Source organism: Hakea prostrata, chromosome 5, assembly GCF_041222555.1.
Source record: "Hakea prostrata isolate BN-2017 chromosome 5, UWA_Hpros_2, whole genome shotgun sequence".
Taxonomy (NCBI): Eukaryota; Viridiplantae; Streptophyta; class Magnoliopsida; order Proteales; family Proteaceae; genus Hakea; species Hakea prostrata.
This window is the reverse complement of record NC_142604.1, coordinates 49,608,753-49,669,800: the sequence shown is the minus strand read 5'-3', so window position 1 is coordinate 49,669,800 and position 61,048 is coordinate 49,608,753. Positions and strand designations below refer to the sequence as shown.

The window sequence follows — 61,048 nt, the reverse complement described above, 5'->3', positions numbered from 1 at the left end:
TTCTGCCTGAATCCCCTGAATATATGGATTAGATTGCCTTGTTTTTGTCACTACCCATTGCTGAAATTATCACTTATAGACGAGCTCATTCTGGATGGATTTTGAGTTCAACAGAAGTTCAAGGAATTGAATCCATTGTACTCTGGCAATATTTAACGACGGTGGAGAAAGTAGAGGAAACTGCCACGGTGTTGCTGTAGTGAGAGAATTTAACGGGGACGGAATCCAGCCCATAGAGAGTTATTTTGTAAATTTATAAAATTAAGTGAAGTTTTGTGAAAAAAAAAAGGTTATATTTCCCTTCACTCATGGGCAAAATAGCAATTTCAATTTGTTTGGGTCCAACTTAAGTTGCCAAAAAAAAAAACACTACTCTAAATCATAATATTTTATTGTATTACTATTCTACTATTTTATTTTGCTTGGGATCCCCTATTTTGATGTCTTTTGTTTTTCTTTCTCCCTGTTTAGCTTTGTTTGGTGTGTTTGTTTTTTTTTTTTTTTCCCCCCCCCCCCCCCGTGGGGGCCCGTCGTTTTTTTTTCCCGTGTCCGGGGGGGCGGGCCCCCCCCCGGTTTTGGCGGAGATTTGCCTGTTGTACATCAATCTTCGCACCATTGCTTGGTTAACGAATTCCAAATTCCAATAACGTTTGAGAGACCGCTTCAGGCATTCCAAATACAATAATGGAGTTTCCATATCTGAAGCTTATCGGATTTAAACAACGGAAAAGCATATTTCAATCTAGAAAGGCTCTTCTTGATCTTGGAGCAGAGCTTATCCAGAGTAGTTAAGTTCTCCAACAAAAGGCGCTCTACTTCTGGATCTCTAGTTAGGGCTTTATTAATTATTTTCAACAAGACAATTAGGACTTGCGAAATTGGGGATTAGACTAGGGTGGATTCAGGGGTTTTGTTTGTGTATTTGTAAATTATTAATACCTAGAATGTAAAATAAAAAAATTGGATTTACAATATACCCCATTAACCCCCGCCATTTGATTTCATACCGTCCAATTACTCTCTATACATGTGGCAAAATCTCCACAGTTGGCCTGCAGCCGTAGCTGCTACTTCAAATAAAAATCCCTCTTTTAGGAGGTGATTAAAGGTTGGCACAAGGTCATTTCCCTTTCTATAGGTTCGTAGTCTTCTCTTTTCTTTAGGGTTCTTCTCTTCACCCACCGCGGTCGCTTGTAAGTCCCAATCCTTCATTGAAATAGTGCATATTCCATAGGCCTACATGGATACTATAGTTGTTTATTCCAAGTAATTCAATAGAGAACAATATGCTCCTTTGAAAATCTTCAACCACATAATAGGGAGTGGGACCCACATGAAAATATTAAAAAATAACGAGAGGTGGGAACCCCAGTGGATCCAATGTGGGTCTCATCCCCATTATGTGATTGAAAACTATTAGGGGAGCACATTGTTTTTCCTTGATAGAGAGGTGATCCAAACTCATTTCAATGACCTCTTTCTCATGAGGGATACCCTCCTGTGAGGGGATTTGGGATCCCCACCATCCCCTTCTACTTTCCCTCTTCTTCACCTTATTTTCATTTCATTATGCATATTTAGTTTGTAGTGTTTTGGTTACTCACAGTATTGTCTTTGTTATTTGAAACACCATCTGCATCCATTGAGTTGACTATTTTTCTTTTTACACCATAATCACAGATTACTCGAATGCCAATTGCAAACTCCTTCAGTTTAATTAATGTTTTCTTCATTCCAATATTTTGATTCTGCTTATATTCTCTAGCAATTTTGTTACCAATACATAAACAACATGGATTTAGCTCCACTTTCAACAATTGATTTATTGGACATAGTCTTAACAGACCTAACCAATTCATTGCAGCTAGTAAGGAAATCTATTGGGTTATTGTTTTGGTTGGAAAACTCTTTACTTCCAAGCACATCATTGATTATCAGTTGCTCGGTCCTTGGCATGCAACATCCCATGTGACTTAGAGGTTCATCAGTTGAATAGCAACATCTTCTTGGTTCAACTTGCTAATCTAGATGAGATTGTTATCATGCTCCAACAGGGCCCCTAGTAATCAACAGTCACCTAATGGTTTTCATGATATGGAAGCCTGAAATTCTACGAATCAATTGGATTTTGAAGACTTTGAAATTTGACTTCAAGCATCAAACATCCGCACAACATTGCAACCCCAAACACTGGTGTTAATGCAACCTAGGGGGTGAATAGGTTGCAAGTAGTGGATTTACTTAATTTTCCAGTTTAATTGCAAATGCAAGACTAATTGTACATTCGAATGAAATTGAGCTATTGCAATCAACCACAACACAAGGATTTCATAGTGGTTTGACTTTACAAGTTTACATCTACTTCTCTCTTGGTCTCAAAAGAGATTCCACTAGTGATTCTCTTTCAATATGGTGGATATAGATCAAACCCTTACAATCTATGTTCAATAGGGCAATGGCACCCTTTACAATTTTTGTTTATCCTAGGGCAAGAGCACCCCTAATCAATTCTAATCAATTTAGACTAGAAGTAAACACAATAGAAGAGATGAAAGGATATTGCCTAACAAAGGGTGTGACACTTTATCACTTGTGTGAGTGTGATGCAATGGAAGTATATGCTTAAATGAGAATGGATGCACCAATGAAATACTATAAGCCTTCAATCACCTCAAGCTTGGCTCCAATGAGCTTTCTTAGAGACATTGGTATGTTCTTCAAGGTTGAGTGAGGATGAAAGGCAACAACAAGTAGATCTTGATAAATTTGAGAGCTTGAGAGTTGTTGGGGAGTAATAACTCAATAGGCAAGGTGGAAGCTCTCAAATGGGGTTGGTTGGACTTATAAAGATGTCATTGAATTGCTTGGCCCAACCTTCCAATGGATAGAAACTTCTATGAAATTTCAGTCCAGACAAATCACCATTTGATTTAGATAGAGCTCTGTCTGAGAAAGATATAGTTGTTAGGCTTATTTTAATTAGACAGACTTCCGTCTGGTCAAAAAAAAATTTCGTTTGGGCTACTGTGACCAGACTAATCATTGTTTCACACAACGTCTATCTGGTGCTAGATGGTCATCTATCTATAGCAAAAAGTTCAACTTTGGATATGAGGGGATTTTAGGGTTTTCCTGCCAACCTTATGTCCTCGTATTCCTAACAAGTCCTAGGTCAATCTAGTGACATGATATATGTGGTTTTGATGCAATTGAGTGCATTTACATATGAGTGTGCATGAAGGTGTCTTAAGTCCTAAATTCTCTAAGTCTTCTTGCTTGAGCTTGACTTGATATTCTTGAATCTTCTTGTACGTGTTTTGATCTTCATACTCATCTTGACTTTGACTCCTTGTTCAACTTGGCTTGGTCTTGACTTGAGTTAGAGCATCCGATGAGTTGGATTAAGTTCACTTGCTTATATTAACTGGACATACACAACTAGTATAGATATTAGTATTTCATGTTTGTTATTATCAAAACTAATGGAGGTTGACGTGGCAATATTGACATGACATTTCCCAACATCTGGCAAACCAAATTGGGTGTATGTTAAATAGCTAACCCTCCATCGTGGGATATTGGAAAACCCCTAAGTATTCAAATTCAGAGGAAAGTATTGTCGCCATCTTAGCGTGGAATCCATGTTGGTAAACTTGGAGAAGGTTTCCACCACGATTGAGGGATATTGGGAACCCCTAAGGATTCAAATTCAGAGGAAAGTGTTGTCACCATTATGACATGGAAGTCGTATTGGTAAACCTAGAGGAGGTTTCTTTGAGGGGGGGGGGATTGTGGATGATTGGATCTTCAATTCGTTAAAATCCCATGTGTTTACTACTTCAGTGGTATTATCGAGCATGACTCGCGCTTATGCACTCTTAGACAATAATTGGACCGTGAAGGGTATCTACGCGTTCTCCCATTCTACAAAGCAAAGTTATATAGATATGTGAAGCCAACTATGGAGATTGGATTACGGTTGGGAGTGAAGATTGTTGTCCTCCTATTCCTGAGCTTCAATTGCTACTTGTTATGGCGTTGCTCACTGAAAGAAAGCGCCTCTCATTGCCAGAGGAATGCACTGGTTGTATCCATTTTCTATTGTCCATTGCCTCTACTCTCCTAAATCTGCTCGCCCTTAGCATGTCTGTTTCCCCATCAGTAGTGGTTTTTCCCAATTACTATTCTAGAAGCGGTGCTTCGAGCTCCAACCAGTTTCCTCACATCATAGGAAGTACATGTGGCACCATGTCACTTATGAGCCGACATTTGAATCAACCCATATACAATTTAGTACGCCTCTGACTTTAATTGACCCAATTGGTGCTTGGCTCACTTAGGAATTTAACTAGGGCTTAAATGATGGGCCGCCACTTACAAGTAATCAACCAATGGGTTTAAACTAATCATTAATTTTTGTGGGCCAAGTCTCAACCAAATTTATTGAACACTCAAGAATCTTAGAAAACTAATTTGGGCTCTCCTCAATCATCCCTACCCATTCCTGGTCCTATTAACTAGTTCTCTTCATAAACGATATTATCTCAGCTGAAGCTATTGCTTGTTGGCAAAGGATCTAGTGCTGAAACTAATTACACAGAAGGCAGCAATGCCATCACAATAGCCCAACCAATAGTAATAGTCACTATAGAGGATCCTCCTCTTCTCCCCTTTTCTCTGTTAGAATAGAAGAGCTACCACAAGTTTTCTTGCCTGCTACTGTCCACTGAAAGGGTTTGGATGGTTGCCCTTGATCATCAACCAAATATGAAGGTAATTTAGTGGAAATTTCAAGGGTGTGGTCAACCTTGATAAAACAATACTTTCATAAAATTGCTAGTCAGCCAGACCAACCTTAGTCTTTATTTTTTATTTTTTGTTAGAACCTTAGTCTTACTTTTGGAGACTAAGCAAGTCGATTCGAAAATGAACAAGTTCACATAATCTTTGGGTTTCACTGACAATTTTATACTCAATCCAGTGGGGAGGTCAGGAGGGATTGCGATTTTGTAACGATAACATCTCCATCACTCTTTAGCTTCACCACATTTAGTTTTTTTTTTTTTTTTGAAAATATAAATTACTAAAAAGAGTTAGAACTGTTACAACTTCTTATCTGGATTGACTCATCTGCCGTATTTTTAGGGAAAGAAATTAACCTATTACTATGTATGTCCGTAGTTAAGGTTTGTAGAAGGGTGGTGGATTTAAAGTTACAGACCGAGATACTGTTTATTTCAAGAAGAATTTTAACCAAAATTGGGGTATGAATGAGTGGCCAAATGGACTGATCTGGTTTGGATAGTAATTGCATTACTATCGGTTGATTGCACCATATTTCTTTGATGCAGAGTTGATATTTTTTTGCTTGCTTCAGACCCTCCCAAATTGCCATGAAAGCTGCCTCTATTTCATCCCCATCCATTTTCCTTCCATTGCTTAGCTTTATCAGGTCTGCTTCATCTGCTTCCGCAATACCCCCCACGCTCCAGCTTGACTCTCCTAGAGATTTGTGATGTACCCCTGCACACAATAAAATTCTAAGATTAGTATTATCAATGACCTTTACTTTATTAGTGGTCTTTGGAGAGAAATAATTGTGTTCCTGATTGGATACAGCTACTAAATCCATAGAGCCATCCAATTGTAAGCTATGAATCCAAGTGTTGATGTTTGTGAGGACTCTGTATGGGTTTGGTGACTGTTTTTTGAAAACTACGTTATTTCTTTCTACCCATATGAAGTAGCAAGTAATAATGAAAATGGAGAGACACCACCGCTTTGTTGTGTAATCCAACTGATCATTGTTTAATATCGTAATGCCCCAATTTGTGATTGAGCTTTCTGCTATTGATTCAGTTCTAAGTCCCAGTCTTCCAGCCGCCTAGATCCTCTTAGTCCATTCGCAGGATAGAAACAGATGCCATATGGTTTCATTTGTGCTTCCACATAGTCCGCATATTGGGTTCACCGCCAGCCATTGTGAGAGGACTGCTTTCACCAGTAATCTTGAATTCAGTAAGCGCCAAAAGAAAGATTTAAATTTTGGGTGGATTGGTAATTTCCAAAAAAACCTCCTCCATGTTGAGGGTTCTATTGTAATTGATTGGTTTTGTTTCATCAACGCTTTGGCTGCTAACTTGGCTGTGAATTGCCCCGTTGAAGAGATCTCCGAAACCCATTTGTCATCTGTAGAAGAAATATTTAGGTTACTAAAAATCTGATTGTAGTTGTGGAGAGAAGAGAGATACTCCCTGTTTATCTGAACATTTTGCAGCATTTGTGCTATAGTTGCTTCAGTGTCCCATATATCTTCCTCAGGATTTTGTTCTGCAATGGTGGTAGATAGTTGTTGCCATAGATCATACCAGAAGGAGGTGTTAGTGGCATTTCCAATTTGTCGCCTTACCATTTGTTGCAGAGGTGGAAGAATACTACAGATGCTCCTCCAGGGCCAAAATCCCCCCTTTTTCCCTGACTTTTGGGTGAAAAATACTTTAGTTAGAGAAGTATCTAGCTGCAAGTGTTTTGGCCCATAATGATTGAGGTTCAGAAAGGATTCTCCATCCTTGTTTCAGTAGAAGGGCACTATTTACATCTTCCATTCTTTTGAAGCCTAGGCCTCCTGCCTCTTTTGGTTGGCAGCACTTTCTCCATGAGATTAGGCTTAACTGCTTTGATTTGGTGGGATGCCCTAGCCAGAACTTGTGGCATAGGAGTTCTATCTAGGGCATCGATTTGCTTGTAGATGGATGTAGGAAATCAAAAACACTGCATTTGGTAGAGAGACATTGGTTGTAATACTGATTTGATGAGTACCTCTCTGCCTGCAAAAGAAAGGCTGCTTGCTTTCCAAGTTGCAAATTTTGATTGGATTTTTCTCAAAATGAATTTGAGAGATTTGGTCTTAGCTCTTCCTTGCACCATATTAGTTCCCAAATATACTGAATCATTTTTCAATTCATTAACTCCCAGGTAGGACAAAAATTGTGTACGGAGTTGTTGTCCGACATTCCTGCTAAAGAGAGCACCGCTTTTTTGAAGATTAATTTCTTGCCCAATAATATTAGAGAATAGTTCCAGAACCGCTTTGACAGACATAATATCTTCTTTTTCCGCACAACAAAAGATAAACCTATCATCTGCAAAAAATAGATGATAAATTTCTGGTGCATTTCTAGCCACTTTGATTCCTCTGAAGAAGTCTAATCTTCTGTATTCATTGAGTAATCTAGATAGAATCGCCATGATTAGAAGGAACAGGTAGGGACAACCTTGTCTAATTCCCCTAGTACCAGTGAACCAATGATGTGGGGTTCCATTCAGTTTGATGGAGAATGAGGCTGTTGACATTAACTTATTCACGAGACTGCACCATTTCTGGTCGAAGCCTAGGAAAGAAAAAATCATGCTAATAACCTGCCATTCGACACGGTCATAGGCCTTTGACATATCCAATTTCAAAGCAACATATCCCGTCTTGCCTTTGGTATGATCGTATGAGACATAAAATGAAAAATTTAATGTGCAAGTGAGATATTATCCGAAATCTACCTCCTTGGAACAAAGGCCCCTTGGAGCGGAGAAATAAAGGAATGTAACAAAGTTTTTAATCTACTTGCTAAGATTTTGGCCAAAATTTTATAGCTGACATTGCACAAACTTATCAGTCTAAAATCCGGGATTTTCGAAGCATTTTCTTTTTTTGGGATGAAACAGAGAAGGGTGTGATTGACCCCCCTAGGCAGAGTTTGATGTGTGAAGAAATATATTACAAAGCTATAAATGTCTTCACAAATTAGATCCCAGTGCTTCTGATAAAAACAAGCATTGAAACCATCGGCACCTAGGGCTTTGTAAGGTCCCAAGGAAAACACAACCAGTCTGATTTCTTCCATTGACGGAGGGTCAGCCAAGTTCAGGAGTCTAGTAGAATCAAGGGGTGGGAAGAGGGATTCTACGAACGTGGTATCAAGCGGGTTGGAGGTAGTGTAAGTTTTTTCCATGTAATCAGAGAAGGTCTGTGCAATTTCAGATGGTTGGGAAACAGTGGATCCGTTGGAGTCAATGAAATTAATTCTTCTTTTGAAAGATTGAACTTTGGTGGTTAAGTGATAAAATCGGGTATTTCTATTCCCTCCAAAAGATAAGAGTTTCTAGATTTTTGGAACTAGAACAGTTCTTCGGCATTGAGGGCCTAGGAGAGAATTTTTTTTTTCTCCGTAATTGCCCTCCAGTCGGGGTTCAGGCTTGACTCCAACAGGTCAATTTCCTCCGAGACATTCCAAAACAACTGAGAGATGTTCCCGAACTCATTTTTGTTCCAGTTCAGAAGAAAACGAGAGAGATTGGCCAACTTACCTTCCAAAGCTTCACCTTCACTTGGCTGCCACGTGTGCTTGACCGCTTTTGAAAAAAGAGGGTGTAAGTGCCATGCAATCTGGTAGTGAAAAAGTCTTTTGCCCCGAGAGTGACTAGAACGAACATTCAGTAGCATTGGGTTGTGGTTGGAGCAAGTTGCCGGTAATTTTTCTGCCCTTGCTCCAGGGAACATTGAGATCCACCACAGGTTCCCAAGAATGTAATCCAATTTTTCTTTAACTAGGGTTGGTGGTTTTTGTTTGTTACTCCAAGTAAAATAGTTCCCCGGAGCAGAAATTTCCGACAGGGATGAGGATGAGATAAGGTCAAGAAGGAAGGGTTGAGATGGTGGAGGTTTGAAACCATTTCCCAGTTTTCCTTTGCTTGAGAGAACTTCATTGAAATCCCCCATAACCATGAAAGGTAGGTCAAGATTTTGAATAAAGTTATTCAAGCTTGTCCAGAACAATTTACGCTCAGAGTAGGTTGGTGGAGCGTAAATGAAGATGATAATCCAAGGTGTCTTGCCCTCACATCTACTAGCCACCAATCCATCCTCCTTTTGGACAATAGATATCTGCACCTGTAGTCTAGACATAACCCAAATCCCTCCTTTGAGGCCTTTTAGCCCCCTGCTGTTGCAAAAGGAAGTGGAGTAGAAAATTTTGAATTTGAATTTATGGGATTCAAACAGCTTGGCATGATTCGAGCATTTTGTTTCACAGAGAAACAAGATATCAGGATTATATTTTTCAAGCAATTTGTGGAGACATTGCAGGGAGAATTTCCCATTGATTCCTCTAATATTCCAGGAAATGATCTTCATAATAACACTGAGGAACGAAGAGATGGGTTAAATTTGAAGGAAGATGAAAGAGATGGCAAAATTAGATCAATAAATAAGAATAATAAACTCAGAATTCACATGCTAAGCATTAATAAACTATGAAAAAAATGTCTACGATCCTTGTAGAAATATAGCCTAATATATACACAACACCTAGCACACTTTCAAGATCAACAAGAGACACATCAACCAACAATATTAAAGAGGAAAGACAAAAGGAGAGAACACGTGAACCTTAGCAAAAGAAGATTAGAACCAAAAACTGAAAACAACTAATATTAAACAAAGATGAAATTGATTTCTTCAAGCAAAAGATAAAGTAGGTGTGCAAGCTGCCAAACCCAGTTTACAAGATAAACAGAGGAAGAGATAAGCATGAACTGATATTTATCACAAAAGACAAAAACCACCGTTTAAGAGTGCATAGCAAGCTAAGCACAGTAGAAAACAAAGTTAAAGCATAAAATCAGTAACGACGATTCTTTTGTTTTTTGTATCCCCAAAAGAGAATAGCCACAGCATAAATGAAGAAGGTAAAGCACAGTTCAATGAAATCAGAGTATCGATGGTAAGGAAGGACCTGGGGGGCAAATGCAGTAGGTCCCAAGTTTGCCGTATGAAAATTTGAAGCAAACATCGAGTCACCCGGTGTGAATCCAAATAGATTGAAGTGTCAAGCTTTCATATCCTCCTAGAAGATGAGGAATTATGCCGTAGGATCCGGTGAAGCTGCAAGAAGTGAGTTTAAGGCAAGCTGAAAGGAATCAAGAGGGGTGGGATTATCCAAAGGAGGTGCCATTCGCAGACGTTTTCGACTTTGGGTACGGGCATCCTCAACATCCGATGGAAATCCACCAGTAGCTCCTTCATTACAAGCACCTCCAGAAGGCTTTTCCTCATTCATGCCTTTCTCATTGGGAGCATTGTTCACGTTAATATTTTGAATATTAACAATTTGAAAGTTGCATTCTCGCCTCCAGGTTGAAATTTCAGCAGTTCAAGCAGGTTCTTCACAGATGGGTCAGCAAGCAATTTTTTTTTTCATTTTTTCCTTCATTTTTTCGGAGGTTCCTTCAGAAGTACCTTCAGCTTCTTGGACAAGCAGTTCTGGAATATTTTGTGTTCCAATTTCAACCGTGGTGACCTTACAAGAATGAGATATGTCTTTTATGCCAGCAGGAGCAGAGTTGGTATTAATACATGAGGGCTGAGCCGAATCCTTCTTGCCATCCAAACCATGAGATAGCAAAACATCAGAAATGTAGTCATCATCTTCAACAATCATTTTTCCTTTTCCTTTCATGCGAGTCATCTCAGCGAACCGCTCTTGATCTGTCGTCAAAGCATTATTTTTTTCCCGCTGAAAATTTTCGATTGGATCTTGCAAGTAAGTAGCAGAGTTGGTGATGGGAACAGAGTTAACAGTACCCATTTCCTTTTATTGGACATTTTGAAAAAAATCGGCTGAGGAGGAGTCTCTAGGAACAGGGGAATTCTCACCGAACGTATCAACGAAATCTTCATCCCTAATCTGCAACGGTCCCGTCGGGGAAAGCTGGAATCTAGCATTGTTCGTACCCGAGGTTAGTAAGAGATCTGGTGCTCTTCGTCCTCCATGAGTCGTCACCCCCCTTCTGATAGGGGTCAGTAGTAACATTATGGTACGCATTAGCAGAGCTTGAAGCAAAATTTGAAACCTTACATTTTTCATACAAATTACAGAACTTTGCTTCATATGTAAGTTTGCCACAGTTGGAGCGTAAGAACAACAGCTCGTGAAGAATATCAAGGCAGAACCATTCTCCTTTCATATTTCTGATGGATATGGTAGTTCTAACAGGAAAATTAGCGTCTAAAAGTACCTTTACTCTGGCACAGTTGATAGGTAATCCTAGGTCATGGAAGTTCAGCTGAACATCCAATACTTTCCCAATCGCCGACGCAGCATTGAAGCACTGTTTGAAGGCGAAACAATCCGGTCTGACATCCCAGAGTTGTACCCAAATCGCGATTGGTGGCAACAGGCCTTTTTTCCTATTCTCCGGGAAGGGTTCTACGGACAGATGCATTAAATGGTTGCCTACCCACCAGGGTGACAATGAGAGCACCTTGCTCCTCAGTTCAAGTGAGGAGAACGTGGCCTGAATCGTATCGCGACTACCACAAACGACAAATAGGACACCCATTTCTTTCTAGAATTCAGCCAGGGATCCACAAAGGAAAGCCATAGAGATGGGAGGAAAACCCAAGGCATATCCATACAATATTCTTTCTGGAGGACAGTCGATTTTTTTTGCCAGTCTCCAAGGAGACGTGGGTTTCACCGACAATGAGTGTCTCGTGGATTTCTGTCGTGGTGAAGAGGATAGCTGCCCCCCATCATTTTAACGCCTGAAAATGGGAAAAACGCAAGACAGAATGCATGAAGAAAGTGATAGAAGCAACGAGTATTGAGAAAGAGCCAATAATAGTAAAAATGTATGGAAATGCAGGTGACCAACAGGGTCAAAATAAAAGGAGCTTCGTTCAGAGCTCGAAAAGAACAAAAATAGCAAAATAAGGTAAATAGCAAGTGGGTGGAGTTGTACGTAACTACCATAAATAGCAAAGCACTGAAAGTCAAGAGTCTGGCTGCAGCAGACTGGGGAGGATAAAGCTTACCATATTCTTTCAGGAAAAGACAAAAAAAACTTACAATCTACAAGGATTACATCGGGTACCCGTTTGCTCCACAAATTCAGCCCAACCTGCTTGCTTCTACATATCTGCCCCCGAGATGGGGATTAGTGATGGATGTAGAAAGATTTGACAGGTTTGGAAGAGATAAGATAAAGAACAAACAACAGCAGGGAAGAAAACAGAGGATTCATTCTGTTCGAGTGAGGGGAATTTTGAATTTTAAGCCTGCTGATTAGAGAGAGTTCCCACCGATTTCTTAGACCCTTCACCACATTTAGTTGATTCACTAATTTATGCATTTCCATTGATGCAAAATTACTTTAGCGTATGGTGATCCTTAGGCTGAGAGGAGACATCTTATATGAAGAGACTTGGTTCAACTAGGCAACATAGTTTCAAGTCTTTGGATAGTACTAGGAGACTTTAATAAAATTATAAATTAGGATGAGAAATTGGGAGGAAAACTCAAACCCCAGCTCATCTTGACTCCTTCCAAAGTGCCATAGATGCATGTGCACTGTGCAAATGAATCACTTTTTCATTTTTCAAGGATTTTTTTTTGGATATGAAGCATATTGGGGGTCAATTTACATGCATCTTGGACTTGAGTCCAAATCCTCAATCCACATGGACAGAAAAGTTTTCGACTCACCTGGTTAAATTATTGACACATGTCCAATCTTAAAGCATTTTTTTCTTCTTTCCAATAATTAGCTAAAAGATGATTAATGATCGGAGGGGATGGCTCATTTGGTAGAAAACCAACACTTTCTAGTAGAAAATCAAAGTTCTAATCCCCTCATATGGGGAAACCCAACCTTAATTTTATATAGTACCCCTATCCCTAGTGTTGAGTCTCAGATTTGACCTTGGTCTCGAATGAAGTTGATTGACTCCCGATTGAGGTTCCGACTATGAAGAAGAAACTTGCAAAAGAAGTTAGACACAGGCTAGCTAGGATGCGGGCAACCACCTCCGATTGCTAAGTCAGTCGGGGAATCGATTAGGATTTCGAGCGAAGTTTGCTAAGAAATTATCTAGAAAATGTTCGTGTCCTTACCTAAGGATTGAGACCTTGTTAAGTAGTGTGTGTGTTACCTTTCTTGGAACCGATAGGGTCTCGAGCACTAGCCCGCCCAACTATTTTTGGGGAGAACCTTCTGTTTATGTTGGCATTTCCTTCTTTGTCTTAGTGTGAATGAAACATTCCATATTGGTTACATTTGACCGGGGTATGTCCTGACCATATAACCAGGTGGAAACCCAAGCCGACCCTACACATGTGCGTGTGTACACACGTGCATCTTATCTGTAACACCTAGTGTATAAAATTACGCATTGTAATGGATTGGAAAATGTTTTTTTCATGTGAGTGAAGGATCCACACTTAATCCATTTTATCAACAGCATTATTCGATTAATTGAGTAAAAATTTTTCTCTCTACATGAGTGGAGGATCGGAATAAACGTCTAAAACCCAACGAGATTCCAAATCCGGATCCTCACCCCGTCGGGGTAGCACAGAGTGCTCCCCGACGGGTTCCCGACCACACAAAATAGTGGGGCCCACAGATGAAATTTTAATTTTTTTTTTTTTTTTTTTCGAAAAAATGTTTTTCACCGTGGGCCGCCCCACTGTTTTGTGTGGTTGGGAACGGTCGAGGAGTACTTTGTACTCCCGTTGGGGGAGCTGATCCGGACTCCGAAATTCCACCCCTTGGCTTAGGGGTTGGTCTTTGCCAACTGAGCCAGGTTCAATTTTCAAGGAAGTTGGAATCAAATCACCTCACCATTGAAATTGCTCCCTCGTCTGAGTCTTGAGTCTCAACTCCCGAAGTCCGATCGCATGCTTGAAGATTCCGCACTATATATCTTCCCGTCGCTTATTTGTTGACTTCCTGCCGGTGCAGTTCTAGAGAGAGAAAGAGTATCTGAGGGTATGGCTCTGTCATTTGGTTCTTTTGTTGTTCAGCGTCATTCTCTGTCTGCTTCGAGATTTCCTCAAGTGGTTCCATCTCCATCTGGAAGCAATGAAAGAACACTAGTTTCATTTTCGTCTTCAGTTCGAGGTGATTCTCGCTCCAATTCAATTCCCATATTGTACGCTGACCTCTTTCTACATTTTATGGACTTTTCTCACTGAGTAGTTCGTGTCTTGATTAATTTAGGATCTTCCACCAGTTTATCACTTGAGAGGAAGGGTTCTTCGTTCGCACAGACAGCAGCTGTTCGACGTTTAGTTGGATTCTTGAACAAAACCGAGGGTCTTCGCTTTGCTGTGGTGAGTTCGTCTTTTGACCTCACTGATCTATGTGTATCAGCCTGGTGATTTGCAGATCTGGGTCTCAAATGAAGAACGGAATCGGGAAATTTTTAATACATAAAAAATAATCCTTCAATGCGTTCGTTCGTTGTTCGCCTTTGTTACTGACTATGACTCTTCCTCCTCCTAGGCTTATGTTTTTGAACTATTCCTACGATAATATTACTTTCAAGATTAGTGAATTTTGCCCCCATTTGGTTCGTTTGCTTGTGAGAGTATCATCCATTGAGAGTTATGGAGCATTTGGTTGTGTAGGAATAATCCTCTGGAACTACTCTAGCAGATGGCCCCTCCATCTGTTAGTGGCTTAAGCTTTTGTCTCGGATACTTCATATTGTAGTTTCTAGTTTTGTAATTCTGAATTTTGCATAATTTGTACCCGATTTCGGCTTATGCTAGACGTTTGAAAATTTATTTTCTCTTTTTTCGTCCTATTGAACTTCTAGCTAATATAGTTCTAAATACGTTACTGATTTTCTTCTCTTTTTTTTTTTTTTTTTTTTAAATTTCATAAAATCTATGTGAGGATAGTTAGAACTCATAACTTGCTATGTGGTATTAGTTCTTCCTCTTTTAAGTCTCAAGTAATCTTCACCATGATCCTTGTCAGAATTTCTTCATGCTAATATCCTGTATGGATCATTTTCTTGTTGAGTTTGGAATTGTATCTGGCTCCAGATAGGTCAGGAGGTAGGCCAAGATCTGCAAAGCTGACTTTTTTAGTCAAAGCTGGTTTTATTGTGAATTTTGAGGTCATTCAATTCTTTGTCCAAGATGTTGGTTCTGCCTCCTGAACCTCATCTTCTGTGCTGTATTTTTTTTTTATTCTTAATGCTTTTTAGGTATAATGAATCTCTTCTGGTTTTTGCTTCAAAGGTTGTAGGACGCTTTAATGAGGTTGTCACAAAACTACTGCTGGAGGGTGCTTTGGAGACTTTCAAGAGATACACAGTCAGAGATGAAGACATTGATGTATGTGGTTGCCTTTGAAACTTTAGTTATAAAAAACTTATGTTTCAAATTTTTTCTTTCATCATCTCATATGTTAATTTTTTGGGTAAGACTGATCTGAAGTAGATGAATGAGGGGAATGGTGTGGTATCTTGGTTGCTGTGCTGGTTTTATTCCCCTTCTTATCCTGCTGATTTAAATTACAACTTTTTCAAACCAGCAGAAAAGCATACTGTTGCAATAACAAAGAAACAGACCAAATAAACTCAAAAGTACAAAATATCTAAGCTCATGTCAGATTGTCATTCAACTGTTGGATATGCATTGATATGCAAACTAAGAAGAATTCCTTTCCGTCACCACCCTTAGCTTTCTCATTGGCCAAAAAGTTTGTGGGAGTTTCCTTTTTCTTTTCTCTCTCTCTCTCTGTCTCTCTTTTTTTTGTTAGAAAGATTTATTGCAGAGAGAAAAATTCCCCTAAAGGATATACTTCAAGGCAATGGTAAGATTGCTACCTTACATGCTCATGGGTGGTTTGAGTTGGGAAACAGCCTCTTTGTAGATTAAGGCTGCATATATTTATGACCCGTGCCAGACCCCATATTCGCGGGAGCCTTCTGCTATGCGTATGTGCCCCGAAAGGGTGGTGTACAAGATTACAACTTCTCCTGCTTAAGCACAATTACTCATATAAGTCCATTGTTTTTCTGGTCTCCATGAATCAAAACCTTGAGTTCATTTGATGAAGAATCCTCCATCATGCAGACTGCAGAGCACAAAGTCGTTACCTATAGACAGAACCCCCATATGAGGGGACACCATAGCTGTTTCTCCATATGCACAGCCACTGCCTACTGCCTTCAGCTTCAAGAACCTGAAACCAAATATTGAAGAAATAAAATGGTCCCTATATGTTCACCCCCTCCACAATTTAGATTTTTTAATTTCAGCGGTTATTTACTCTACTAATGCACAAGAATATAACAGTGGCAGATTGTTTCTTCGGTTTTAAAACAAAAGAAGTCTAGGAAGCTTATGTTCTCTAGAAATGAATCAATTAATGTCAGAATTACTGCCTTTGAGGAATAACTACAAACATAAAACTAAACTTTGATTGGAGCATCCTTTCACCAAAACCAGCTATTAATTAAGGTCCACTTTTAGCTGAAGCATAATAGCTTTCAGGACTCCGGTTGAGACTTACAGAAGATGAACCTGACTGTCCAGCTTCCAGATCCTGCTGTCATTGTTCTGCTGGCTGAAGTGTGCAACTCAGACAAACCCTGAAGTAGACCCTGTGCAGATTCAACCCAGCAAAAGAAAAACCAACCAGGACCATTTCAAACCAGCACTTGGGACAGCTTGAACCAGCCAGTTGGTCCTATTAGAAGGCTCCCTTGTTCCATAATTTTTACCAGTCAACTTAGACTGTTGCAATAGGACACAACATGAAGCATAGAAGCCAAAACACTTTTCACATCAACATTATCACAGCCCATATTTTGCATTGACAGAAATGTGCCTAGAAGATTTTGGTGGGACCGACATGCAGAATTTGACTAAAATTTAATTTAGATAGTTTCTATTTTCAATGATTGTTGAGAAGATTCATTCCTCGACAAAATAGTTCCTAATTTAAGATTAGTAGTTCCTATTAAGCTTAGGCCCGCCATTGATAGGCCCTTTCATCATAAAGGGAAGAACTTTGGAGAAATTGAATTTGCAGGTCATGTTACCATTATTTATGGGCTAATCCATTTACAACAGCTGAGGTAGGTGTGGACGAGAGACCCCGGGCTGAGATAGTCCCTACCTCCTCCTATCTCCCCTCATCTCCTCTCTTTGTATTCTGACCCTATTTGTGCTGTGTTACGGAAGCTGCAAGTGCTGCTGTTGCTAGTGCTGCCCCATTTGAGTGTTTCTGTGGCTGTCCCCGCAAGTTGTTTTCTGCTGCAACCATTAAAATTTGATAACTTCATTGCACTGGCAGAAGTTATAGGAACTTTTATCAGTGTCTTATCTACATTTTGTCATGAGTGTCATCATTTACTTCAATTTGACCAAGTAGTTTGGTGACGTGGTCTGGTTCAGCTGGTATCTTAACCTTTGAATTCTAACCGTGTTTCTAATTTTAATTAATGCCTGAGTTTTTTAATGGTTATCCTTTGGTTTACAGTCTAAGAGAATCATACTGTGGTTATCTCTCAATTAGAGAGGTTCTTCTGAAGACTGCAGCTTGAGGTCTGGCATTACCTTGCCAAAGAAATCTCAGCCTATCTGTAAGCAGTGTCAAAGTAGTTTGAAACCCAGTTAAGATATTTTTTCCTGCTCTCGATATCATTGAAGAAACTTGTATTCACCCCATTTCCCACTTCCTATTTATTGCCTTGGAGAGAAGTTTCACTGTTATTCATCATTCCTTCCAAGGGGCTTTGCCATATGAAGAAGTCACAGAAATAGTTTTCCATATGGTGTAAGACATGTTTAGATGCAATGACAGTAGCCCAAAGACTTTGCACTTCACCAAACTGGTTAAGCCACTTAGATAGGTACTCTTTGTCAATGTTCTCATCTATGAAATCAATAACCTTTGCTCAAGTGAGGGCTAAGCATCAGTATACATACCTCTTCCAGTTTGACTAGATAGTTTGAACCGTCCTTCCACCTTGTAAAAAGAAACTTGTCTGAACGGTAGAGAGATGACAGAATGTTGGCTAGAGAAGATTCTATAGCATGATTTTGCCTTCATTCAATAAATAACTATGGATCTTCCACTATTCTCCCTCAGATTTCCACACTGATGTGCACTTAAATTAGGTATGTTCCCATAGAATGTTGCCTTCATTCTATAATTGACCATGGATCTTACACAATTCTCCCTCAGATTTCCACACTAACGTGCACTTAGATTGGGTATGCTCCCAATAGAATATGACACTTTAAAAGAGGACCAAGTGCTAATTTTCCTGACTAATTGAGATACTCTCTAAGGATACCTCTTGTCAGTAACAGTGGATGAGTTCCTGTTTCTGTGCAAAATGAGGAATATTCTAAAATGTTGATTACTTTTGCCCAAAGAAGACCAGTACGTTTCTTGGTTAGCTTGCCCAATAGGAAAGGAACCAGGTGATTGTGGATTACTGTTACTTGTGTGGATGGCACCCTATACATGAAGTTTGTTGGTTAAAAGGGAACATCTATAAAAGCTGGTCTGGGTGACCTAGCTTCAAAGATTGGGACATGGTTTCAAATGTCCTCCTGTATCTGCTGATACTAGCAGATATATATATTGTATCATGAAGTTGCCGATACGATATAGTACTAATATGTTGCCTAAAACAAGATGTTGTATGTTGCCTAAAGAAACCTCTTCTGTAAATATAATAAATTAAATACACTATGAATGTCGTAGTCGTACTTTAATTTCCTTTTTATACATGACATATCCTAATGTTACTTATTTAGGGTGTTTTATACTTCAAAACTGTATTTCTCATATATCCTAAGCATTTCCATGCATTTCTTGACTATTTCTATATGGTCTTTAGTGTATTATACTTCTCTTCAATAGGATATGAGACAATACTGTCTCTTACCCTTCTGATACAATACCAACACCAATGCTTTTAAACCTGGTGAGGAGGGAGGCTAAATGTCTGATTTTCAAGGTGGACAAATGTGATATTGCTTGAAAGTTACGGTGTCACACCCAGGTGCAGAACAGTAAGGCATGTTCCAGGTCATCAAAGTTTTAACTGAAATAAGCTTTGGTTTGGGTTATCGTGTATTATGCCTTTGGTCAAATGGGTTTTCACTCTAATAAGATACTCAACTGAACCTAGAATATGAGTATGAGGTAGGGATGCATGATTTATTTTTCTAGTTAGGTAGTTTCTTATTTTAATTGCATTAAAGTATTTTGGTCTTGCTGGAATAGGTCTCTATGCATCCAGCCCCATTTCAGGTGTGTATTATTTTATGTTGTCATTGTCAGGTAAGATCATCTTCATGGTAAGATATTGGCTGGAGGAGTTTTAGCATAGGTAAAGTCATAGTTGTCAAAGTGGCCAGGCGACCAAAGCGAGTGGGGGACCAGCCTAGGCAATTAGGTGACAAAGTGGCGCCTAGGCGGCAATAAGGAGACCAAAGTGGTTGGGTCAAAAATTTTCAATATAACTACTTTTAAACTACTTTCAATACAACTACTTTCTATAATAAGCTAAACAAATATTAAATAGTCACATTCATCCAAAAAAAAAAGCATTCAAGAATCATAATTATGAAAAATTATTCAAAAAAAGAACACAAACGTAAGTTCATCTCATCAAACCATGGTTGTCAAAGCGTTCGCTTACGCATTTACTGATTCATTGATTCTTGATGTTGAGTATGGCTTATGCTTCACATTCTGTTGCCAACGGGCACAGGCCACCCCGACTGGGGTGTGGGGGCAGCGCCCCCGAAGCAAAAAATAGGTTCTATGTCACTTTGGGCCTTGGAGTTCCTTTGCAGATTGAGCGTCAATTAAGCGGTTCAAAACAAAGCGGTTGAAAAACTGCTTTGCCGCCTAGGCAGACGCTTTGACAACTATGGGTAGAGTCCTATTTTAAATCTTTTGTACAAGTTTGTAAAGTGCTACAACCATACTCACAAATTTGAATATTGAAGATTGGTTTCTTTTGGGGTAATTTTCATTTGGACCCCTTGACTTATTTGCAACTTCTTCAACCCCACTTGACTCTCCTTCATCAACCAAACCTTCATTTGCCTCATCCCCAAGAAGATTTGGGCTTCCTCCTTTTCTAATTTTCATCCCTTCTCCCTCTGTAATCTCCTTAATAAGTTTATTTGCAAAATCCTTGCTAATTGCCTCAAGAATGTGATGCCTTCGCTTATTAGTCCGAATCAATTTGATTTTATCTCGGGGCGTAGAATTGTGGATACCATTGTCCTTTGTGCCAAGATTGTTTGGGGATATGATAGATCCCCACACTAACCTGCTGCTCTCCTGAAGGTGGATCTGCATGAACCCTTTGGCTTTATTCGTTGGGATTTTAAGATTAAGGTCCTCTTTGGGATGGGCTTTCCTCCATCCCTTGTGCATTGGATCGAAGTTGCATCTCCACCTCTTAGTTCTCCATTATCAAAGATGTTTCCCCTGCTGGTTTCTTTCCCTCCCGAGTTGGGATTCTACAAGGTTGTCTCTTTCTCCTTTCCTCTTCTTGCTCATCTTGGAGTTCCTTTCTTGCATCATCAATCAGCAATGTTTAGCTTCTCATCTCTCCCATTCCTAAATGTAAAGCCTTCAACCTTACTCACTTGGCTTTTGCTGATGACCTGATGATTTTCTCCAAAGCCTCCCACTCCTCCATCTCCTCTACTCTTTTTGACATTTCTCTTTGAGTCACTCTCTGGCCTTTGTGTCAACCTAGATAAATCCACTCTTTTTTTTGTTGGAGTCTCAGACTCTATCAGATCCTTTATAGCAGCTCATTGGTTTCACTGTTGGCTCTCTCTGCAGTTTTTCGGTCTTCCTCTTATCCTTGGGAGGCTTAGAAACCACCACTATGCTCCGATGCTTGACCACATCCACAAGAAGCTCCAATTGTGGAAGGGCAAACTCCTTTTCTTCGTAGGTAAAGTTGTCCTCATTTGCTCAGCCCTCCAATCTCCCCCCTCTACTGGTGTGGCATCTTCTTTATATCAAAAGCCACCATTGTGCCATGGAGGCCTCCTTTTACATTTTCCTCTGGAAAGGCAAGATATCCTCTTGTTTCCTTCACCCATCAATTGGTCGACTATCTGTTGGCTGAAATCCAAGGGTGGTTTAGGAATCCGCCGCATCTAAGACTACAATGTGGCCAGCCTTTTGAAAATAATCTAGAAAATCTTCTCTCACCATGACTCCATTTGGGTCAATTGGGTCTACCCTTACCTCCTCATATATGATTCGATTTGGATAGTCTCCCTCCCACCTAATTCCTCTTGGTCTAGAGGAAATTCTTCCTTTTTAGGCCCCTTGCACTCATTGCTAGTTCTACTCAAATCTCTGTTGGTACTTTTGTCTCTGGCTTGACCTGTGGCATCCGTTGGGTATTCTCTAAAATCACTTTGGCCTTGGTATCGTGCATGAGTCTTGCATTCCCAAACCATCACCCTCTCCACTTTCATCTTTGATGGCTCGGGGTCCGCTCCCCCTTCAGCCCACCTAAGCCTCACAAAGGTTTGGCCCACTCTCCCCCTCTCCTTGGTATCTCTTGTGACCGTATCATCTTGCTCCCTACCCCTTCCAAAACCTTCACCACTTCCTTTGCTTGTAAAGTTTCCTTCTTTCCTAGCTAAACTGCCTCTTGGGCTCCTTTGGTTTGGTTCAAAGGTCACTCCTGCAGGATTCCCTCAGCAGCTGGAGAACCCTTAACCTTTGCTTACCCACCCAAGCTTTTCTTATAAGATGTTATATCCCTGCCAACGCTAATTGCATCCTTTCCAAGAATGGTCCAGAGGACGTTGACCACCTATTTTTCTGTTGCCCCTTTGCTCGCTTCCTTTAAGGGAAGCCCTCTCCTTCATTTGGCCTTGCTTTTAATGCTCCTTTGGTTCACTCGAGATTGGGCCTAGGTTTTCATATCCTTTTCTGGCTCCACTATTTGTGATCGTGTTGGCAAGTTGGTCTTTGGCGATTCATCACCTATGGTGGGAGTGTGTTAGGGCCCTAGGATCGTGGCATGAGTGGGGGTAGGGGGTGGGGATTTGTCATAATTGACACATGGTTCTAAATAGGGGGAAGGTGTGAGAAAAGGGGAAGGAATGTTTATGTGAACAGTTTTGGGCAGCCTTTGGCTGTAGGCAACATTTTGTATAGGGGGTGACTGGCACTATTAAAACCAGATTATCTTCATCAATTTCTTGATTTTGGTATTTTTCATATTGAATTAGCCGTATCATTCACTCGAGGGAAAGGAAGATGGATACATGTATGTCCATGTTCTTTGGCAAAGGGGGTATTTAGGGATGGCTTCTCAGAGTTATGCTCTTCTGTTAGGAACACCAGATTGAGGATGAGCATTGGTTGGGGGTGTCGCTCCAACATTTGGAGGCAGAGGTGTTAGACTGGGGTTATTGGAGAAATTGGCCCAAATCAAAGCCTTGATACTGGACTTCAGCATTAAACAGGCCGCTATAGTGTTGAGGGACACATAAGACAAAGGGTTCGAGCAGGTTAATGGCACCTCTAGCATCACCGTGCATGAATCTTCAACTCTTGAACCCATAGAAGCAGCAAAGACTGATGTTGTAGATGTGAAAAGAGATTTCAGTGCAATTCAGACTAGGTGTGGAGGTATGGCTAACTGAATCAATTGGCGTTGAAGCTCTGAGGAATTTCTTCACAGAGGAGGAAGAAGAGGTTGTCAGGAGTGGGGAAAGGCAAAAAACTCATCGGATAGAAGAGGAGGACGTCTGGGGAAACTCGAATTTACCGACGAAAACCCTTGGAGGGCGGCAGAGACGACAGAGGAGATTGTGGTTGAGAGTGGGGAAACCATGCTGTGATGAGTGGGTGATTACTGCCTAATCCCCGACGATGCGTGGGTAATAACCAAAAAAAGAGGAGTGAATTATGGACGAAGAGGGAGGGGAGGGAGACAAATTGGGTTTTATGCATAGTCTGGAGTCTCGACGAGGAACAGACTATTCAAGTCGGGCTTCTCAGCGGGCCGGGGGTTGAGGAATCTGTTGGGTTTTGGTTAATTTCGGCCTGGACTTGGACCTATTGATGCAACTGAGCCAAGAAGTGAATCGCGAAAGTGGGCCCTAGGATACCCAACCAACTCGAAGATCCAATAACCCAAATGTTGGATTTTGGGCTGAAGAGGTGGAATTTAAAGCATTGACCTGTTAAGGTTCCCGCACGAGTTGCAGCTGCTATGACTCAAGAGGGAATGAGAAAGCCAGTAATCGGCACAACTCCGTCAACTTTTTGTGGTTGTTGAGACTAGGGAAGAAGAGATATCAAGTGTCTCGGCTTGAGTTCAAGATTAGGACAAACTCCTAGTTGGTACGGATTGAACCAGAAGTGAGATTGATTGTTGCGGGAGCGAGACTTACCAGATCTACATCTTAATGTTCCAACTGGTCCACGATCCATCAGGTGTGGTTGTTGAAACTTCACTCGAGCAATTAGTTCGGGCAGAAATAACGTGGGAAGCCATGGAAGCCGCCCATTGTTTTTTCTTCCTGAATCGCAGATATTGCCAGGAAATTTGAGAAGAAATTTGGTATAGAGGGCTTTGGAGTCATTTCTTAGGGTAAAATGAAAACTGGAGCTTTTACATCTAATACGATGGTGGAGTTTGCAAGCGCCTTCCAGCATTTGAAGGATTTGCTTGCTTCTTCTCTTATGCACAAAGGCGTTGATTTTTCCTCAACTGCTTGGTCAAAAATCCTGGCACCTATGCTTGCCAGGATTGCTAATGGAATTTCTCAAGTACTGAAGATATTTCAAGATAGAACTTCTACAAGCGAGTACAAGTATGATGGTCAGCATGCTCAAATTCACCGATATGGTCAGCGTTTTGCATCAATTGAGCATAGTGTCGAAAGTACCTTTGATACAGAATTGGCATGGTTGTGCGATAAGCATAACGCTAAGCTTTTGACTCTCCTTCACCTTGAGGACAAGGTGAATTTCGAGGGGCTGATTGCGACATGTGGAATAAAGAGGGGGGGGGAATTTTTGTAATTGACACATGGTGGAAAGGGGGAATGTGTGAGAGCAGAGGAAGGAATGTTTATGCGAATAGTTTTGGGCAGCCTTTGGCTGAGGGGCAGCATTGTATACTGTAGGGGGTGACTGGCACCATTAAAGGCTGGTGCTTTCCCCCCCCCCCCCCCCTGTATTCTCTCTTTTCCCCTTTTGGGCCTTGGTACTGATTATTTTTTCATCCAAAAAAATAAGAAACATGGGAATAGTTTAATTTGAATGACCAGGGTGCTATGTGCCTAAGATGTTTTCTATCATGTCTGTAATTTGGATAATTAAAATTGGGGTTTAACATTGTGATAGAGAATGCATAAATTTGAGTCAGTTATTGGCCAATCTTTCATGTGAGCACTTTTTTAATGTGGATGTTGTCATCTTGCCTTTTCACCAGGTCGTATGGGTTCCTGGTAGCTTTGAAATTCCTGTTGTAGCAACAAAGCTTGGGAAGTCAGGAAAATATCATGCTGTTTTGTGTATCGGAGCTGTGGTAAATTTCATCCAATTTATCTGATTTTCTTCTAGGATACTATGCTGTAGTGGTTCACATTAATTGATGTCAGGTTCTCCTTTTACTGTTGATCTTGTTTAAATCAGTCAATACAGAACATTTCTTCTGATGCATTATGGTGATAATGGTCATGTTATAGATTTGAAGGGTCCTAAAGGAGGTAAAAGTTGGAATGAGGAGTCATAACTAAGGCTGTCTTTGGCATGATTTTCGTTTTTTCATTTTTACTTATTTTTAAAAAATCAGCAGCGAAACTCATTTTGGATCAAAATATGAAAATCGTTTGGTAACTAATCTATAAAATAGTTTTTTTTCACTGAAAAATATGTTTGGCATTGCATTTCTGCAAAATATTTTTTTTTATGATATATATCCTCTCCTACCTTGAGTTGTAGGTCATTCATAAAGTCTTTCAAAACTTTAATACCGATCAACACATAAAATACTAAACTTATAGGTTCATTAATCAAGTAAGGCAGAATCTGTATGGGTGTGTGTAGACCAGAGGTCATCTTTGAGGCCTGCTTTTCCATGTTTATCAAACTTAAAGCCATCATCTGGATCAATTAATTTGACAAGTAAATACTAAGAACTACAAATTAAACTAAGGGAAGAAGAACTGAAAAATTAATAAAGAGGAGGATCTGAAGGAGGAGGGGCCAACAGTGGAACGGAGGAAGAACAGATTTTTCTTGTTTTAAGTTAGGAATAAAGAAAGCCAGCAAAGAAAGAAGCCAAAGCAACCCCCAGTTTCAGAACCTGAGGTCTTATATTCTGCTTTTCCTTAATCCCCTTTTTATGGATATAAAGCCAGATTATTGAATCAGTGAGGTCATTAACAAAATGAATCGGCATTTACTAGCTTCCTCATTACACTAGTAAAATGCAGGATAATCTACTAGCATAGCAATGTCTTGTTTCAGCCACACAGAAGATGATAGCATTAGTTCAACTATTATACCAGAAACTATGGAGGTAGTTGGACATAGAGATGCCAGAATAAGAAGAAAAAATTGTCACACGTATTTTGCCTAACTGGGATTGTAGCAGAAATCTCATTCAAGTATATCTTCCTCCTGTTTCAATACCTATGCAAATGCTTCAAGAATTGGCTCATTCACTTATTTCCCTGTAAACCCTCATCTAGTTTGATTTTCCAACTTGGAATTTGCCTCAGTCAATTCCCGAACCAAATGGGTAATTCTATTTTCCTTTTTCTGTCAAAACCTAACAAATGGGTAATTCGATATTGGAGCTTGGCATTTTCAGCAGCAAGCTTCTGAATCTCCTCAGAAGTTTGCTTGTGTCCTGTACTGCCGCAACCTTTTCATCATCTAGCTGTTTTGGAGCTCACTTAATCTTTGACATATCTTCATTCGCAGCAGCCGGATTGGATTGCCAACATTCTTGGAGGCAAGCAAGGCTTTCAAGTCTTGACAGGCGCCCCTGCTTCAGCAGCTTTTTTATTGGAGTGTTTCAGAAACCCCTCCCTCCAGGTCATGTGACTCTCAAGAAACCGCCATTTGGTGATCTCACGGGAGGACAGCGGACTCAACGTTTTAACACAGGAAGGACGACAGATGAAGATGGAGATTTTAATGGATAATGGAAAATAGGGTTGGGGGAAACAAAGAAGTTTTATAAAATAATGTAAATTTACCGTTTTAACCTCACTTGTAACCATTAGAGTCACATGTGTTTCAAGAACCAACAAAAAACAGATAAAAGTGATTTTTATAGAAAAATAAAAAACAGGTCTTTTGATATTTTTCAATCCTTTTTAAATAGAAGTAGGCTATATAAATTGTACCAAACACTACAATTTCTATTTATTTGGGTAAAAGTAAAAAATGAAAATCAGGCCAAAGACTGCCTAAGACTACTGAAGTTCATATCCTGTCCATCAATTGGCCATATCATTTTGAAAATACATCCAAATTACTGGACTTGGACTTTTTTGTAGAGGTAATTGACAAGTGCTTCTAATGATGCCAATGTGAATAATTTAAGGACAGTTCTATCAAGAAGCTCTGGTCACAAGTAACATTGTTGGTTAGTGGAACATGGAACTTGATTCCACATTTGTGCCACTTGTGTAATGCATGATTGTGCATTTGCTTTCAGTTATGCTATTGTATGTTACAGTGGTTCTGTATACATGATTTGATACCTTAACTAATCAACAGAAGGACCAGGTGACATGCAATGGATGTTAATAAGTCTTGCTTTATGGAACCTCAGTCACAGACTCACAGGCATATATGGAGAAATGTGTTATTTCTCCAACTGTGTCATGTTGACTCAGTTATATAGAGCCACATAGTTTATGATGTGTTCTCAAGTATGGAATCAACATCAATGTTTCCTATGGTAAGTTTTGGAAGGATAGGTCAGAGGTATGGGGAATTGAGGACTTAACTAAAACAAGGAAAAACATGGGTGTTCCATGTGTCAGTAATAGTTCACCAAGTCTCTTTACAGCTGTGTCAGTCTCCAACTGGTTGTTTGTATGACTTATTTCATAAGCATACTCATGATGTGTCACATTGACTCAGCATGGGCTCCTCCCACTATATGTAGTGTTCGATGGCAGCTTCCTTTGTCATTCTTTTCCTGGTTTTTAAGTCACGTATGTTTGTCATTGCTTCCCTAACCTTTAATTAGATTTTCGTGTCAACAGGTAAGAGGTGATACCACCCATTATGATGCTGTTGCTAATTCAGCTGCTTCTGGAGTACTTTCAGCAGGTTTAAATTCAGGTTGTTTTTCCCAGATCACTTCTATTGTGGTGGATGTCGTTCGATTTCTTCATATACTTCTGCTTTTCTTGTTTAGATTATCAGCATGATTATATGTTTATTTCTAGTCAACTTGATGCATTAAATTGCTATTTAAGGTTGGATCAGTAGATTGCTTTTTAGCAGTGTATGAGTTTAAATCCTATCAAGCAATGAGTGCATTCAATTAGGGATTCATACTTCTGACTATAACTTCTCTTTTTTGCTGGTGACTTGAATGGTTAGTATCACAAATTAAAAGGGACAACTGAATCTGCTCATCAACAAAGACTTTAAAATTGCAGCATTAGACAAGGCAAAAGAGTATCTGCAGACTTCAAAATTGCAGCCCTTTTGACCTAAGCTGTGAATGTGGAAAATAATCAATGTGTTGCATGTTACCGGGTTCAAAGGGTCAAGACCTTTCTCTCTGAAAGCTGTAGCCTGCCCCCTTTCCTGCATCCCATGACAAGTTATTATTTACATGTCTACATTTCAAATATTTGTTCTTTTTTTATTTTTAATTTTAATCCTGCTTAGTTCTTGGATTTTGTCTAGTTATAGTTCATCATCTTGTGGTGTCATCCCCTAATTGGCTTGGCTTAGTCCTAAAAGTCTTGAGTTTATCTATAAAATGAAAATAAATTTTCTTTATGATATTGCAGGTGTTCCTTGCATTTTTGGTGTTCTGACGTGTGACAACATGGATCAGGTTAGCTTACTATTGACTTGACATTTTTATGCTTGTATGATTGTAGCAATGTTTTGTCCGCTGTTCAGAAAGTCCTGTTATTGTAAATTCTTTGTAAAAGCGTTCAGACCAAATTTCTCTCTATCAAAACAACTGACATATGTTTTCTTGTTCAGCATCTATTTTTAGCTGAAATGACCTGGTGCTCTCCATCATCAATGGTATCTAGAAAAAGTGTCTTTAATTCAAAAGCAATTAATAAAGAAATTTGTCTGTAAACTGATTTTCATCTCTTAGCACTTTTTTTTTGTAGTTCTCTGGTACTTTTCAAATATTAAATTGTTTGGAAACTACAACTTCTAGCCATACTTATAAATTGTAGCAATGATTATTGGCATACTAATGGTGTTCGAAGTCACTTTATGTGATGAAGTTGGTGAAGGATGTGCAATGTGATTGTTACCTTGTGGATTTCCCCTGAAAAAGATTTTGTTTGATTGTTTTCTGTTGTATTGCAAGATATCTAGTGTTCACTTTTACGAGTTAAAGAATTATATATTTGGGAACATTTTCCTGCTTATTCTGTACCCTTTCGACAATTGATGTCTAGGTTTTGGCTAAACTACCCTCTGCTTTGGAATATGAAGAAGTTTAGGGTTTCTGGGGAAGTGGGAGAGAAGTTATGTAAACTGCTACATAAAAGATAAAGTGAGGCATGGAAGTAGTAACCTATTAAAATTATTAGTCTTTTAACTATTTGATTTCACTATAGTTCACTGTTCAACATAATCATATTCATAAGTAACTTTTCTGGTCAGATGTAATATTTCCCTTTCACATATTGCAAGAGGCATAGTGCTGAGATATGGTGGATTCGTTTTCGCTTTTTATATACAGGCTATAAATCGAGCGGGTGGTAAATCCGGAAACAAAGGTGCCGAGGCTGCTTTGACTGCTGTAAGTTGTGATAGTTTCTATTAAGTAACATCTTTGCTAGGTTTTTCCTCTTGGTGACCTTATTTCCTGAGGAAATGATAAAAATGTCTGGTTCATTTGCTAAAGTGAAGCCCTTGGAATGAGTTCTTACCAGCCTTAAATATGCATTTTCCCACATCATAATCTCTCATGCAGTAGGAGATTTTATTAGACAAGTGAGGAGACATTAAAAAGGTGGATGATCATGAAGGTGTGAAAACAAAAATTGTATTGCACAACCTATTGCTTGGGACTTGCTCGTGTTCTGATTGTTCTGGATCTACCATTTACCTATTGCTTAGACTTTCTTCTTTAACAAAACCAACACATTGTTTGATCTTCACATCAGATCTGCAAGGAATCATGTTGATGGATTGTTATAATCTGGATGATCAGTAATTCCTTGTGCTGTTGTCCATAGTGGGAAGTTGGAAAACTAGATATATCTCAGTGGCACCTTAGATATTGCATTAATGTGGTATGAACCCATCTTGCAGTCTTGATGGTTTTTTCTTTGTAAAACCCAGGGTTGTCAAAATGCCTAGAGAGCTTGGGGAGACCCTAAATTAACTTCATGGACACATGGATTCTTAGTAAATGATGGTGTGTATCAAATTGTCAATCTCCAGTACACCCCTCCTCCACCACCTCCTCCCTTCTCTCTCTCTCCCCCCCCCCCCCAAAAAAAAAAAAAAAAAAAAAAAAAAAAAAAAAAAAAAGAAAGATGAAAGAAAAGAAAAGAAACACAGCGTAAATTGTGGGCTGCCTGGCTTTTGCTGTTGCTCAGGTGCCTTAAAGCTGACACTCTTACCCACTTATGCTACTAAAGTTTCTACTGGGGAGAACTCCTTCGGAGCACTTGGTCAGCTAACGAAACCAATGCCTTGATGTACATGTATGTGCAGATATTCTGGTTCTAACAGTGTCTGGGATTTCTTTGGTCTTTATGCTGTAGAACACAAACCCCATTAAGTAGACCAAAATAAGACTTTTTAAGTTTTTAAGATCTGTCTTGAACCTGTAAACTGTAGACAGCTGAACTGGACTCTTTCAGTTGTCATGTGAACTGTTCATCACCAACTCTGGCTTTCAGAAAAAGAGAAAAAGTTGAGGGTTTGGGCACTAGTTGGAATTATTGAGTGTTAGATTCAACCTTCTCCACATGACTTGCTATGTGAAGTGTTTTGGACAGAAGAAAAGGAGAAGTGCAACTAATTTTAATTTTAATTTTTTTATTGTTTTAATTATGGGATCAAAGCATCTATTAATGGTTATGTGGTTTGCTGCAGATTGAAATGGCATCGTTGTTTGTACATCATCTGGAGTGATTAATAATTTCATTCTCACTATCTGCTTTGCCCAATAATTAGAACCTGGTTCTAGTTGAAGCTGCAGAAACATTATCTGAGCAGAGGATGACATGCTTGTGAAAACCTTAATCGCAAAACTTCAAAAGGTGCTTTTTGGTAGTTTGCATTTCACTATCACCTGCAAAATTCAGAGAAAGAGATACAACAGCTTACTGTTTCAGTAATTTATTTTCCTGAATCTCCATTAGTTGTTTTGACGCCTTAATTTTTCTTCAGCTATTGATAACTTATGGATCAAGTAAAGCTCGTTCAGATCTGGGGTCCTCATAGAAATGATTATTGAATTATATAGATGAGAGATAATTTTTTTTTGGTAGAAGATGAGATAGTTAGAATCTTATCATCACAAAGATGTAGACGAAGAGGCAAATTCTAAATTGGCTTCTCTAAAGATCAACAAGAAACCAGCTTTGGTTTAGTTGAAATCCAACACAAGTCTTACCCCAGAAAAAATAGAAAGAAAAGAAATTGTTTAGCAAATTGCACGGAATGGAGACCGACCTTAAAGCATAGACACCCCACTTTATGTTTGAAAAACACACCGGTCTTATTGTGTTGGAATGATTAGTTGTATAATTGTAAAGATCATTATACCCTTATGTACGATGGAATGAAAAGACTTCAACTACCCTTCTCTATTAGATTTATTCTGCATTATGCCTTGAGTCACAATTCTCGTTCTTCCCTCTTGTTCCTCCAGTATGTTAACCTAATGACTCATGCCCACTGGCACCAACGGTCCCAGGTACACCTCTAGAAAATTCAAGGCCTCCAAACCCTTCATTACAACACAGAATGCCTAATCCATTAAATGGAAAACCACTCTAAGTTCTATGAATTCTAGGTTCAATCCTCTCCAGGTAGTCAATGCTGTTCAGAGTAACACAACCATTGAAACCCAAATTGTTGAAGAGACAATTAGAGCCTTTTCCAACAATAAGAAATTGAATAGAATGTTCACAAGTCACAACAGTATTTGCAGTAAATGTTGTGAATGGAGGGCTATCAGAGAATTCAATTGTAGAGGAAAAGCAAAAGTAATGGGGACTGGATAGCAGATACTAGTTGGGTTTGGTTGAAGACTTGGACGAAATAGTTGCAGGAGCCTCCGATACCCAAAGTGCTCAGCAACTTCTTACCTCAAACAAAATCCAAACCCTCTGAATTTGAACCCGTTTTGTCATTTCCTCTATGTTTGGTATAATACCATTAATGGCTAGTATTAGATTGAGATGGTGGAGAGAGGGAAGCGATATTGAGCTCTTTTGGTTGTTCTGAAAGCCGTGGAATGCTCTCTGGTTTGGTTTCACTGATGAAAGGGGAAAACCGAGAGAAGATGGACACGAGAATCTCTCTTGTATCCTAAGCATTTACGCTGAGATTGTGCAGAACTTAAAATGATCAAATATGGAAAATTGATCAGGAACCTAATAAATCGAGTCAAATTGATTTAATTTGCTTTGAATAATTTTCTATCTCGCCGGTGAAGGGTGTTCGATGAAGACAATTGTGTTGTTAAGAATTTTTAAATTTTTTTTTTTTTTTCCTCATATTTTGATAGGGACAATTTTGAAAATGAGAGAAAATAAACAGTGATTTAACGGTTTTCAATAATAAATTAGACTAATGTGTCCCATAAAAATCTAACTTTGGGGTGTATGTGCTTTTCAAAAATAAAGTGGGGTGTTAAATGTTAATGCCTCCATTTTGAGGTGTCGATGCAATTTGCTCTTTGTTTTTCGGTAGAAGAAAAGAACTTCTGGATCATCACGAGATCTTATGGAAACAATTAAACTAATTCCAGAATTTTGTGATTGGAATGAGTGACGAATTACGAGTAAGCATAAACAGTTCTTGAAGATAAAATCCATTAGAAGGCAATGGCTTGAAAAGGAGGTAGATACTGGCAAGAAATCTTTGACTTTATTTTGAAAATTGTACACCAACGGGAGCCCTTTCATATTTATCTCTTCATACATGACTCCAAAGTTTACTTGTCTTGAAAATTCTCCTTTAAGTGTCCAGTGAGGAGATGAGAGTAGCTCCTTCTAATATTAAACTTTTTATTATTCGTCGAGATGTAACTTCTGTGGATATGCTTCTAGCATAATGATGTTAGACTCTTATATAGTGATCAAAGAGGTCTCGACTTAATTCAAACTTTTGTTTTTTCTTTTTTTTTTTTGGGGGGGGGGGGGGGGCTGAGTGACATTACAGACATATTACAATCTGGGTTGTAGCCCAGTGCCAGCATGTCAACCCAGGTGGTTGAACCCTTGCAACCATCAAAACAATATTGGTTTTAATAAATGAGAGTCAATGGGTAAGTGAGAAGTCTATACCTCGATCATATTCTTGTATATTGTGAGTGGGCTAATGCTTAGCTCTTGCTATAATTCCAAACCAGGTGGTTTTAGATTCATTGTTGAAATCCAGAAATTAATACTACAGAGAGCTTCTGCAGGTTTGGGAGCTTTGCTATGATATGGAAACTGGTTTCTTGCTTGCCAAATGTAATAGAAATGGATAGCAAGATTAGAAAAGTACTGATTTAACATTGGGTATTTCCATTTTAGGTCCTCACACCAGGTAATGCAAACATCTAAAAAAAGATTCAACAATTATATTAAACACCATGTTCTATGCGAATGTTAAGTGATCCTCCAACTAGAATGTATTTTGAAAAATCACAACTCAAGAAAACACGCTGAATTGTTTTGACATACAGAGATACTGCGTATGAACACTCTCGAGAGAAACAATTTATATCCTGGATGTAATTTCACATTTTTATTAAAAAAAACACCACCACATCTTGTGTTGCCTTGCGATTGGTCTTTTATCTCCCGAATCTCTTGAGTCTTCTTACATACAAAGGATTTACTTGTTACTAATAGAGTTTAGCCTCTCTTCTTCTTTAGATCCCTTGTTTCACTCCGATAGTATCATAGATCGGGGTAGATGCAGAGGAAATGAACGCATTTCCATACTATTAAGTGAGTAGAATAGATTAAGTAGAAAAGTATAGAAGATATCTAGATTATGCCACATCACTTATTCTACTTCTACCGACACTGTACTGGATTTTATAGAGCCTATTCATGCATGACATGATTTGGGTCTGATCATAGAAAAGACAGAAAAAAAAAAAAAAAAAATTGACATGTATTCTTTCTATTAGTTGATATCTGTAGAATTTATAAAATCTGATAGAAACTTGACATCTGTGGCACACAGACTGGCGAAGAAAGGCCAAAACTATTAGAAAAAAAAAAAAAAAAAAAAAAAAAACTCTACATACCTATATACTTTTTATTATTTAATAACTAACATAAAATATCTTTTTCGCATTATAGAAAGGAAAGAGTGACGGTCTTCTGAACAGGGTTTCCATGTAAGGGTTGTCACCCAGAATCATTTCAGTCTATATGTCTTGATACATTTCACCAAGGCAAATGGACAGAAGAGAGATCTAGAATATAGATGGTGCGTCTTTCTCAATCACCTTATGGTGGGTCCTTTTCACAAAATCATATCCAACTAACCAATCATGAAATAGCCAACCAATTCATAATGTTTGATCTCTAGCTCTTTGGCAATTCTAATTTTCTTTTCCCTTACTGGTCCACAGTGTAGATGGTGCGTTCCTCTCTCTCTCTCCATTACATACTGATATAGAGGAGATAAGGTAGAAAATATATAATTGTCAGAGTGATTCAATGCACTTGGGGTGGTAATGGATACTGATCAGACTCAATAGCTCTCTATGGGGATGTTGGACTTTTGTTTAATGTCTCACATGTTTTCTCTGATATCTTTCTTTCTATACTCTCCATTCTATCTATCTCTCTCTCTCTCTCTCTATTCAATTCCTTCATTTCTTCCCTTTATCTTCTTCTTCTTCTCTGGGAGCATTAATGCTGAGGCATGACTCTTGGGACATGAGCAAAGCCATCATTCGATCTTGCCTTGGGAGGCAACCAACCCATCTTTCTCAATTGTGTGAAACATTGCCTAATCCTTGTTCCTTTCTTATTTTCAAATTTCGTCCCCTATTTTTATATTGAATGGTGTTTAACATGGATTGAATCTTATGCTCAGTATGATCATTCCCATATGAGTAGAGAATTTTTTTTTAGGCATAAATAGAGGCAAACAATTGTGTAAATGAATCCTATCATTAAATCTATTGAATTAAATCTGAACTGTTTATGACGGACGATTTAGATTTAATTCTATCATATTTAATGGTAAGAATTTTAGAATCGTCAGCCAAACAATTTACATAGTCGATTAGCCACCACCTTCTCTTATTTTTAAGTTGGACACGTATCATAAATTTAATTATGTGAGTTGAAAATTTCTTTTCATGTGGTGGAAGATCCGGACTCAGGAGGATGTTGAAAAATGACATTATCTACATATAAAATGTTATAGTGGTTGATACATGAGAGAGAAAAAGAACAGTGCATGCCAATATTAGATCCACCATTCTTCATATAAGATTATATAAAGTCCTTAAGAGCATCATAACACTCATATTTTTCTCTTGATCTAATGTTCATCCTGACCAACTTCAGAGCACCTCAATACATCTTCAGGTAGTGTTTAAATATAAGTTAAATATATGGTAGGAATTCACCATTAGCTCCAAGAATATTTGAGCTCTTGATCTTATACTATGATGCATTAGTCTTTTGCAGACTGAGCAACCCTTCAAGACTACAATACTCATTTCTTTATAAACAACTTGGAAAAAAATATCAATTTAGAATTTTGATGAGGTTAGATGGATCTCAGTCATCCTTAGTGAGGCGTATTTAATCATTACGTAGTGAGATGCTCATTGAAATATATGTCGCACAACCCAACTTAATTTTAGATATTTCACCAGATTGTCAAAATCTTTTCAAGAAAATTCATGCGTGAGGTGGCCAAAATGTGTGAGAAAAGAAAAAAGACAAATGATTCAACATTGCAATAGGAATGTCATTATCTGCTCCGCAACAAATGCAACCATAAAAATTAAGAGAAAGCAGTGGAATCAATAAAAGCAAGCAAATTAAATATGGTTGAATGAGTAGATGGATATTCCATGTTGACTGGAGTAAGACAGAAAACTAACTATAAAAAACATATGATATTAGGAGATATTTGAAAAAAAAAAAAAAAAAAAACTCTCTCCTGCCATCTCTAATGAAAACCCAAGATAGCAGTTTTAAGAAAACCCTAATCAGGATTTGCAAGCTATACTGTCCAAGCTAGAAACCCTTTTGAATCCATGCAAGCAGCTACTTGAAAAGAAGAAATGCATCTGCAGATTTTTCTGAAACAAGAGGGAGAAAAGGAAGCGAGACCAAATACCAGTAAGTTGGAGTTTGATTCAAGAGAAAGAGTCTTTTCTTCTCGTGATGGGAACATTCTTAAACACTCCATGTTAGGTTGATATTTACAGAAATCTACCAAATTTAATGTACGTGCTGAGTCTTAGGTTCTCCTTTACAGTCCGAGCATGAGAAGAAAGTAACTCCCCTACACATGCCCTTTTTTATTGATGTATCGATCCAATATTAAATGCTTGAATGTGAGATAATTATGGACAAGGCCGGTGGCAGATAAGATCACCTGTTCTCGCAGGCAATAGGTTTGCTGGTTGGTCTTCTTTTGTCCCAACCTTGAGACCAAGGGGGTCCAGTTTGAGCTCAGTTCGTCTCTCGAGGTAGAAGATAACATTATTTTTTACGTCTCTCTAACATAGAGGGGGTGTTTCATTTTGTTAATGTTCAAAAGTAGGTCTTCTCCTCTTAAATATGTAGTGAAGAAATGTAAAAATAGTGTTATCTTCCATACCAAGGGTAGAAGATCCCGACTCATCCAATTTGGTCTAGTATTAGATCCACCCACTCAAAACCAAAAAGGAATTGTTTCCCCTCCCCTGGTTAGTCTATCACACAGGATGTATTTAGATTATAGGACAATGTTAATTAAACCGGCAATGTATGGCTTTGTTCCCTAGGGAGCTTAACAACATGGCTGACTCCTTAGTTCAAAAAGTTCTCTCATGTGTAGGCAGGACTGAGTGAGATTCAACTTCTTCACGGCTGTCTGAGTCTACAAACTCCATGTTGCTTTCCCGTATGAATAATGAAGGAACATTTGTCTACCCACAAAAAAAGAAAGAAGAGAAAGAACGGAGAGTGACTAATAATATGCATTTGTTAATGTTTTAATTTCCTGGAGATCAATTTGTATGTGAAACTGTTTTTAAATGTTTCTATGCTATGCTATTGTTATTTGTTTAGAAATAGACATTTGATAAACCTGTTCTAGAAGTATTTCTAATTGAAATCACAATATAAAAAATCTTGTTCTCGAGCAAGAGATGGTTAGGAGATTTGCAATGTTAAGAAGGTTTACGAGTGGGGGTGGGAGCGGGGTGGTCCCAAGTTCTTGTTCTCTCAATAAAATATGTCTTACATCTTCTTCAATAACTGTTTTTTCAAACTTTTTTTCCTCACTATTCATCATTAAAGAATAAAAGAACAAATCGTTTTAAAAACCACTTGTCATCTATTCTTTTGTTCGCTAAGAATAATAGAAGACCAATAGTCCGGTAATCTACCATTGGGCATGGTCTCGTATGCAGATGTGGCTCTCTTTCTCCCATGGGTAGAATTGAGTACTTTGAAGTTGGATGATCAAAGTTTGAATCCTCTATTTTGACTAATAAAGGATTGTGCTCTCCTTATTCCTCTTCAACATCATACATTTAGGATGTAAGTCTACCTCTGAACATTAATAAAGTGGACCATAAATGAACCCGCCTCATAAACATGTGTTTAAGGGAAACGAGAGGAGCACAATCGTGGATCTCAACTCCTCTTATGTGACGGTTGGAAATACGCTATCACAGATTCCCATTTATTGGTGCATCGGTCTCCCTTGGAAGGGGTGTTCAGGCCCTTGGATTAGGATCAAGATAGATCATGGATGTCAGGTAGAAAGAGAACTGAGAAATGATAGCGTGGACTGCCACATCAGCTTGGTGTGTGGGACCTAATACGCCCCGTTCACGTGGCGAATATTGACTGTGGGGATACGATCTAATTTCTTGGTCGTCGTCGTCTTCCCAAATTGTCAAAAACCACCGCAGCTCAGAGCTTCACGTGGAAGTACCATGCATTTTATGACAATTTCTTCTTCTTAAAATTGATATAAAAATAAACTTTTCCGTCTTCTCTCCTTTTCTTTTTGAATATTGACTTAGAAACCCCTTACCCCACCAATAAAAACAGAGAAAACCCTAAAATGTCGCCGGCTTCATTTCATTTCAATTTGATCTTTTTTCTTTTTGGGGGTAATTCATTTCGATTTTATCTCAATTACTCACAGAAAGTCATGAACCCTTTCAATGTTAGCTTCCCTCTTCTTGCCTCTTTCATAGATGTCTCTTTCCAATATCCTGTCAAGATCATCTTATCAGATTGTGAAGATATTGATATGCTCAAATCCGCCATTAAAGCAGACAAAAGTAATAATCACATATCGATTTCGAATCTCCATATATGAATATATTTTTTCATCGCGACTAAGTATGAGTTCAATTCTGTTCTTCAATACCATGCTTGAGTTTAAACAAACACAAAAGGAAAAGATAAAAGAATTGATGGAGTCACACCGGGTGGATCAATCCGGCAAGAACTGTAATTATTTAGAACAAAAACTTACAAAGCATCAAGAAGTGAATGATTGTTTTGTAATAGAAAAAATTGGAACAGTCTTGTCTTCTCCTTTCTGGCAAAACTCATCCTCTCACGCAATGAAGAACAAAGAGAAAAAAGAAGAAGAAAGATTTTAATACTAGGGGAGAACCTACATCCACAAATGAAAGGTCTCTTCCCCAACCCCTAGAAGACCAGAATCAATGGAGAAATTAACAGATTTTGATACCTAGGGAAGTTCCAAGTATTCCACCCATCTATCTTCAGCTAGCTAAGCATCTGGGCATGGCTGAAAACTGAAGTTGCAGGCTGATATTGTCCAGCAGGGAAGCCAATTCCAACGGGTCTTTTGCCGACAGTTTTTTCAAGTGATTGCACCTGTGTTTTCAGGAACTTGACATAGTGAATTGCTTCATCTAACATGGAAGCTGTATCCATCTTTGTACCTCCAGGGACTAATCTCTGAAGGATTCTTATCCTCTCACTTATACGTTCCCTCCTATGCCTTGCTGCTATACTCTGTGGATCCTTTGATATCTTCACATTCCTTCTCTTTGGTGGCTTCACTGACTCAGGGTCAATGTAAATTGGTTGCATCGCCGCCATTTGGAAGATCATCTCCCTCACTGCAGCCATTGAATTCTTCTTCTGTGATAAACTTGCACTTGGTAATTCTAATTCTCCAGTGTTCCGCAGCCGGCTAGGGTTGGGATTGGAGAAGATGTTTGATGCAATTTCTTGAGCTGAACTATCCATGAATGAAATGGTGGAAGCAGGTGGGTTCATTACTGGTGGTGAAAACACAAGTGGGTCATCAAAGATAGGTGATGAAGATCCAATACTTGTACCAGTAGCAGCACGCGAAAACTCCATTAAAGATGGTAATTCAGTACTTTCTTGGTAGGGTCCGCAGAATTCATAAAGCTTATTGTCCATTTGCTGCATCATCATCATCATCCCCATCTGATCTTCTGTTCTAGCCTTTATCAGGTCTACTTCCATGGGTTCCTGTACCTTTCCTCAAAATGGAAGAAAATAAGAGAGGATCGAAGAAACTAGTAATGAAACAGTACTAAAATAAAAGAAAAAAAGGCAAACAAGTTCCTGGATATAAAAATTAATGAAAGCAAGAAACAAGGATTGAGTTAGTCCACTGAGAAAACTGAAAGATGTATAGGGAGTTGTACCAGGACTTTGCAGAAAAACAAAGAAAAAGCACAGAGAAAGGAGAGGATGAGAGGATAGGGAAGAACAAAATGGAGCTGCTTAAGATTATGGGGAACCGACTCATCGATCCAATAGGAAGTCTGTATATATAACACAAAGTCATGGAGTAACAATATTATATTGATTTCTTTCCTTCCCCCATTTTCATCTCTCTCTCTCTTCTAGCATTTACTTTACTTTGAGAACCCCACACTCACATGATATGAGTCAGAGAAGAGGACTACCTGCGTCTCCTTCTTTCCTTCTTTTACCCTGAACCCTCAAGCGCCGGCTTAAGAGACACCTGCTAATGAGGGAATAGACAAAGGAGAGATTCCTGACCGTTGATATACTACCAGATGCATACACGTGTTGGCATTGGTGAAGGCGGCAGTGGCCAAGGAACACAGGCAACTACTACATTATTTCTCCTTCCTCTGATTAGCCTAAAATTGGTGCTGTGGTGGGACTACACCTTTCATTGTCAAATTGCTGGAGAACGCCTCTCGAGATGGATCAGGTGCTGGTGGTGCAAAAGCAAAACTGCTCCTTCTGTGCTGGAAATTGCTAACAGCTACTGTTTGGTGACCTACAAGTGAACCCATTACAGACAAGCGATCCTTCTTGGGGGGAAAGGTCACCATTAAAGCCTCTAGAATCTGTGAAGGTACTTGTGGTCATGAATGATAAGTTTAGGGTAGAAGTTTGGCCTGGTAGTGAGATCTTCCTGAGTATGAACAGGGATTGGACTTAAAAGATTTTGATTTTAAGAGGGGGGTCAAAATCAGAACATTAAGTTTGGTCTTTACCAGGGTTAACATTAGCATTTGTCTCAACCGATATATCCATCATGATCTATTCTTGATTTTAGGTTAATGTTGTTTAGAGTCATATATTTTCTTATATATTAAATGATTTATTTTTTTATATTAGATTTATTAGGACTAGGGCCATAACAACACCAAGAACAAGGCTAGTAGGGAAACCGACAGGGCAATTAGGGATGGGGACAGGGCCAACCATCCTAACCCCGTCCAGTCAAGGACAATTAGGGTATTAGTAGGCTCGGGTTGGTCCCTTAGGTTCAAGGTCAGGAACAAAAAATTTAGGCCCTGAGTGTTTGGACTGCACTAGGTTTAATTAAGAGTATTTAGGGCTTGGATTGGGTTTTGAAAAGCCTGACCCAGCCCATCGCTGTTTTGGTCTTACGTAAAAAGTTAGGAGCTGATGATAAACCAAAGCTCAATCTCATAACATTATATGACTTACTGAGAAGGAATGCTTCTTTTTGTTCTTCATATGTAGGAAAGATTTGTCTTGAGTTGTAAATTGTCATATACGAACACTATTAGTGTTATTATAGTGGATGAGGAAGATGTTAAGGTTGAATATCTTTGTAGCATTGATACATTATTAGGGGCAAAGCCAAGACTTAACAAGGGGACAAGTACTGATTTTTAACATATGGAAAAACGACTAGAGGAAAAATTTTAAAAAATTAAGAAAAAGAAAGAAAAATTTTCAAATCTTGCAGGAGGTGGGGGGGGGGGGGGCATGGCCCCAAGCCGTGGGGTAGCTCCGCCCTGTATATTATGTAATGGTAAAACTAGACTTGCTAGTAGGATTTAGTTTATGCTCATACATAAGAGAGAATCTATTCATTTTCCCTATTTAAATTACTGGAGGGATTTGAAAGGTATTTGTATTTTGTTTTATCGAAAAGAGCAAATGGTAAATTAAATCACAAATAGTAAATAGAGTGTGAGAATTAATGATGAACACAACCTCAACCATTACCATATAATAAACGCACCGCCTTTTGACATATGAAGGAAATTTTTTTTTATCTAAACTACTGAAACATCCATCTTTTGTTTCTTAGGAAGGTAGGATTTTATCATTCTTTGTATACCTACTGAACAAGTTGGAGAAGTTGGAGAATGGTTTCCAATCTAGTAGTGAAGGATAAAGGTTCACAGTAATGTATGGTTCCTCATTGATTGGGGTATCATAAACCCTCTTTAGAGTTCCTTTATGGTGCACTTATATGCTTGTTGAATTCATGTTCATCAACAATCCTCAACTTGAATTCAAAATTTGTACATGCTCCTAAAAAACCTCAGAATGATTCAACAACAGTTTTTTTTTTTTGAGTTTCTGATTATACCACCTGCACCTCCATTCCCTGGATAAGTAGCACATCCATGATGCTCATCAACTTATAGCAGCCATAAAGAGGCGAATAGTATTAACCTGCAGACCAGATCTCTTCGCAACTATAAAATCAGGTTGAGATGAACCTCTGGATTTAATATTGCATGTCAACTGGTTAAGTTCTACCCCTACACCACTCAGCACCCTCTCAAGAGGATTTACCCTCCCTTCAAAACGTTTGAAGTTCCTTCCTATCCAAATAGAATGAATCAAGACCAAAAAAGCTAGCCATTTCAACCAAGCACTTTGCAGAACCATATTCCTGCATGCCCTTAAAATTATCCCTCTAGCATTTGGTCCGATCGTCCAACGACTCCAACCGCAAATCGATCTTCCCACTGAATATCAAATCAACCCACCATTTTTTTAATATAAGAAACCAACCCACCATCCTTCTCCCACTTCTTCAAATCAAAACCGAAGAAACTTTTCAAAAGTTTCCTTGATAAGGGTTTATCAATAGTAGCCTAAAATTTCCCCCATAGATTTCCTTAATTGACTTTGTGCGTAATCTTAGAGGCAAACAAGAAGTTTGAAAGAAATAAAAGAAGACGAAGAGGCAGTCCCATCAACTGAAGACTGAACTCTGAACTGCAAATCTCATGTATGCTATGAGTCGTGACAAAATAATTTGGGTTAGATTTGTCGTTCATAGCTCCCTTGCATATTAAGGCTGATTACATTTGGGAATCAAAAGATTTTTAAACTCAGCAGAATGAGGACGGAGTATTTTGGTTGTATCTTTAGTCATGATTGAAAGAGGGTGATGAGGTCGTAAAATTTGATTAGAGTATAAGGTATATTGTTAAATGAAATAAAATCATATAGAAAATTATGTTTTTCAAATAATTAAAATAGAATGAATGAAATAAAAATGTACGTCTAAGGTCTTAGGTGATCGACGTATGCCTTCAATTCTCAAAGAAAAATTCTATACTACTATTGTACAAGTAGCTATATATGATGTATAGTATTGAGTGTAGGATTATTAAGAAGCATCATCTAGATATACCCGGTATAATAGAAATGATAATGTTAAAAAGGCTGAGTGGCAAAACTAGAAATAATAAGATGATGAATAATCATATTAGAGTTGGTTAGTCAGTAGTTTTGATAAGTGAAAGTTAATATAAAGTCACTTGAGGTGTCACGGTTGTGTTCAACAGAGGCTGTAAATGCTCTTGTGCGGAGTAATGTATTAATTCAAATTGAAGGAATTAGAAGAGCTAAGGGAAGACCTAAGATTTTTTCGCTAAAGGTCATTTGTATTAAAAAGTGAATAAATTAAAACCTAAGGGTCAAGCCTAAGATAACCTTAAGAGAAGTGACAATAAATGATATGCATAGATTAAGCTTTGTATCTAATATAACCACAAATAGAAAACAAAAATCTATCTAACTGAACCCATTTAATGGAACAACACATGTCGTCGTTTTGTTTTTCTTGTTCTTATTGTTGTTAACCTTGGAATATTTGCAAAACTGGGGAGGAAGCCATTACTTAGAAGGTTTTCCATTAGTCAACCTGAAGTGGTTAACAGCATCAAAATCAGAGAAGGCAATGCCGCAAATAGATGCTTGTTTCTTTTCGTCTCTCCATTAATATATAATAAAAACAATTCCTTAGGAACCCAGAAGACATAAATAAAGGAATCGTTCTCTGCAAATGAGGTCCTGATTTGGATAAAAGGAATCCAAAAGAGATAGATTTTGTTGTTGGGTGGGATTTCAACTTTGCATTATCACTGGATCACATCACCTTATCTTCTATCTCTTCTCTTCAACACCATTTTTATATCTTCAAGTGTTAGAAAGAATCTTTATTTTGAAGGAAAAAACTTCCCCACTGCCAGGGTTTCCTTCTCTCTCATTCATCGCGAACTGCAGAAACAAATTTAATATTGAATCAGTAACTGGGTGGATTATTTAAAAAACTCTGAAAGGTCCCCACATCTGTCTTTTTTCATGATCTTCATTTCTACTCACTCAAATGATGAAATGCATCTTTCTGATGGTTTGTTTCCACTTTATTTGAGTTTCCAACCTCCTCTCTCTCTCTCTCCAAGCAGGGATTGGTTGACAAGTATTACAGCATTCTGCATCTGTCAATGATGGATTTTTTTAATGCCGTAAGGTGGGATACTTACAATCTTTCAATTTAAGCACTTAGCTGCCTTGCTGGTTCCAAGTACCATATGCTTGGAGACTTGCAGAAACCATGACAGGATTAATTTCTGCATTATTTTTCAACTTCTGCACTCATGTTAGTTTTCTTTAAATGGATCATTTTTCAATATTAGCAGATGATGATTGAGCTATTTAGTATGACTTCTGGGTAACTGCAGATTTTGTCTTTATGAGACATGATCTAGAAGCTGGACCTGCAATTTTAGACAAGTGTCACCAACCATCTGCAATTTAGACAAGAGTCAATAAGCATCTGCAACCTTACCAGAAAAAGAAACGTATGCAACCATTAATCTAACAGCCAACCAATTAAGCAGATGGAGGGCCCTGTGATGTATACATAGAGGACCACGCCAAGCATCTATTCAAGTGAAAGAGAACGTAAACTTCTAAATAATCTCAGGCGTTTTGGTGCTTTAGTATAGTTGCCACAATGACAATATGGAAGAGGACAAAATGCAAGTTTGTTCATTATGTGGAAGTAACATAATACATTCAAACCAGGCTCCATCATTCAAGTGCTCATGTTCAAACTTAGTGGCTAACATCTATTTTTGACATTCAAAGAAGAAAACCAGTTCCATTCAAATTTCTAAAACATTCTAACCTTTACTAGACGAGTATGCTAGGGAACTTGATAGGGAAGAGATAATTGAACAAACGGTAAGGAGACTCATGATTCAAGGCACTCAATAATTTCCACCTAATGAATGTAAGTTCAGATTAAATCACAGTTGCTAAGATTTACTCACCAAGGCTCAGTGAAAGTAGCTCTACACTATTGTACACACGCCAAAGACAGGAATCAACTCAACCCATGGTTCTAGTCATAGAAAAAAATTCGAGGCAAACTCAAGTTCCGATTGGGTGAAAATGGGAAATTGAAAATTTTCGAGGAAACTTAAAGACTTTTTTGTGCAAGTTTCGAAATGAAATTTCGATAAATTTTAGTAAGTATTTTAGGGTGAGACTCATCATTTAATATAACTAGAGTATAAAGAACACATTGGTTGTATTTTGCTAAAAAAATCAATGTAAATATGTAATTTAATATACATAACATCAATATAGAATTGTTCGAGAAGTACACTCTAAACTTATCCACTTAAGTACATAACATTCAATATATAATTTCTAACTTCAAAACATAAAATACGAAGTAACTAACAATAAAAGGAAAGTACAACTCAGTGCCAATAGGAGTGTCTCGGTGGATCCATCATGTGAGTCGAGTAGTACCATGCTTGTAACATCCTCTCCTCCAACCAACGAACATAGACATCCCATGACATTTTATACCTATGGTTGTCAAAGTAATCGACAACTGTAACTTTATAAATCTAATCATTAACATTCCTAAGATAACCATCTGAGGGAATATACAATTTGGATAAAAAAGTCCTGATGGAGGGGGTATTTGAGAAACAAAAAATTGAAAATATGGGAAAACAATGATACTTGCAGGAAAAAAATCTCAGGTTTTCACGAAATTTCCCAGGCTTTCCATGAAATTTCCGAAGTTTCCATGAAATTTTCCATGTTTTCCACGAAATTTGGGAATTTTTTCTCTCTCATGAACTAGCTGGTCTAGCTTGGTAGAACCAGGTTTTGTGGTTTTAACAAATTTTGACAAAATTTCAATGGTTTCGATTGAAACTTGGATTTTTTTTGGGTCCCCTAGTTTTTCTTTTCAAGGTTCCCTAAATGGAAAATTTTGGTGGAAATTTTGCAAGTTTTGAGGGAATTTTGTTCCATGGTTCTAATGACCACAAAATTGGGTATTCAGTTTCCCTAGCCATCTCCACTCCATCCTGCCTTAATTACAATAGACCAACTCCTTTCTTAGGTTCTTTTCTGTACAGGATTAAACATTTAGCATCACATACTAATTAGCTGCAACAGTAAAACCAATAAATACTCTCACCATAGCAAGTATACTCAACAAGAAAGAGATGATCATTGCAAAGGTATGTGTATACAGTGAAGCATATAGACCCACCCAGTGCATGCTGCACAATTGCAAACTAAATTACAGGCTAAAGTTAATCCCATTCCACACATTTTTACTCGACCATGGTTATCGTCACACCCCACCCAGCCGGATCCGGTCATACCCGAATGCCCGTGGGGGTGATACACCGCAAGATCTAGGTTCAATGACAAATCCATACAAAACATGATATAGCATAATTAAATGGACAAGAATAAATCAAGTTTATCATACTAAATATCAAAACCGAAATAATGGTTACAATCATCCATTACTTCAAAATAAAAATATAACATCAGAGTTTTTTTGAAAAGAAAAGAGAGTAGTTTTATTCGCAGCGGAAAAATAAACTAAAATAGTTCTCTAATGGAATCCCACCCAAAAGAATAGTCTTGATACTGGCATGAAGCTCCATGTGTGTCCACTTCTTCTTCGGTCACTCCTTCAAGAAGATATACTAGCAACGAATCCTCCATTTGGAAGAAGTCCTCATAACCTGCAGTATAATCTAATAGAAAAAGACATATAAAAGGAATGGGTTCAACAGAACTCAGTGAGATCAACTCAACATCATATCACACATTCATTCTCAAGATTCCACACCACACATATAACATGAATATCAATAATGTAATTAATGACAATGATATGATATGATATGTGAATGATTATGCTCCTAACTCTATCATGAAGTCTTTATGGTAGACACAAGCATTAAGTCACACACCAGTCTTCTTTGGGCGGTCTCATCACTCTTCCCTCACGGCACTCAAGCACGTCTGTTGGGTTCTCCGCGGTTGTTGTGTAAAGTCCTGTCAAGCCATGGTCGGGGATTAGGTCACCACTCTCTCACATCACCATTGGTATAAGATCTGGCGCGTGTCAAGGATAATCTTAGGCCCAATGCAAAGTCATATGGTCTCGTACTACATATGGTCCGGATATTTCCCCTCACGCCTAGTGCTCTGTTGGTTCAATACCTTCCCACCTATGAATGGAATCCTCAATGGAGGCATCTGTTGGACCCCATTCATTAACCCAGTGGTCATCCACATATAATGGACAGGATGATCTCCATGTCCTCTCACGGGTCATTTCACGGGTCTTGAGCGTCCATGAGCCCTTATCTATTATATGCAACCCTACCTCTCTATGATGATAGTGGGCCCGCTTGACATACAGACCCAACCACTAACATCACGGGTTAACCGACTTCAATACCCCCCGCCGAAAGGGTAGTAGTACTCATGAGGTCACCTAACCAAACACTTCTAGACATGCCTCCTCTGGTATCCTATGGCAGAAATGCCAAAAAAGCATTCCCCATTCCCAACCACAATATAAGCAATCATATAATGTCACTAGGGCAATGGGTGAACCCACAACCCTAGTAGAAAATACAAGGTAGAAGAAATAATAATATTTCTCCTCTCATACAATCACATTCCATTTCATAACAACAAATATAGATTTCAAAGCAAGGAGCAACATCAGAAATAATAATAAACATAAATTATAGCAATTCATATTTAACAAAAGACATAAAATAACCACAAAATAATACTAAAGCAATACAAGATATCAATAATGAAAAGTAACTAACATCATTACACATGTAATATAAAGTTAAGTATATTCCTCACCTTTTACTTTGTTCTTCCTCCAAATCCAAGAATCCACTCCCACAAATTAGTGATTAAAGATATATTAACCTATTTATCCAAAAGAAATAATTATCACAAATTAGAGCCCATTTGGATTTCAAAGGATATCCTAAAATCTTCCCACAAAAACCCAAATCTGAAAACTAGGTTAAAAAGGGTAGTTCTCAACCTCATTAGTGAATGGTCTCTAACTCGCCACCAATTTGAAGTCTAAACGAAACGAAATTTTGGGAAAAGCTAATTGACAACAAAAGGATCCTACGGGTACCTTCAATTTTATCCAATTTGACCAAAATCAAAATGCCCCAAATTGACTCTCATAAATCACCCATGGGTAACCTAGAGAGTCAAATTCTAAAATCTTTTGCAAGGGGATAAACCATTACTCCCAAACTCAAGGGGAACCTTAATACAATAAAAGAGGATCATCCAATATACCAAACATGCATTCCTTTAAGATCTCTCAAAAGGAAAGAAGAGAAATTGCTCCCAAAACCATGTATAAGAGAAGGATTAAAGAAAGCTAACCTTTCATAAAATTCCCGCAATGATTTGAGTTGCAGAACACCTTTGATTGGATGAGAAATACTCTTCTCCTTCCTTTCTCCTCTTCCCAAAGCCTCCGCCTCTTTCTAGCCTCCAAAAATGTGTTTACGGATGAGATAAAACATAAATAGGGTTTAAAAATCCGAATTTCCAATTTTGCCCCTAAATAGAAAATGGGGTGGGGGTTGGTTCACCCAAACTGCCCAAACTTCTAGTCCATGGTTGGACCCCCAAACAAACTCCGATTTTGATGATTTTTGGCTTGTTGGAAAGGTCTTTCGACGATCTTCAATTTGATACCTTATTTGGGTCAATCGGATTCTCCATCACTGATCTACAGATATTCCAAAATTACCCTTTTTACACCATTGGGATTAATCTTCTCTCTTCACTTAAACTCTAGGAGAGTTTTTGAGTCATTACAAGGGTCATCTACCAACATTGGTTCAATTTCCAATCCTTCGGGCTCAAATTGAATGGTCCACAATTATTGCCAAATCAAGGCCTAGATTCTCGGTCTTAAAACCATGAGTTTAAGGGGTAGAAATCTGGGGATTTCACAGTTATAATCACCTACATGAGTTTTAAAGATTTGCTCTTGCCAGTGATGTCCCCTTGCTTTTCTTCAGGCAGTTGGTTCAGATCATGTTCCATCTCGTCCTACAATTGAATCACAAAAATTAGTTAAAGATAAAATTAACTAAAGCTATAAAATAGTAGTACTTCATTTATGATGTTATAACTTACAATGATCTCGTTAGCAATGGGGTCTGCAAGGTCACGTGTAATCTTGAACATTTCTATACGAGAGGGAGGTTCTTTATTTGGATGCTTTTGATGCTAAACAAGAAACTAAAATATTTTAACATTTGAACTTTTATAAACAACATTTATATTTCAAGATGCCATCATATATACCTTTCTCTCTCAAATTAGAGCAAAAAAAAAAAAAAGTCTTTCTAGTATTATGGAATGATTTAATGTTGGACCTATTATTAGTATTGCATTCCAAAATAACCTAATACTTTTTCAAATACAGAGAGTTAAATTAGAAATACTATTGCTAACATAACATATTGTTTTGTCACAAAATAAGAAAAATTCTAGGCATCATACCTAACTAGCTCTTGGTTTCATGTCTTGAGAAGTATATTCCATTGTTTTAATGGAACAAACTTATCTAGATGAGCTAGCCTCTCCTCATGTGTTCCATACTTCTTAAACACATTTACCTTCAGCTCATGCTTATGATCCTTCCATCTCTCACTCAACTTAATTTCCATCCATCCCCTATGATCTTTAGAGATATTGATAAGAGTTAGTCTAACTCTAGGCAATATAGGAATGCAAATGTCTAATATGGGTAAGAAATATGATAAAGGAAATATATCTTACATATATCGCTTATTCGCTGCACGATCTTTTAAAGGTTGTGGGATTTTCCAACAATCAGAATAAGATACATGTAGCAAGCTTGCAACCCTCGCTTTAACTCTAATCCAAGTCATTAATTTTACAGTTGCCACTTTATTACAAGGTTGACATCATTATCATCAACTTGTGTGTCAATTTTCCCCCTTACAAGTTCCTCAATGGCCTTGCCTCGAGCTAGTCCTCCCCTAGATTTCCTGTCACTTGAAATATTCAATTTTACTGAGATACATATATTGGCTATTAGTTCAACTAATATAAATTTGCTAAAGATGTTTAATCTCTTACCTGTAGACCTTGAACTCGAAGAACTTACAAAGAACTTGTCATTACTCATATTTGACAACAACTTGTTTGGAATAAGCAAAGTGTGAATAAGCCAAAAAATAAAAGGTAAAAAATAAGAAAAAAGAAAAGAAAAAAGAAAAAAGAAAGATGAAGCATAAAGCACAAGAAAGATAAAATCATCACCTAATCAACCAACTGAGACAGAACTATTAAGATGAACATGTTGTTTTCAGCACTTAAATGGATCCATACAAGAATATGGCATTTTCAGCCTTATAACAGGAAGAGTAATTAGTGGAGAATATCTGCTGAAACAGATGTGGATGATGGTTCAGAAACCAGGTCTATTTATGCACTCAATTCTTAAGAGCAGTGTAGTGATGGAAGTAGTGTTGGCTTGGTTCCCCTGCATTGATACGTCAAGTAGGAACCTTGATCTGCTGCATCAAATACTCTTCCCCAGAATTTTCCTTGAAATGCCCATTGATGATCAGGATCATTCTTCTCATTACACACCAGAGTAAATCCAGATTAAATGAATAGGGACTGAAGCACATTAATATTATAAAACACCAAGTTACATTATCTGACAACCCTTAGGATGCACTTCATAAATTTCTTATAGATGTAATGCAACTCTCATCAAGATTCAAATATTCTCTAAGTTACTAAAACAAATTAAGTTATAAAAAATTTGTACCTTCATCAATTTGCAAATTTTTCCAGCACATAGAATTCAAATTAATGCTTATGAAATATCCAGAACTAACAAATTCGACATCAGGACATGTAAAAGGAAGCATTATTTGAGTTACCTAGAGGATCCCAACAGCAATGAACTTATCAGGAATTGTCATAGGCTTAGTTTTTTCCCCTTGCATTTGCATAAAATTAAGAATCTCTAATTCAAGGAAATCATAGTAGAATAAGAAAAATAAAAAATGACTTAGAAAGAGAGATGTGAGGGGGACAAACCAAATAGGAAGTAATCAAAGCTTTTGTTGGGTACAAATTCATAGATAAGGATCTTTTATTTTCCTTTCAAGCAAAGTCCCAATAGCCTAACAAAATTGTAGTGTTGAAGCTTTGTCACCAGCAGAACCTCATCCTTGAATTCTTCTGCACCTTGCTCGAAGTTTTTTGAGAGTCCCTTGACAGAAATTTCTTGTCCATTAGGAAGTTCATCCAAATGACATAATTAGAAAGGGACTTATAAACTTCCATAGAATTAAATGAAAGGCACCTTCAGTCATTCGAAATTCATGACTAATCATAATTCTTATTTTCTATCATAATGAAATTTGATACTCAAGAATTCTAACTAATTTACTATAGCTTTATAACTTTTTCTTATCTCATCAACTTGGTGATGTTTATGAGGTAAGAAGTTTCAAAACTATACTAAATTAAATAGAAGTCTTGTGTCAAATTTCTTTGTGAAAAAAATAATAAAAATTTTTGATTAATCATGAGTTTAGAATAATTGAAAGCAACTTTCATTTAATCATTAAGCTATGCAAATTTATAAATCCCTCTCTAATTATGTCATTAGGGTAAACTTTCTAATGGACAAGAAATTGCTATCAAGAGACTCTCAAGAAACTCAGGGCAGAATGCAAAAAAATTCAAGAATGAGGTTTTGGTAGCGGTAAAACTTCAACACCGCAATTTGGTTAAGCTACTGGGATTTTGCTTGGAAGGAGAAGAAAAGATACTTATCTATGAGTTTGTACCCAACAAAAGCCTTGATTACTTCCTATTTGGTTTGCCCCCAACATATCTCTCTCTTTCTGAGTTATTTATTTATTTTTTATTCTATTATGATTACCTTGAATTACAAATTCTAAATTTTATGCAAATGCATGAAAAAAGAACTAAGTTAATGATAATGAGAAAATATGACAGTGAACTGATTCTGTGTTCTGTTGAGAAAATATGATTGTTTTCCAAATGGTTAGTCCTATCCAATTGCATCACTTCCAAACAGCGGAACCAGAAAAGAGAGGGGGTGGGGATACAACAGAGAAGAAGAACCTAAAGAAGAAGAGGCTGAAAAACAGGGGGAAAAAGAATTACAGTAATGGTGTTGCCAGAAGTGTGATGTACCATTGGAAAACGAAATGCTCTAAAGAGAAAGTAACCACCTTAGAGAAAACTCAGGAAAAAATAGAAAAAGAAAATTACCATAATACAAGATGGAAGAAGTTGCAGGAAGATGAACGGCTGTAATATGACGCTAGGTTAAAAGAGAAATGTTTCCAAGGAAATGATAAAAGCACCTACTGGACTAACTCCCCAAGAAGATGTTGTCACAGGATCTAGAAGAGTAAGAGTCTTAAGAGGTTTGCCACAGTTCAGTCCTTCAAGCAAGCGGTTAACTTCCAGCACAATAACTGACCAATAGATGATCAATACACTATATTTGGGATTTTTCTGAATAAAATCTATGTAAAAAGTTTATAAAATTCTTCAATTAATAGAATACTGGAATCAAACTACAAACATTCAATAGCACTCACAAAAACCCTAATTCCTGAACAAGAACCCCTGGAAAAAGATCCAACTGAAATCCATCAAACTTGTTAAAAAATCAATCAAAGCACGTAATTAACTCCCCCACAAAAACCCTAATTCCTGAACAAGAACCCTTGGAAAAAGATCCACCTGAAATCCATCATACTTGTTAAAAAAATCAATCGAAGCACGGAATTAACTCCCCCACAAAAACCCTAATTCCTGAACAAGAACCCCTGGAAAAAGATCCGACTCAAATCCATCAAACTTGTTAAACAATCAATCGAAGCATGGAATTAACTCCCCCACAAAAACCCTAATTCCTGAACAAGAACCCCTGAAAAAGGATCCGACTAAAATCCATCAAACTTGTTAAAAAAATCAATTGAAGCACGGAATTAACTCCCCCACAAAAACCCTAATTTTTGAACAAGAACCCCTGGAAAAAGATCCGACCGAAATCCATCAAACTTGTTAAAAAATCAATCGAAGCATGGAGTTAACTCCCCCACAAAAACCCTAATTCTTGAACAAGAACCCTTGGAAAAATATCAAACTGAAATCCATCAAACTTGTTAAAAAATCAATCAAAGCACGGAATTAACTCCCCCACAAAAACCCTAATTCCTGAACAAGAACCCTTGGTAAAAAGATCCGACTGAAATCCATCAAACTTGTTAAAAAATCAATCAAAGCATGGAATTAACTCCCCCACAGAAAACCTAATTCCCGAACAAGAACCCTGGGAAAAGCTCCAGGGAGGTCCATCAAACTTGTTAAGAGATCAATCAAAGCTGTAAGTAAGGTTTTCCGGAAGACATGGGGCTCAAGGGAGGAACTTGAGATGATGTGCTAAGGGACGAGAGATGAGGGTTGAGCGAAGTTGATTTTTCGGAATGAGCTTCACTTTGTGGGAAGGAGAAAGTCGAAAAGAGATTTGTGGGCTTGATTGGGCAAATAGTGAAACTTATACATGGCTCAAACTATCCATAGTAAAAAAAACACCTTTTAAAGTAAAGGCAACTATTTACCACTTTTAAGGATAACTCTAGTAAATAGCGAAGCTTTTACCACAGTTAAGGACAACTATAGTAACTAGTAACACTTTTACTACAGTTAAGCGTGACTATATGCAATGGAAATATGCAAAATCGCAAATAGTAACTCTTATACCATGGTTGTTAATATCCGTTCTAAATGGTTACTCATTAATACGATAATTTTTTACTGTGGCAAAAAAAGTGTCTCATCTGCCCAATTTTCTTGTAGTGCTGCATTGGCCTAGCATCTGTGGTGTTCTTATTGGGAAATGTTGATGACATGTACTTCTTTCTTCATATATATATTCTCCTCCCATCAATCTATCATTAAGTGATATTACAAAAATTATAGAAGTTTGGCCATGGAAATTGTGGTTATAAGTTATAACTATGCTCTTTTTTCATATTTCTTCCATCTTTGGACCATTTATAGTGATCTTTTGAAATCAAACTTCAGCTTCTCCAACTCCATATCAATGTTCACTAAAGAACCATCTTGCTGATTAAGCCAGAAAGAGAAGTTTTCAGCCATAGTCCGGAGTTCCCAAGTTTTTCAATACAACTAATTTTGAATAAAACAATGTTCTGATTCTAACATAATATGATAAAATCAGTTCTAATTTTCTTGTCATGAGAATATTTATTGGGATTCTTGTTGACCCACATTTTATTATTACAGGATTAAAGTTTGGTTTTGTTTTCTCATTTCTTACTAGGATAATAACCAAGAAAATCCATGATCGTTACTGAATGCAGCAAATAAGAGGATTGCAAGCGACACTTGGACAGGATCGAATTTGTCAAAACTACAATCAGGCTCCTCATCAGACTGCAGAATCATGAACACAATTAAGACTTGATGTTAAGAGAAACAGTTAAAACAGCACAGAAACAAAATCGAAAACAGAGATATCAAATTTCAGATAAGGCTAAAACGCCTGGTTGAGTTGCTCTTTGAAGGGGTGTTAATTTTGCTGAAAAACCCAACTTGATTCAAAGTTGGATCTGTCAAGGATAAAGGTAGAATTGGCAAACCACAATTCAGATTGAAATGGAAGTGCAGGAATATTGAAGTCAGCATATGGTAATGATTATAAACTGAACAGAATAGAAAATAACCTCTATCAAGTTCAAGTGTCAAAACCTTAAAGCAATCCTACTTGGCATAGGACTTCAATTGGAAAAGTGATTGGGTAAAGCTCAGAAAGCAGTGCACTAACTACACTTCTCTGGCATCCCTTGCCGACTCCACTGGCTTAGAAGACCTAAAAGAACCATAGGAAGATTTGTAGACCAATCTCTTAACATTTTCTTGGCTTATGGTAGTATGCTGGCAAAAAGAATGCCATCAAAGCTTTTCTTAAGTTGTTACAATAGGTATGTAATCAGGTCTGGAAATTCAAAACAAATAATGAAGGGTGCAATACAGATTGGAAAATTTCTGAAATCAGAACCGTATATCATCTCCAATATAGAAAATCTTCTGAGAGAACGATTGATGAATGGAAAAATCAAAATCATGACTGAGTAACAGAAGAACACACAAACAATAATGGCACAGAGTCTTCCCGATGCAAGGTGTCAGTTAGGTTCACTCCAGTAACACCTTGATTCCACAAGGAAGAGCACGGATTTTTGTTTGCGGCAGAGCGGACATCGTCCGCTCACTGCCGCGAACGTGACACTTGTCTATTTAAAATCCAAAGGCTAGAAATGAAAACGCGGGGGTATGAATGTAAATAATTATTTGGTTTTACACTTTAGGGTTTAAGTAATTAAATTTACAATCAAAACCCTCCAAATTGAAGAAACTATTCTCGATCAGATTTAGGGAACCCTATTTTGTTGAATCAAGAAAACGCTGTGATAAACCTTCCTTCTCAGGTGACGGCGACGGCGACGGCTATGGCAACGAGGGTAGCTGCTTTTCCTAAACCCTCAACTCTTCTGCTTTCAGGTAACAATCTAACCCTTTGTTCTTGCTGTACTTTTGATTGTCATTAAGTATGGTGTAACCCTATATCTGCTAGATGATTTATGCGAATCAGGTAACCTACAATATCCATATCACCTAGGATCAAGCTTTAATTCAAGAGTTTAGAGTTAAATAGAACAATTAGTCATGTACTCATTAATGATAGAAGAATTGGATAACCATCTTATAAAGTTTTAGTAGCTGATTTATTAGATCCATTGCAAAAGGTTGTGCAATCACTGAAGAAATTGAAGAATATTTAAGGGAATCTCTTAGAGATAGCCCGTTCCATTATGATTGCTATGAATGTACTTGATCAATACTAGAGTGATGCTATACTTATTGCTTCTTACCTTATATATAAGATGCCCAGTTGGATACTTGTTTTTAAATGTCCTAATGAGATTCTTCAGGGAGCATCTTCTTTTGTTATTCTCCCAAAGGTTTTTAAATGTGTGTGTTATGCCCGAATCACAACCCACTAGAGTAAGCTGGCTCTCCACGGCCTATGCTACATATTTCTTGGGTATTCTGCTATTCAGAAAGGGTACAAATGTTATCAACCTCCTTCCAGGAAAACCATTGTATCCATGGATGTAATTTTTCATGAGTTTTGCCCTTACTATACACCTCTCCAAGGGAAGAGTCCTAGAGGAGAGGTGTTCTTTCTAGATCTTCTTATCACACACCAACATAACTTAAGAGTCCCAGAAGAGTTTCCTAACCAGGGGGAGACTTCGGCGAGTATACTTGAGGACTCTAACCCTCACCCTTCGTTTTCTGAACCATGTGAAGAACCTATCCAGGGGGAGACTACTCCTGTGAGACACACTATTGAGGTCTTTCAAAACTAGATTGACCAGAATAAGGAGGTGCAGACTCATCAGAGGAAGAATTACAACCGGCTAAAGTAGGTGGAGAAAGGTGATACGTTACCATGAGTCTCCTGCTCCAGAATCAAATTCTACTATTCCCCTTAAGGTATTTTCTTCTGATCTTCCTATTGCTGTTAGAAAAGGGGTAAGATCTTGTATTCAACATCCCATAGCTAAATATGTTTCTTATAACTCTTTGTCTGACTCCTACCGTGCTTTTATATCCTATCTATCATCTATATCTGTTTCCTAAAAGTTGGCGGAAGCCTATGTTGACAAGAGATGGAAGGTAGCTATGGTAGAGGAAATGTAGACAATGAAGAAAAATGACATTTGGGAGCCGGTTACACTTCCTCCAGGAAAAAAAACATTGGGCTACAAATGGGTATTTGTGGTTAATTAAAATATATATGGATCAGTCAACAAGTTGAAACCTAGACTAGTTGCAAAGGGCTTTACCCAAACCTATGGGATTGATTATTAGGAGACCTTTGCCCTTGTTGTAAAACTAAACACTGTCAGAATTCTGTTGTCTGTAGCTGTGAACAAAGACTGGAACTTGCACCAACTAGACGTAAAGAATGCTTTTTTACATGGGGAGTTAGCAGAAGAAGTCTATATGGAAATCTCACATGGTTTTTCCGATGACAATACTGCAGAGAAAGTTTGTCGATTGAAGATGTCAATTTATGAGTTAAAACAATCTCCTAGATGCTGGTTTGGACGCCTCCTGAAGGTAACGACTTCTATTGGGTACAAGCAAAGCAAAGTTGATCATACACTATTTGTTAAGAAGTCAGGTACTAACATCACATTTCTCATTGTCTATGTATACGATATTGTCATCATAGGAAATGATGGTGAAGAAATTCAAAAGTTGAAGGACTTTCTTGGCAGAGAGTTTGAAATTAAAGATCTAGGGAAGTTTCAATATTTCTTAGGGATTGAGGTGGTTCGATCAAAAAAAGGTATATTCCTATCCCCAAAAAAGTATGTTCTAGATCTATTATCAGAAGTGGGAATGTTGGGGGTGTAAAGCAGTTGATACCCCTATTGAAGTTGGAGCTAAACTTAAAGAAAAAGAGGGAGAACCAGTGGACAAAGGAAGATACCAAAGGCTGGTAGGGAAGCTTATTTACTTGTCCCACACCAGGCCAGACATCGCTTATGCTGTAGGAATAGTGAGCCAATTCATGCATAATCCATATTTAGCTCATATGAAAGCTATTACTAGAATATTACAGTATTTGAAGGGAACTCTTGGAAAAGAAATACTTCTATCACTCACTGATAATATAAAAGTAGAAGCATACACTGATACAGTCTGGGCTGGATCTCTAGACAGGAAGTCAATTTCAAGTTATTGTACATTTTTTGGAGGAAATCTAGTTATTTGGAGAAGTAAGAAGCAGAATGTGGTAGCTTTATCTAGTACCGAAGTTGAATATAGAGCTATGGTTCGTGGAGTTTGTGAGCTACTATGGTTGAAAGGTTTGTTGCAAGATATTGAAGTCCAAGTTCCAAACCCTATGATGTTATATTGTGACAACAAGACTGCTATTAGTATTGCAAATAATCCGGTGCAACATGATCGATCTAAGCACATTGAAAGTGACAGGTTTTTTGTCAAAGGAAAGTTGGAACAAGGGCTTATCGGCATGCCTTTTGTAAGATTTGGAGACCAAGTAGCAGATGTTTTCACTAAGGGTTTGAAAGAAAGATATTTCCTTCCTATTGTAACAAGTTGGGCTTGACTAATATCTATGCCTCAACTTAAGTTGGATTCTACTAGGAGATCAATTAGAGTTTGTATATGAGTTAAATTAGAGTTTGTATTCACGTAAAATTCTATTCCTTGTAATAGTGTACTTTCCACTTAATTATAAATAGAGGGCTTGAGATCATTGATCTACAAGCCATTCTACCAAATACACAAGGAGAAAAAGTGAAGACCATGAATTAAGTGCAGCCAATACAAAATTGAAAAAGAGAAATATGGTATAGAGCATCTAGCGTTCATAGCAATAAGGCAGAGGGGCAGTTACAGCTGTTGAGTTCATTAAAATCATCTGATGAATTGAGATATTTGTCCAATGGTGGAGGTAGTAATGATACGGGCATTCTAGATGACGAAGCTTGAGTATTGAGCACTTTCCAACTGATTTAAAATGCATTTGCTGAATACTGAAACCATTGTTGAAAGGACCTGATGAATAAACAGATGTTGTTTATCCAAACAAAACGATTTACCTTGAAAAGTTCTAACCTATGAACTTACAAGTCGCTCATTATATTTTCTAAATGGAAAATGACCACCAAATACAAGCACCGATTAACAAAGTAAAATAAAAAGATAAGAAATTAATTAAGGAACAGATACTAACATATACATAAGTAGAAAATTACTTCAGTTGCAACATAATTAAAAAATAAAAAAAATAAAATCCTGAAAATAGTGGTTAGGTTGCTTATACTCAGCCCTCCCCAAACCCTACTACAAATTGCAGGCTTGTGCACCGGGTTGCCTAAGGGCTTAGGTGGCTCTCCAATGCATAGGGTCTCTAGTCTAAAAGGGTCAACCTGGTGTCGAAGGCTTCCACAAAAACAGAGTCCACGGGGAAATTTTCCTACACAGCCTTACCCTAGCAATTTTTGCTGGGAGGTTGTATCAATGACTTGACCTCAGGCTAACATGTGGTCCACAGAGCACAAACCAACGCCTGCCCCTGCATAAGATACACGTGTCCAACATTTAAAAGTTGCGGAAGGGTAAAAGAAACGAAATTTTGAATCAAGCAAAGTCTAACAACCTATGATCTCTTCGGTAGAGGGGTTAAATATAGGAAACAGGTAAGACTTGCAGCATTTTTGGTCGACTAAGCAAACAAAATCAGGAATTTCAACTTCTTTTTAAAGAACGAGCAGTAGAAAGTTGTGGAGAGGAAATGAAGAGTAGAGTGTAACAACCCGGGAGAATAATGGCGGATGTTTTGGTGAGGGATGCCAAGGAATTTCTCTAATGGGAATGCAATTTCATTGAGTTCCAATCAAGGGCATAATTTTGTAATTTGAAATCTTAAAACCCTTGAATATAAAATAAAAAGATTATAATTGCAATTATAATGTGTCTTTTTAATATGAACAGTTAGATCGAAATGGCATACATGGATACAATCTTAACTGTTGCACCACAAGGGTATTTTGGTCATAAAAATTATGATATCTTTATTTCAAGGTAAAAACATTTCGGTGAATTTCGCCTGATTCAGTAAGTAGCGATCCGAAATAACCGTCGAATTTTGAAAATGCTAGATATTGCCGATTTTTCAACGATATCTCGCTTTTTTATCGAAATTTCATGACTTTTCGTGATTTTTCACGATTTCTCACCAACCCCTCTCTCCTTCTTTCTCTCTCATGTCAAAATAATTGCAGACTGTTTAAGGTGATGGACAGTTTGACCTTCGAGGACTTTACTGCCTTCCTGTTGGCTTTCATTCCATTCCATTCCTAAAGCAAGCATCAAACAAAAAAGTCGAACATAGGTTGGTTTCTTCATGATGTTAAAGTTACTCCATATTATAGAATTGTTTTAACTTTAGGAAAATGCAACTACCATGAAATTCCATGATGACTTTTTGCATTCGGTATATTTGAGTTTTTGTATGAAAGACTATTTTCCTCCAAGCTTCAGATCATTGATATATGTTAACACACACACACACACACACACACACACACACACACACACACACACACACTGTCTATTTGTCTCAGTCTTCTTCAAAATATAGGATCTAGACAGCAATCAGCTATAATCAAAGTAGCCGAGAGAGGTACATCCATTATTTACAATTCTCTGCTATAATCGGTCAAATTAAATCTAAAGTCCGATGGTATCAGTGTGCATCACTCCATGCAATCAACCTAATAATCAGAACTTGCAAGAGTTCTAGGAATTACGATAAGGGAGAGTACCTCTGCTGATTTTGTGCTCGAGTTCTTGCAAGATCTGTCAAGAAGTTCTCTCTGCGATTCCTCCTAGAAACGGAGGTAGAAGGTCCTGTTGAAATGTTTGACAATTTTAGTCCCACATCGCCTGATGTGGGACTAGAAGGGAGAGGAGGCTATAAAGTAAGCCTCCCCTCCTCTTGTAAAGCACACCAAAACCAAAAGGGAATATCCTATTTAGAAAAGGAATATTTCTTCTCTTTATATTTATTATTTAAATATTGGAGTTTCTCTCTTGCCCGTGGTTATTCCCGTTAAGGGTTTTCCATTTCTGTGTTCATTTTATTTGTTGATTGCCCTATCCGGTGGGTATTAATTACCCGACAGTGGTATCAGAGCGGGTTTTTTTTTCTTTCTTCTGAAGTATGCTCTGTGGTTGCAGCATAGTTTGATCTTCCACATCAGAAAAGGAAAATTCCTTAGGGGTCTGTTTGGTTGGTTTAGGGTGTAAATATCTATTTATAGTATTCTCTGTAATTGTCACTTTAAGGTGGATCCTTCACATCAGAAAAATAAGTAAGATATTGTTTTTCCATCCTACGGAGTGCTGTAGAAGTCACTATTCACGTGGTTTCTTTTCGGGTATCCTAGAAAGGTGTATTGGGTGATTAAGTGCATGTCTAGGAAAATTTTGTCTAAGGGGTCTGGTATTTAAACGAACCGCTTGTGTTCCTTCAGTTTTTCCTGAAAATTTTCCTGGTGCATTTTGGTTCAACCATATACCAGTTGGAGATAACCTGAGAAGACAAGTTTCACGTGAAATAGTGGGAGTTATTCTGCAGCCAACAACAGTTCGTGATAGAAGCAATGGCAGCAAAGATCGACATCGGCAAGTTTGATGGCACGAAATTCTCATTATGGAAATTGAAGATTGCATTATTGATAAAAGATAACTGCCTGAAAGCCATGAGTGTTCGGCCGGCGGAGATCACAGATAACGAAAAGTGGAACAGAATAGACGCAATGGCCCTTTCCAATTTGCATCTAGCATTATCTGATGATATTTTAGCGGGTATAGAAGAGAAGAAAACTGCTAAGGAGGTTTGGGATCACTTCATCAAATTGTATGAAGCCAAATCACTTCACAACAAAATCTTCTTGAAAAGAAAGTTGTATACCTTACGGATATCAAAATTGTACATC

General features: G+C 38.0%; 2 protein-coding genes across 2 annotated transcripts; one reads left to right on the top strand and one right to left on the bottom strand.

Moving 5' to 3' along the window:
- The first annotated feature begins 13,634 nt into the window (after positions 1 to 13,634).
- COS1 (6,7-dimethyl-8-ribityllumazine synthase / DMRL synthase / lumazine synthase / riboflavin synthase) lies at positions 13,635 to 31,081 on the top strand. The gene is made up of 8 exons (XM_089157489.1): positions 13,635 to 13,956; positions 14,056 to 14,168; positions 15,087 to 15,182; positions 24,314 to 24,409; positions 27,111 to 27,189; positions 27,873 to 27,919; positions 28,796 to 28,855; positions 30,163 to 31,081. The coding sequence occupies exons 1-8, from the start codon at positions 13,827 to 13,829 to the stop codon at positions 30,199 to 30,201; spliced, it is 660 nt and encodes a 219-aa protein (XP_089013615.1). The 5' UTR covers positions 13,635 to 13,826; the 3' UTR covers positions 30,202 to 31,081.
- A 6,863-nt stretch (positions 31,082 to 37,944) lies between these two features.
- On the bottom strand, positions 37,945 to 39,235 carry LOC149016340 (uncharacterized). The gene has a single exon (XM_089156976.1). It carries the CDS (start codon positions 38,964 to 38,966, stop codon positions 38,232 to 38,234), a length of 735 nt encoding a protein of 244 aa, XP_089013102.1. The 5' UTR covers positions 38,967 to 39,235; the 3' UTR covers positions 37,945 to 38,231.
- Positions 39,236 to 61,048: the final 21,813 nt, after the last annotated feature.

Excerpts from the sequence above, each read along its gene's own strand:
- COS1 (XM_089157489.1), top strand. The coding sequence starts at position 13,827 with ATGGCTCTGTCATTTGGTTCTTTTGTTGTTCAGCGTCATTCTCTGTCT. Across the intron at positions 24,410-27,110 it reads TTTTGTGTATCGGAGCTGTG|GTAAGAGGTGATACCACCCA; the intron begins GTAAATTTCATC and ends TCGTGTCAACAG. Across the intron at positions 28,856-30,162 it reads CCGAGGCTGCTTTGACTGCT|ATTGAAATGGCATCGTTGTT; the intron begins GTAAGTTGTGAT and ends GGTTTGCTGCAG.
- LOC149016340 (XM_089156976.1), bottom strand. The coding sequence starts at position 38,966 with ATGGAAGTAGACCTGATAAAGGCTAGAACAGAAGATCAGATGGGGATG.